The 72,089-nt window shown below is 33.0% G+C and overlaps 7 protein-coding genes across 9 annotated transcripts in view; 5 read left to right on the top strand and 2 right to left on the bottom strand.

Annotated features, from left to right (window-relative positions):
* Positions 1-10,228, top strand: part of LOC133191478 (E3 SUMO-protein ligase NSE2-like) — a 16,996-nt gene extending 6,768 nt beyond the window's left edge. Inside the window, exons 3-6 of the mRNA XM_061327232.1 lie at positions 1,416-1,522; positions 2,380-2,527; positions 8,643-8,841; positions 9,600-10,228. Coding sequence (XP_061183216.1) covers positions 1,416-1,522; positions 2,380-2,527; positions 8,643-8,841; positions 9,600-9,726 — 581 coding nt within the window. The 3' untranslated portion in view covers positions 9,727-10,228. The remainder of the gene's footprint in view (positions 1-1,415; positions 1,523-2,379; positions 2,528-8,642; positions 8,842-9,599) is intronic.
* Positions 10,229-10,399: 171 nt separating this feature from the next.
* LOC133191291 (microfibril-associated glycoprotein 4-like) lies at positions 10,400-18,363 on the top strand. The gene is made up of 6 exons (XM_061327043.1): positions 10,400-10,481; positions 11,775-11,921; positions 15,163-15,308; positions 16,295-16,391; positions 16,765-16,929; positions 18,116-18,363. The coding sequence occupies exons 1-6, from the start codon at positions 10,400-10,402 to the stop codon at positions 18,361-18,363; spliced, it is 885 nt and encodes a 294-aa protein (XP_061183027.1).
* A 4,784-nt stretch (positions 18,364-23,147) lies between these two features.
* LOC133191477 (sperm microtubule associated protein 2-like) lies at positions 23,148-36,833 on the bottom strand. 3 transcript variants are annotated; one of them, XM_061327228.1, is made up of 8 exons: positions 36,605-36,833; positions 36,444-36,510; positions 35,640-35,704; positions 32,375-32,410; positions 31,478-31,547; positions 30,936-31,062; positions 30,340-30,354; positions 23,148-23,901 (listed from the first exon to the last, which is right to left on the bottom strand). In XM_061327228.1, the coding sequence occupies exons 1-8, from the start codon at positions 36,621-36,623 to the stop codon at positions 23,467-23,469; spliced, it is 834 nt and encodes a 277-aa protein (XP_061183212.1). In that variant the 5' UTR covers positions 36,624-36,833; the 3' UTR covers positions 23,148-23,466. The 3 variants fall into 3 exon arrangements, with proteins under 3 accessions (XP_061183212.1, XP_061183213.1, XP_061183215.1); XM_061327229.1 differs by lacking the exon at positions 30,340-30,354 and having other exon boundaries at positions 23,150-23,901; positions 36,605-36,830; XM_061327231.1 differs by lacking the exon at positions 32,375-32,410 and having other exon boundaries at positions 23,151-23,901; positions 36,605-36,830.
* A 6,518-nt stretch (positions 36,834-43,351) lies between these two features.
* Positions 43,352-44,350, bottom strand: LOC133191476 (uncharacterized). Its single transcript, XM_061327227.1, has one exon. It carries the CDS (start codon positions 44,327-44,329, stop codon positions 43,376-43,378), a length of 954 nt encoding a protein of 317 aa, XP_061183211.1. The 5' UTR covers positions 44,330-44,350; the 3' UTR covers positions 43,352-43,375.
* Positions 44,351-44,594: 244 nt separating this feature from the next.
* Positions 44,595-53,998, top strand: LOC133191290 (uncharacterized). The gene is made up of 4 exons (XM_061327042.1): positions 44,595-44,603; positions 49,950-50,037; positions 52,736-52,879; positions 53,478-53,998. The coding sequence occupies exons 1-4, from the start codon at positions 44,595-44,597 to the stop codon at positions 53,996-53,998; spliced, it is 762 nt and encodes a 253-aa protein (XP_061183026.1).
* A 4,518-nt stretch (positions 53,999-58,516) lies between these two features.
* Positions 58,517-62,347, top strand: LOC133191289 (uncharacterized). Its single transcript, XM_061327041.1, has 7 exons — positions 58,517-58,529; positions 58,672-58,725; positions 58,814-58,896; positions 60,466-60,528; positions 60,920-61,019; positions 61,570-61,713; positions 61,824-62,347. The coding sequence occupies exons 1-7, from the start codon at positions 58,517-58,519 to the stop codon at positions 62,339-62,341; spliced, it is 975 nt and encodes a 324-aa protein (XP_061183025.1). The 3' UTR covers positions 62,342-62,347.
* Positions 62,348-65,932: 3,585 nt separating this feature from the next.
* Positions 65,933-72,089, top strand: part of LOC133191288 (uncharacterized) — a 7,557-nt gene continuing 1,400 nt past the window's right edge. The window contains exons 1-5 of the mRNA XM_061327040.1: positions 65,933-65,954; positions 66,467-66,552; positions 69,080-69,142; positions 71,470-71,563; positions 71,734-71,877. Of these exons, the coding sequence (XP_061183024.1) occupies positions 65,933-65,954; positions 66,467-66,552; positions 69,080-69,142; positions 71,470-71,563; positions 71,734-71,877 (409 nt within the window). The remainder of the gene's footprint in view (positions 65,955-66,466; positions 66,553-69,079; positions 69,143-71,469; positions 71,564-71,733; positions 71,878-72,089) is intronic.

Here is a 72,089-nt window from a genome sequence, read left to right as displayed (position 1 = left end):
ATGGCTCCAGTTTAACTTTTAGTTTCAGCAATGACGGCCTCCTTGCAAAACATAGTGCAAGTGTTTAATAGTGTTAAATCCAAAGCAAGCTAGCATGTAGGTGTCCCCTACCAATATTGACTAGTATATTATCACACCACATCTAAATGCCATTTGCAAAGCAGTGATAGGTATTATTTAGAAAAAATGAAGAAAATCATTTTAAAAAAAAAAAAAAAATCCCTACCTACCTACCCTAATTTTTTTGGAAGTGTAACCGGAACCACACATATTTTTTTGTTTGGCCTAACAAACAAATGATGTAAATGATGTTTGGTACTCTCATTCCTGTAAAGCACTTAAGGATAATAAAGGTATAATACCTCACTTATATGTAATGTTCAATCAAAAGTTTGACCTTAGTAATCCAAAAGAACGGGCAATACATATTGTATGTGCATTTCTTTAAATGTGCTGTACTGCAGACACATGAAGAATTAGATATAAAAACAGTTAGTGTTTCATATTTGTTTGTCATTATATTTCTCAAAATGGTCCTTCAGAATATATGGATGGCCTATTCGATTTTAAAATGGCCCATTAAAAATGTTAGCAGTGGTGCCATAGCTCCCTTTGACCTACATGGCCTTCCCAATCACTGTCATCAGAGTTGACTGGGGCATAAATGATCCTTGTTAAGAATGATTCATTCTGATCATCATCTTATGGCTTACACACACAATAATAAATCTCAAAGATAAAATGTTTCATGTCATGACCTTGAAATTAACCATGGCTTTGACTTTGAGACTGGTAAATACATTACAACTCATTTCTATTAGGGGTGACCCATTTTTGTGCTATGAAAATTAACAGAAAGCTGAAAATGAGATGTTTCAATTCATTGACAACATTTATAACAGTGTGCAAGAGGTACTTTTAGGTCAAACATCAGGTCAAACACTGCCGCATTGATCAATTTTACATATTGAAAAGGGAAATAACTCAATTTTCTATTTTTCCAAGTTGAAAAAGAAAATTTAGTTATTCCCCTTCATAAATGCTAATAGATAAGACGTTTTTATTAGATAAACAGATAATACAGTATTTTATGAATTAACTTTGTTTGGAATAACATTATTTAAAGTTAAATAAAATAAATACATATTATAATGTGAGAGAACAAAAAAGTAAGAATCGGTTGGGTTGATATCATCATTTGTTGAATGACTGACATGAAAAGAATGTATAACAGCTGCTTCCAAAAAAAAAAAAAAAAAAAAACCCTGCCTGTTGCATTGAATTTCGAAATTTTTGGCCTGAGAAAGTATTAATTTTTATGGCCTTTTATATAAACAAAAATGCAATACAAACTGGAAACATAAAAACTTTTGCATTGCTTCAAATTTTGTTAAAAAATTCCTTTTTCATTTCAGAAAGCGAGAAGGAAATAGATATTCTGAAGAGTGTAATGAAGGACTATGTACAAATGGAGAGAGATCTGGATGATTTCATGAACAGTGTAGAAGACGTAACAAAACAGGTTCATATTCAGTCATGAACAGGGTAGAAGTAACAAAAAAGGTTCATATTCAGTCATGAACACGGTAGAAGATGTAACAAAACAGGTTCATATTCAGTCATGAACACGGTAGAAGATGTAACAAAAAAGGTTCATATTCAGTCATGAACACGGTAGAAGATGTAACAAAACAGGTTCATATTCAGTCATGAACAGGGTTGAAGATGTAACAAAAAAGGTTCATATTCAGTCATGAACACGGTAGAAGATGTAACAAAACAGGTTCATATTCAGTCATGAACAGGGTTGAAGATGTAACAAAACAGGTTCATGTTCAGTCATGAACAGGGTAGAAGAAACAAAATAAGTTCATATTCAGTCATGAACAGGGTAGAAGTAACAAAACAGGTTCATATTCAGTCATGAACAGTGTAGAAGATGTAACAAAACAGGTTTATATTCAGTCATGAACAGGATAGTAGTAACAAAACATTGCGACAAATATTGCTTTCTTGTTTCTAAAGAAATGGGTCTGTCATTATGTAACAATTGGCTTTTGATGAGAAAGACCAAAACATTCTATTCAGCTGAAAAATTTGACCACTTCAGTGTGCATCATTGTATTCAGTCATGAAGAGTGTAGAAGATGTAGTGAAATAGGCCCAGATTCAGTCATCAGTAAGTCAATTGAATGATAACACTTAGTCCATGAATTTGATCACCATCAGGTGAATAATTGAGACTGCTATTTAGGAGGGAGGGAGTTGGCACATTGCACATTATTGTTGTCTGGTATAAGTGTCTTGATATTTTCAGTGAGATCTGTTCCACGGATTGACAATGCCCATCCATTATTACACATTTAATTTGTTTTACAGGCAGCACAATCACAAGAGCCTATTGATTTGGAGGAGTCAGTGGAGAGTAAATTACAGGCTTATAAGAGCAAGAGTCAGATGGTTCCACTTGAAAATCATGAAAAATATGTGGACTTGGCTGAGAAAATCACAGAAATACTTCATCCGGGTAGGTAGAAATATCTTTGTGGTCATTGGTTTATGGTCAGAATGTCACCAGAGTTACTCAGGTGACCTATCACTATATGTTTTTGTCCATCTTCATGTAGGTGTGCGTCATGCGTAAACTTGTCATAATTTCAACATTTTCTAAAGAAACAGTGTACCAATTTCAGTCAAACATGCCAAAACGTATCTTTGGGTGAAGGGGATTCAAGCAGTGTTCAAAACTAGAATCTGTCCATCAGTCCAATCACTTCAACATATCCATAGTGTTTGAGATACCAAAGTGCAAGTGTATCTTTAAAGGAAATTAGATTTAAGATGGCAAAACTATAGTTATTTTATCAAATTCATATCAATTGTGCTTTTCATACGTACACATATTTTAAACAAGATGATATTAATACATTTTAAACTCGTTATATGATCAGGCCAAGATAAATAAATAGTGTGTTTCCTATTCCAACCTGAGAAAAAATAGGGTAGGTAGGTAGGGAAAGCATTTTATTTTATTTTAATATTTTATTGGCAAGCTCGCTACCATTTTTCCTCAGGGAAATCACTGTCAAAACATTTCTGATTAATGTGTATAAGATTTGCTTTTTCTGAAACACGGAAGTGATCGAGATTAGGATTTCTAATAGTGAAACTGGAATAGTTTACTCCTGGAAAGATATCTGCGGATAAATTTTTAGGGTTGGCTCATATACAGTGACGCTTCGTTTATCCGGACGCCACATTTTTTCCACATTATTTTGTCTCATTAATCCGGAAATTCGCGTTCTGCATCCGGAAGGTTGATTTTTACTACAAAACGTAATAGTTCATTGAAAAATGCCCTGTTTATCCGGACGGTAATTTTTCAAGTAACAACTTTTTCACACTTATCTTGCAGTAGTGTTAACTGTTGTGAAAACATTGGCCATTCAGTCAGTTTGAAGGCGGTTACCTGCGACCAACAAACAATAGCGTGCGTTTATCCCAATTAAATCTCGACGAATTTAGATTACACTGTGCAATAATTAAATAATAATCCATTCAAGATAATATTGCTAACCATCTATACATCGGTAAATTCATGAGAATTTTTGAGAGTTGTAAATAAAATGAACAATAAATTACGAGCGATTTCTTTCTGCTATTTATCATGCTGATTGCGTTAGTTTAAAATACGATTTTCATTTCAAAAAATGTAAATGTATTTGAAATGCCTTTTTACCCACAAAACAGTTTAGAAAGGTACATAAATGAAGAAATATCTTTCTTTTTAAAATATGTCTATAAACGTACATTACTTTAGAAAAGAAATATAAAACTGGTGTTACATATAGAAGTTGATTACGTTTTCAAGGTATTGTTTAATGAACGAAATTCAAACTTATAGTCTGTAGAAAAAATATTGATAATCATGAAGATGGTTTGTGTTTTTTGTGAATGTTTCTAATACTTTCATTGATTGTGCGTGTTTGAGTTAGTTTGCAGTGTTCAGTTAATTTTATAGTAACCCTTTGTAATGAATATACAGGGAATACATGTATACGGGGCTGTTTATATTTGAACATTTTCAGTGATGATGCTGAACAGTTCTGTCATATCATATGAATTTCAATAAGTATTATACCCCACGCAACAAGTTGGCGGGGGGTATAATGTTTTTGACCCGTCGGTCAGTCCGTCAGTCCTGTTTTTTTGTCAGCACAACTCCTCATAAACCGCTGCACAGAATTTCGTCAAACTTTGCAGATATTTAGTACACAGTGTGTAGATGTGCATATTACCAGGAAATTCCGATTCCTTTATTTTTTCTGGGAATTTCGGAACTTTTCAACTTAGATTTTTGGTTATATCTTGAATATAGAGATGAACAGTTTGTCAGCGCAATTCCTCATAAACCGCTGCACAGAATTTTGTCAACTTTGCAGATATTTAGGACACAATGTGTAGATATGCATATTACCAGGAAATTCAGATTTCTTTATTTTTTCTGGGAATTTTGGCACTTTTCAACTTAGATTTTTGGTCATATCTTAAATATAGAGATGAACAGTTTGTCAGCGCAACTCCTAATAAACCGCTGTACAGAATTTCGTCAGACTTTACAGATATTTAGGACACAATGTGTAGATAAGCATATTACCAGGAAATTCTGATTCCATAATTTTTCTGGGAATTTCGGCACTTTTCAACTTTTATTTTTGGCCATATCTTGAATATAGAGATGAACAGTTAGTCAGTGCAACTCCTCTTAAACTGCTGCACAGAATTTCGTCAAACTTTGCAGTTATTTAGTACACAGTGTGTAGATGTGCATATTACCAGGAAATTCTGATTCCATTATTTTTCTGGGAATTTCGGTACTTTTCAACTTAGATTTTCGGCCATATCTTGAATATAGAGATGAACAGTTTGTCAGTGCAACTCCTCTTAAACCGCTGCACAGAATTTCGTCAGACTTTGCAGATATTTAGTACACAGTGAGTAGATGTGCATATTACCAGGAAATTCTGATTCCATTATTTTTGCCCCCCCCCCCCCCCTTTAAATTAAATTGGTGCTTTGCCTTAAATAATTTCATAAGTACAGTATATAAACAAATTCATATGACTACATCATAATTTTGTATCCATCAATTATTTAAATGTGTAAATTGTCATGTGTTGGACATGAACTTACTCTCATTAACAAATCGAAATCGCTGAGGAATTTAAATAACAGTTTGTCAGCGTAACTCCTGCACTGAATTTCCTGAAACTTTGTAGGTATTTCAGACATAATGTATAGATTTGTATATTACCAAGAAATTTTGATTCCATTATTTATCTAGAAACTTCAGCCCAATTAAATTTGTAACATACAAAGATTTGAACGTCCTTATATGCAAGAAGTTTTGATGTGATGATTTTTGCAAGTAATGCCCCTTTTTGAATTATACTGTGTATTTAAAATGCACTGTGCCATTCATTACATGTTGCATTGTCGAGTTTTGGGGGAGCGTGGGGTATGTGAGCTTGCTCACTTTTTCTTTCATTATATATGGCGAAATAAAACAACAGTATATCAAAATTTGTGCAGCCCATGAAGTCACATGCCAAAGAGAAGGCGAATAAATTTCCTTTGTTTAAAAAGGAGGTCTCAGCATAAAATTGCCGATCCATTTTTATTGTATAAATTACATTTTAATAATTTTTCTTTAATTAATTATTTCTTTAAAAAACTATAAAATAAAACAATAAACCAAAATATTAAAGTTTCTTTGCCGTCACATTTGATACAAGAATGTGCATATATACATGCTTGGAGAGTGTTTTTTGAGAAGTGATTCAATTATCTGGACGATTCATTTATCCGGACGATTTCGTTGGGGGACAGAGGCGTCCGGATAAACCTCGCCACTGTATTTTAGGGTCGGTCGGGGAACCGGAAATACACAATTTATTTATCAAGGCCTCAAGTAAAACTCTATTATTACTTTTAATGTTTTACTGTTTTGCATTGTTAATACTTGCGAGTTATGACTAATACCCTTTGTAGATTCAAGTTTGAAATGTGGGGCAGAGCCCGCTTCCAAGGAGAGATAATTAAGAAAAGGCAAAAATAAGGTGGTGTGAATTCAAAATCTGATTAAGAATCAGAAAGTTAAAAGCCAGAAAGTTGAAACTTATATGAAAGCTTCCTGACATAGTGAGGATTCAGATTCAGATCTGTTTAAAACATGACCCCTGGGGGTAGGGTGAATTTTCTTCACATATTTTGGAAAAAGTGTATGATTATGTATACATGAATTTATACCTAACGCCAATACAGGTGATGTATTTTCAGGGGCGTCGGCAAGTATTTCACATTGGGGAGGCGAACTGTATCGAAAATGGGGGAGGGGGGTCTAACTAACTTTTTGTGACATGAATTAATTAAAATTTCTGCCAAAATCTTGCTTGATATTTTTCCCATTAAGTCAAAAGTCTAAAGGTATTTTCTGATTAAAAAAGAACAATTAAACATACCAAAAAAATTATAAATAAAAACAAACAAACAAAAAACATGTTTTATGTGTGTTTTTTTACTGTAACATATTTTTCATAAGCAGTTCAAAAGAGTCTCATACTTAGAATGCCAAATATACTTAATTAATAACAAAATATTGTCAATTCCAGACTGATGGACTTTTGTTTTAAGTTACTTTATATAAATGAAACAAAACCAGAATATTTTTAAATAGGAGTTTGTTTCTTTGAAACCATGGAAACGGCAATTTCTTCGAATCTTAAGCGCGCGGATTACTCTAAACACAGAAAGAACTTTGAAGGGTTTATGACGAGATAAACATCAAAATACATATCCTATAATTTTCTATTACTGTACAATATTTAAATTGTTTCTTGCGGAAAGAATGCATATGAAATTTGAAATGAACTGGCTGGTTAATACCTCTTAATTCCTCAATTTTTGAAATTCAGAAAAATGTATGACATATAAAAAAAATCAACTGAAGTAAATTTTAGATAGTAAATTTTATCCATTTTTTAAAGTATTTTACTTTCATTTATATGCCCCTACTTTGTAATATTTTTTGAGAATTGTTTAACAGCAGCTGCTAACAACTTCGATTCATCAAAGATTTCCAAACAGCAATTGACCAGTTGATTAGACAATGAACAGGCCTGTTATACCCCCGGGAAGGGAGCAGGAGGGGGGGGGGGGGGCAAATTTTAGCATTTGAAAAGAAAAAAATTCCAGAAAACTTAGAGAACCCCCACCCCCGATCCCCAAGAAATAGAATTTCTAAAAAGGTTGCTTGCTGTGGGCTTGATTAAGAATTTGTAGCAAACACGCACGTAGAGTGATGGATACCCTGCTTGATGTTTACACACGCCAGGTAAAGGTATATAATTAAACATATACCTGTATACACGTATATCCTAATTTGCGTCTGTGTAAACAATAGCTTTCACACTTTGCCGCCCCATTGACAATGTTGACCACAGATTGCCGTTATTCTCGCCACCCCATTGACCACAGATATTGCCGTTACAAATTTTATAATTCTGTATTTCTCATTTAATTTTTTTTTTTTTTTGCAAAATTATTGGGGCGGCGACCACCGCCCCTTTGCCGATACCCTTGATTTTAAAAGAGGTCTGTAATTTTCTAAGATGTAGAAAGCTGTGTGTCTTTTTATCTATCAGATAAATATTCTGAATGAGAACAAAATATTATGGAGAGATTTTAGATGCAGCGATTTTTTTCTACCCATTGGGAAAGGGTCCTGGACCAGTTCAATTGGGAAAAATAGCATCAAAGTAGAACAAAGGAGAATTTTCTGTCATTCAATCAAATGAAACGTATTTTGCGTTTATTCCAACCTCATTACTTATTACTCCGTGATTTAAAGAATAAACAACAAGTATTTATTGTTTTTCACATCAATATCCCTTGTTTTCGCATTTTCATGCTTTCAATTTGTCAAAAATGTATGACACTAAGCTGTCTATAACACAGGTCCTGCCATATTCAACCCTCTACTTTCAATTTTAGCGGAAGTGAAACAATTAGTCTACTTGTACAATGTTTCGTATAAAAAGAAATACAATGTCATCGTAGTATGTTGCTTGGCAGTTGAATTGGGAATTGTTAGTTTCAAAATTGGGAAAAATTAACGTTTTTGGCATTGGTAATGGTACCGTTTATCGGTACCAATTATATAAGGGAAAAAAACGCGGAGATATTCACATGAGATACAAATAAAAGTTATATAGCTCTAGTGTCTGACAAAGCAACGATCCAAGGTCATTTGGACAAAGTGCAAAAGTAACAGTTCTTCAGGTCATACCCTTTGGCAAGAAACAGTGGAAGCTCAGTTTTGCTTATTTGAGCAAGGTCAAGGTTTAAATTAATAACAGAACAACATGTATAACATATATAAAATAAAGATGGTATAAGTTTTAGAGAGTATGTGGAAATACAATGCTCAGATGACCATCAAGGCACATAGGCCTCTTGTTTAAAAGCCCCTCCCTCTTCTCGATGTATAATGTTTGTAGCATTGTGCTGAATTGTATTTTTGGTTTGTTAGCATTGTGTACAATTGTTAAATGTAAATTGTATTTCTGGTTTGTCTTTAACAGACAGACAAGTGGACAGTGTGCCTCAGACCCCCACCTGTACTGGGGACGAGGAGATGGTGCTGACACAAACAGACATCAACACCAGGTGTCCCTACACAGGAAAAGACATGGTCAACCCTGTCAAAAACCGCCATTGTGAACACAACTATGACAGGGAAGGGATTCTACATTACATCAAAACAAAGAAGAACCGGGCAAAGTTAGTTGATCAATTGTTTCCATTTGTTAAGTCATCGTCGGATACCCACGGGTGATCTCGTCTTTACTCATCACCCGTGGGCAAACTCGCTGAAATTGCTAATTTATTGATTATAGACAACCAATCAAAAAGTTGGAACTCTTCAATTTTGAAAATACATTTATTAGTTTGCTATTTATGGTAAACATTTTGACGCTCATTAAAACGTGCAAAGTTTGTTTTAGAACGATTAAAGTCAATTCGTACAGGTCACTGACATTAAATACCAGTCAGAAATTGTAAGGGAGTACCTTTTTCAAACTGCAAAATGCACCGGTGAGTGGATTTATTAGCAATCGGTGTGTTAACTAGGGTCTGTTAACTACGGAATGGTTTTGGCATTGCCGAACATACATACATAACCTGAACTTTAATTCGTTGATTTGCCATCGCGACTTTGTTCAGCAGCCAATCAAATGACCCACGCATATTAATTACATACGACGATTTTTCGGTGAGTTAGCCCACGGGTGATGAGTAAAGACGAGATCACCCGTGGGTTTTCGACGATGTTGTTAAGTTTTCAGTAGAGATGTTTTGGAGGTGGTAATTTATTTAAAAACTCTTTATTGAATCGAGGGATCAGTTTAATGAAAATTGTAATAAATTAACCTTGAAATTGATTGATAGGTGGACACTTACTGAATTTGTGTATAATACTCACAGTTTGGAAAAAAAATTTAAGATTAAAAAAATTTTATGTAAAATTTTCTTACCAGATGTCCAGTGAGTGGTTGTATGAATGAAAACCCAATCCAGAAAGAAGATTTAATTGAAAACAAAGAACTCAAGAGATATATAGACAAAAAAATCCGCCAAGAAAAGAGGACAAAGAAATCTAGTTGATGTTAACATCAGAAGACTACCATGTAGTGTTCATATTCTCAGTCTTAACATTGTTGACATTATGCAGTTGATGAAATTTATAGGCTGAAGGAAAATGAATGTGTAACACAAATGACACAAAGTAACTGTGTCAGCATATTTTATAGAACAAAATGTGAGCTTGGATTTTTAGATATAAGATTTTACTGTGTTATGGTAACAGGTCTCACTCTGATCCAAATAAAACTGGTTTTATTTTCAACTTTTTTGTAATGAATTAAAGATACATCTCTTAATTACATTGAATTGAAGTAGTACATTTAGTTGTATTTAATGAATAGAAATTATTTAGGTTTTTGTTGAAAAATCGTTAGCGTAAAAGCGAAATATTATTTGAACAGAGGAATAATGAGCTTTAATTTACATCTCCAATTGTTCTTTTCGAAAATGTTGAATGGATGTTTTTTTTTAAATTATATTTTTGATGCTGGAAAACTGATGAGTAAATAAAGAAGTCAGTTTATATACGTTTGTATGTTTATTAACTCGTGATCGAAAAAACAAAACAAAATATGCTGCAAACACTATCAAATTGTCCCAGTATCAGATGACAATTTAATGACTGAAAAAAGTTTATTTAGTATATATATATGTTTAACTTTGTGTTTCCAGTTTCATAACAATGGTAATTATAATGACCCATTTTTTGCCTGTGTGTTGTTCAATACTGTGCATTCAAATCACTTTTGGAGTTCAACAGCATGCTTCTTTAAAAGGTAAAAGGTTTTATTTATTTGACATTTTACTGTTACTATGATGTTATTTGGAATTGATTTAAAAATGCACAGTATTTCATTTTGGCTAATGAATAAAATGAAATTGGTATTAATATAAATCATATATTTAAAACTATGAACAAGCAAATTGAGAGTATTGCATATTAAGGATACATAACACAAACAAAAAAGAAAAGATGCCTCTATTGATATATATTTTTTGACTGATTTTGAATAGAAATGACATAAATAATAAAATCCCTAACATATAAAGAAATTGTAAGTTTTGTTTGGTGCTAAAATATGCAACTTTGTTTTGGTTTCTATATAATTCTATACAAAATTTTGCACTTAGTTTTAACATTGTGATAAAATCTTACAAAATTCTCCCGCTTTACACGGCAAACATTATTCAGATCATATATGAATATAAAAATCTTGTATATGAGAAATTTTGCTGATTTCTGAAAAAGTTTGTGTTATTTATCCTTAAGCAATACGTAGTCCCTTACCGGCAAGTGTAATCTGGTTCCCCAAAATATTAAAGCGGAATAAAATGTAAACTTGATCTTTAACTCATCAAGTTAAGACTCGCATACCAAAAAGCAGCTTAATATCTGCAAGTGTTTTATAAAAAAGTATGGAATACCAAGTGATAAATCTGGTTCCCCATGGAAATTAAAAAGGTCATAATTTGAATCGATCCATCAAAAACCATTGAAGGAAACTAACTCAACAAGATATACACTCACATACCAAAAATCAGCTCAAGATTTACCAGCGTTTAAAAAAAATTGTGGAAAACCAAGTGGGACATACATACAGACGGGGGAGGAAACCTATTGCCCCCTCCGGTTTCACTGATAGGGAAGTAATAAGGATGGAATGCACGGGTCCAGGAATTTTTTTTTTTGGGGGGGGGGGGGGGGGGGTTAAGTGTAGGTGTCCACATCCACTCCAGGAAAAAAAAAAGCTAGAGCAACTCCTAACTGAAAAACCCATTTTGGGGTTGGGGGTCCTGACCCCTCTCTAGACCATCACATTAATGGGTGTAATGGGTTATTTTTGTTTCCATCAACTGGTGGAAAAATAGTATTTCTGTTTTTAACGCGAGGTATATAATTAAACTCGTGATGAATTCAAACTTGAGTTTGTTGCTGCTGCTGACCCCTTTCTCTCTCTCTCTCTCTCTATATATATAGAGGCTGCATTAATTGTATAATAGATAGATAGATAGATATAGAGGGAGAGAGAGAAAGAGTATTAAAACACACACTTATCTGGATACTTAAGGTCATGTCGAGGACATCCTAATCCAGAAGACACCTTGGAAATGGAATCACCTGAATACCTCAGTGAAAGTGGAATCGCCGTTATCTGTGGATATCTCACTTATATCTCACTACAGACTGACCAAGACTCGTCTAAACAAGCTCAACAGTAAGCTGAACTGTAAAGCAATAAAGTGATAAAGGAAATGAAAATAAAATGTTTATGAGGCATCATCAATCCAGATCAATTAAGCGTGGAATATTATTTTGAAAGTTATTTATTTTGATAATGATGGAATTTGATCAGGAATAAGTTATTAGGTCACCTGAGTTAGCAGGTGACCTATTGCTATCTGTTTTTGTCTGTCATCGTGCGTCATTTATCATGCGTTAACATTTCAACATTTTCAGTATCTTCTCTGGAACCGCTGAACCAGTTTCAACCAATTTTGGCAGATAGCTTCAATGGATGAAGGGGGACAGACAAAAATTATGAATTTCTTGATACCCACCCCCCGGGCCCTGAGGGGTGGGGCTAAATCATCAGAATTAGTGCTATCTTTAAAAATCTTCTTCCTTACTCCTGGATGTCAATCAAACTGTTGGCATGATTGTAACGAGCTTTGATGCCTCTACCAAAATTGAAATTCATGGCCCCAGGGTCAGGGGTTCTGGAGTCAGGGATGGGGAAATTGAAAAAAAGTAATTGTAATTGAGTGTAATTAATTACTGTACATTTTTCAAAGTAATTGGAAGTAATTTGCAATTGACCAATTTTTCAATTACTTGTAATTGAATATAATTCATTACATTCAGAAAAAATACCCTGTAATTTCAATTACTTTTCAATTACATTTCAATTACTTTACATAATACATATTATGTGTATTTAACAGGAAAATATTTCCAACACAGTCACATTTTACAGTTATTAGCTCACCTGAGCTGAGAGCTTTTCTGATTACATTTTGTCCGTCCGTCTTGTCTGTAAACTTTTCACATTTTCGACTTCTTCTCCAGAACCACTGGGCCAATTTCAACCAAACTTGCCACAGAGCATCCTTGGCTGAAGAGTTTGTTCAAATGAAGGGCCATTCCTTTTCCAAGGGGAGATAATTAAGAATTAGTGAAAAATTAATAGCATCTTTTAAAAATCTTCTCAAGAACCACAGGGCCAGGAAAGATGAAACTCATGTGGAAACATCCTCAGGTAGTGTGGATTCAAGTTTGTTCAAATCATGACCCCCGGGGTAGGGCGGGGCCACAATGGACGAACAAAGTTTTACATCGAAATATATAGGAAAAATCTTTAAAAATCTTCTTCTCAAGAACAGCAAAGACATGATGAGTAATATTTATAGGGAAGCATCCTCAGGTAGTGTAGATTCAAGTTTGTTCAAATCATGACCAGCCTGGGGTAGGGCGGGGCCACAATGGAGGATCAAAGTTTTACATAGAAATATATTGGGAAAATCTTTAAAAATCTTCTCAAGAACAGTAAAGCCATGATGAGTGAGTTGAAAGTATTTAATTACATTTCAAAGTAATTGACCCCAACCCTGTCTGGAGTTGGGGTGGGGCTCTATAGATCAGATAGTGAAAGTGTATTATTGATTTCAAAATCTTCTTCTCTGCTCCTGGGTATTTAGCAGTTATACTAAGTGCATATTTAGGATGAGCTGGGTACTAAGCAAACAAATTATGTGCATAGTTATGATGAGCAAGGTTACCTCTTCCAAAACTTTGAATTTCATGGCTTCTGGGTCAGGGGTTTTGGTGTTAGGACAGGACTCTATTGATTATGTAGTGAAAATGCAATATTGCTTTGAAAATCTTCTTCTCTGCTCCTTGGTATTTAGCAGTTATACTAAGTGCATATTTAAGATGAGCAAGGGTGCTTCTCTTAGTATTGTGAAATTTGTGGCCCAAGGGTGGGGAATTTTGTTAGGGATGGGGTCTATTGATTATATAATGAAAATGCTTTATTTCTTGAAAAATCTCTGATCCTGGGTATTAAGTAAACAAACTACAGTCAAACCTCGTTATCTCGAACTTCAAGGGACCAAGATACTTTGAGATATCTGAGGATTTGTGATATCCAGGGTAAAATACTTAAGAAATAAGTGCTTGGGACCTCAAAATCACTTTGACATATCCATGGTATTCGAGATATCTGTGTTCGAGATACCGAAGTTCAACTGTAAATGTATTTGTTATAATGGGCATTGGTTTCTCTTCCAAAACTGTGAATTTCATGGCCCCTGGGCAAGGGGTTCTTGTGTTGAGATGGGGCTCTATGAATTATATAGTGAAAATTGCATCAATTTTTTGAAAATCTTCTTCTCTGCTCTTGGGTACTAGTATTTAGCAGATGAATTTAATGCATTTTTTATAATGAGGAAAAATGCTTCTTCAAGAATTTTAAATTTGTAGTCCAAGGGTCAGGGGTTCTGGGGAAAGAGCTTTATAGATCATATAGTGACAAGGCATTATTTCTTTGAAAATCTTCTTCTCTGTTCCTGGGAAACTAAGTAAATAAATAAAATGAAATGTTATGATGTACCTATTCTAAAATTATGAATTTCATGGCCTCTGGGCCAGGGGTTCTGGTGTTAGGGTGGGGTTCCATTGACTATATAGTGAAAATGCATTGGTTCTTTGAAAATCTTCTTTGCTCCTGGGTATTTAGCAGATAAATATAGAGCATAATTATGAGCAAGAATGTTTCTTCCAAAATTATGAAATCAGTGACCACAGGGCCAAGGGTTTTTGGGTTGGGGGTGGGGGGGGGGGGGGGGTAAGGGGGGTTCTATAGATCATATAGTGAAAATTCATTATTTTTTGAAAATCTTTTCCTCTGCTTCTGATTATTAAGCAAAGTGTATAGTTATGATGAGAAAGGGTGCTTCTTCTAAAATTGTGAAATTGCTCTGCCCCCCTCTAAATCTGACAGGACGGACAAATGTAATTGAAAGGTCAATTGAAGAAGAGAATTATACAAGAATTTTATTGTACAATAAAAAAATACTTTCATAGTTTCAGAAAGACTTATAAATAATAGATAAATAAAAATGAGACAAAGATAATTTAATCTCATTAACTGTTCTTCAAAAACTAAGAGAGGCCAATGTGAGAGGGAATGGGATAAGATTAAGTAATCGTGATTATTCAGTAAGCATAATTGTTTAGTGCTTAAGCACTATTGTTTTCTTTAGTCTGCATGGTAATAGTGACAATAGTCTTGTCTAAGATTCGCTACAGCGTACTGATTATTTTGTTGATCCCTGAATTCATCTTATTTCTCTTTCTTTAGACCAACATAGCGTCATCTGTCAGTTCTTTTACTTAACTTTGTTGTATTATACTCAGGTGACCGTTAAGGCCCGTGGGCCTCTTGTTTAAAATTACAGTTCTCAAGAAACACAGAGATTGTGCTGCTATCTTGAAATCTATACCAAATACGAAGAGACGAAATGGCGTGTACACCATCTATCCAGATATGAAAACGAAGAAAAGAGTTTTTTGTGACATGGAGACAGACGGAGGGGGATGGACGGTGTGTCATTTCTATACATCAATGTTACTATAGCAATGTTGCCATGGGTCTTAATAGCTTGTGTTTAACAAAGAAACAGGTGAAGATAACGAACAGTGATCGATATCATAAATCATATCACCAATACAAATCAAGAACAAGGCAACAGGGATAGTGTCTGGGAGAAGTTAGCATCCCCTGTCGACTGGTCACCCTTGTATCGATCAGGTAGACAGAGTGAACTGTAGTCAAAATTAATTCTAACATCAGTTCTAACAATCGGCATGAAGCATATCGGTCAAAGATTGGTACGTTGTAAATATGCTAAAAGGTCATTGTAACGACAATAGAATTTGGTAAATGCTGACTTAAACAAGAGTGTTGTTACCACTGTAACATCAACTTATTTGGTATTAGTTATCATCAGTTTGAAGTTGATAAATGTAAAAAGGTGATAATGAAATACTGCTACATGAATATTGGAAGTCGACGATGGTAAAGTCATCATACATGTATATGTAGCTAAAAGTTACATGTATTAGTTTGCCAATGAAGTCCATTTTCAGTAAAACATCCAAATATGAACCAAGTGAGACAGACTCTATTTCGAGGTCTATGAGTCAGTATGAGAATGAAAATGGATATTGTTAACTGACAAAACATTGTCTATATATGTAAGTGTCAAACTGAAGCCCACAGCAAGAGTTGTTTTGTTTTTTTTTTTTTTGTTTTTTTTTTTTTTTTTGCTTCTCGTGTAGAAGTTTTTGAATAAATTCTGTACAAGAATACATAAATAGGTCAACTAGTAAAAAGCACAATTTGATTTTGTAAATGACTAATCACAAGATAAAATTTTTTGAGTTCTATTTTTATTAAAGAAGCAGATCTTTTTGAAGAAGCTTAATAGATTGAAAAAAAAATATAGCGGTAAACATTTTTTTTTCCAGAAGAGAAATTTATTTAACTCACAATATTAAGAAAAACTACTTTTTACATTTCTTAAAAAGGTTTTCTTAAAAAGAATTGACGGAACCGTAAATTTTGACCGAGATTGGAAGGACTATAAGGTTGGATTTGGCTATCCAGATGCTGAATACTGGTTAGGTAACATCTTTTCAAATATATTTATCTTTTATTGTTAAAACAAGGAGCTGGAAAACCATGGTAGGCTCACACTCCGTTTTACTGTCGACAAGAAAAATATACTTCAATATATATGTCATGTACAATTGCTTGGTCAGAAACTTGTATCGATGTGGGACCTGTAATTGCTTTAGTTTGACTTTCTCAAAAAGCTTTCAAATAATAACTTATTTGGAAGTACAGGACTCTGAGTGATTAAACTAGCATTTTGAGGCTTTTGTAACGAGAAGTATTTGTTCCTTCATTGCATGTTTTAGGACATACATAGCATAGGCTTAATTTCTTTTAATGCTTTCATCTCTGTCCAAAACAGATTTTCTCCCTTATATTGCAGGAAATGAAGCCATTCATTCACTCTCAGTAAAGCATGGACAGGATCTAAGGGTCGACCTTGAGAAATTTTCTGGGAAAACCGCGTACGCCAAATACTCTACCTTCTCCATTGGAGCCGAGTCAAATAAGTATAAACTAAACGTGGGTGGCTTTAGTGGAAACGCAGGTGAAAATATATTGCATATTCAGAGGAAGATTTGGATTTTTTAACAAGTCAGAAGTGATTGAAAATAAGAAGATCTATGTTATTATTATTTGAATGCCTTATAATATTTACAGTGATTTAGTGAATTCTATGGTTCAATTCGCGTTTCTATTTAATGCCCTGTTCACACGGAGAGTTTAATTTGCAGTAAATTATTGCGAAGTAAAATAATGCGAATTAAACTAATGCGAATTAAAATTGCGCTCACACGACAGCTAATGCGAAGTAAACTAAAATGCGAATTTTAAAAAATATTTCTACAATAAGGCTAATCCCTCCTTTCAAGGGGAGATAATCAAGAAAAGGCAAAAATAGTGTGCGGTCATTAAAAAATCTTCTTCTCAAGAATCACTGGACTAGGGAAGTTGAAACGTATTTGGAAGCTTCCTGAGGTAGTGTAGATTCTAAACTGTACAAATCATGCCCCCTCGGGGTAAAGTTGAGCCACAATAGGGAATACAAGTTTTACATTGAAATATTTTGGGAAAAAAATCTTTAAAACTCTTTTTCTCAAGAACCACTGGACTAGGAAAGCTAAAACTTTGAAAGTTTCCTCAGGTAATGGAGATTCCAAATTGTTCAAATTATGACCCCTGGGAGTCAGGTGGAATTATATAGGGAAAAATCTTTCAAACTCTTCAAGAGCAAATCCATGATGAATCATATTAATATGGATCGAACCATCCCCTGGTAGTGTAGATCCAATTTTGTTCAAATCACAGCCCCAGTATGAAGGGTGAGGCCACAAAAGACGATCAAAAATACAGAAAAATACATGTATTTTTTGGGGGGTGGGGGTGGGGATCTGATGCAGAACAGCGGGACCAAAGTGAGTCAGATGAGCGTTGTGGCCCATAATATGCCGTGTGCCTCTTGTTTATTTTGTTCCACAATGTTGCAGTGGTTATATTATCAATGAAATAATGTGTGAAATTCTTTTAGAATACTTCTCCTGCTAAAGATTTAAATAAATTTTGGTCCCAAATAAAACTGTACTAAACCAATGTTCATAATTCTTAAAAGCCCTAACTAGTAGGGCTCCAGTCTCATGAGAGAAACTTCTGGTCTATCTACATAGCCACTACTTTTGATAGTTTTGTTCCATATATATGTATTTTACAGATATTATTATATTGGGATTTTGTAGGCGATGGTTTGGCTTATAACAATGGCAGACTATTTACCACTAAAGATTCCGATAATGACTCATATGGAGGTAACTGTGCGTCTGACCGTAAAGGTGCTTGGTGGTACAATTCGTGCTCCTATGCAAATTTATCCGCCGCTTACCATAATTCAGCAGTAAAGGGATGGGCCGGCGTGGTATGGAGCAAATTCGGTAATGAAAATGTATCTCTGAAGAAAGCCAGAATGATGATGAGGCCCAAACAATAAATGAACTTTTAAATACATCTGATATTCATTTTCTAGTTTAATGATTTTGTTCATGCGCTGTGAAACGAAATACACTGACTGAAAGTATATTAAAATTTCAGTATAGATTATTTTTTCATTATAGCAGAAAGTATGATTATCTTCGGTCTCACTTTAATGTTTTGATTGATTGTATGTTGTTTTACTTCTCATTCAAGAATTTTTCATTCATATAGAGACGTCACTATATACTACAGAAGCCGGTAGGTGCCAGGTAGAAAAATATTTTATCTGGCGGCCGCCAGATAAATAAGTGGCGACCGCCAGAAACTTATCTGGCGGTCGCCACATAATTTTCTGGCGGCCGCCAGATAAAATATTTTTTCTACCTGGCACCAACCGGCTTCCGTAATATACCGGTGAAAGGCTTCAAATTTTATTAGCTATCCAGGTCCAATCAAGAGTGTACGGGATTTACCCCGGATTTTATTCCATACACCCTGAGGCCTCATGGTGTATGGAATATTTAACCCCGGGATAAATCCCCGTACACCCTTGATTGGACCTGGATAACTAATATTACTCGGCATTCAGAGCCATTGACCAGTGAGGGATCTTTATCGTGCCAACGTCTACTGTGACACGGGGCCTCGGTTTTTAAGGTCTCATCCGAAGGACCCGCTTTAATGTTTTGAAGTACTCTGATATATTTATAGGTACATAATTCCGTTTAAAATTACCAAAGAATTAATGGGTCATAATTGCATAAAAGTATGAATGGATTGATTTTTTATGACAACCATAACTATAAAAGAAGATATGGAAACCATTATGGTAGATGGTATAGAACACTGTCTTTCCAAGTTTGTGCGTTTTGCTGCAGTCAAAAAGCAATAAACTGTTAAAACAAATTGCAAGAACAAAGATATTTTCCTTGATGCATTATATGTACAAAATGCACTCATCATCATTTAGAAACGCTAAATTCTACAGGCAAAACTGGTTTTGGTCGATATGAATACGGGCGAATCAAGGATTTTTTTTCCGGGTAAGGGGGTCCACATCAACTCTAAAGAATGTCAGACTGGGGAATTTTGACAAGCCAAAAAGAAAAACAACAAACAAACAAACAAAACAAAACAAAACCAAAAACAAACAAGCAAAACAAAAATAAATAAAATAAATAAATAACAAACCTACCAGGGGTAGGATGGGGCTGAAAGTCTTCATTTCAATATAAATGGTATTATTCAAGGACTAAGCAGGTAATGTAGATTCAAACAAGATGTGTTTGTGAAACACTGATGCCCCCGTATGGCAGCTTATGGCGAAGGTTAAAGTTTCTCAAATGCAAGTCAAAATCCAGGCCAAAAGATAAAAAAAATGTTAAATTTGAAAGCCCTAGCTGCAACTGTTCAAAAGTTATGGGGAAGGTTAAAGTCTTTTAAAAGTAAGTAAAACATCAAGGTCAAGGTCAAAGTTGTTGATATCCAAAGGAAGGTCTTGTCACAAGGATTACATATGTAAAGTATGAAAGCCCTAGCACCAACCATTCAAAAGTTATGGCCAGGGTTAAAGTTTTTCGAAAGTAGGTCAAACACCTAGGTCAAGGTCAAAAGGTCAAAGTGATTGGTATCCAAAGGAAGGTCTTGTCATAAGGATTACATATGTGAAGTATGAAAGCCCTAGCTCTAACCGTTCAGAAGTTGTGGCCAAATTTTGCAAAAGTGGGTCAAACTCCAAGGTCAAGGTCAAAAGGTCAAATATGATGGTACCCAAAGAAAGGTCTTGTCACAAGGAATACACATGTGAAATAAGAAAGTCATAGCTCCAACCAATCAAAAGTTATGGGCAAGGTTAAAGTTGACAACAGACAGACAGACAAACAGACAGACAGGACAAAAACAATATACCCCCGGGATCTTCCGATCCGGGGGCATAAAAAGTTTGTTTGGTCCTTGGGGGTAGAATAATACGAAAGCCGATTGAGCTCATTTTCGTTGGTTAAAAAATATATTTTTCGCGTTATAACGTGAAACTTTCGCGAATAAACTCGAAACTTTCGCGTTATAACGCGAAATTATATGTAAATAGTAATGTTACTCAGGAAACTTTGACCTTAATTGACCGGTTAAGAAATATGAACGCAGACGGGGACTTCTGTGAATTTATGACATTTCCTCAGAAGATTTAAATGAGAAATGATGCGATAATAGGATAGATTACTCTTGAGAAATTTGTATTTAATCTCAAAACCCTACTAATTAATAACATGAATATTCCTTTAAAGATTTTTTTTTGTTGTTTTTCACTTGTTGAATCCAAGAAATTCTTTAGACTGATTATTTTCAGGAAGATATCGACTTGTCACTTGCCACTTGTCACTTTTTTCAAAGCTGTTTTTATGCCCTCGTATCCAAGATTCGGGGGTATACAGTGTTTGCCTTGTCCGTCCGTTTGTTTGTCTGTCTGTTTGTCCGCAAAAACTTTAACATTGCCCATAACTTTTTATTGGTTGGAGCTATGGCTTTCCTATTTCATATGTGTATTCCTTAAAATTGTGACAAGACCTTTCCTTGGGTACCATCATATTTGTCCTTTTGACATTGACCTTGGAGTTTGACCCAGTTTTGCAGAATTTTACCCAACGTTAACCCTGGACATAACTTTTGAACGGCTGGTGCTAGGGCTTTCATACTTTATACATATGTAATCCTTGTGACAGAACCTTTCGTTGGATACCAGCAACTTTGACCTTGGAGTTTGACCAACTTTTGGAAAACTTTAACCTTGGTCATAACTTTTGAACGGTTGGTGCTAGGGCTTTCATACTTTACATGTGTAATCCTTATGAGAAGACCTTCCTTTGGATACCTTTGACCTTGGAGTTTGACCAACTATTGGAAAACTTTAACCTTGGCCACAACTTTTGAACGGTTGGTGCCAGGGGCTTTCATACTTCACATATGTAATCCTTGTGACAGAACCTTCCTTTGGATACCAGCAACTTTGACCCTTTGACCTTGGAGTTTGACCTACTTTTGGAAAACTTTAAACTTGGCCATTTCTTCTGAACAGTTGGTGCTAGGGCTTTCATATTTCTCATGTGTATTTCTTGTGAAAAGGCTTTTCCTTGGGCACCATTAATTTTGGACCATTTGACCTTGATGTTTGACTTACTTTTGAAAAACTTAAACCTTTTCCATATCTTTTCATTGGTTGCTGCTAGGGATTTCATACTTCACAGGTATATTCCTCGGGACGAGAACTTACTTTGGGTACCAACATATTTGATTTGCATTTGAGTATGTTTAACCTATGCTATAAAGGGTATTCAAATTAGTTCAAAAGAATTTTTAAGCACCACTTTTAAAAAATATTTAAAAATCTTCTCAAGCATAGAGGGCATAATTAGTCATAAAACGCAAGTTCTGAAAAAAAAGAATGCCAAGAAATGAAAAATTGAAGCGAGGACTTGATTCTGATGGAAATACATGCACTGGTGCTATGTTTATATAAGATTTGCATGCTTTATAATGTTTTTGTCTATCAAATTGTCAATAAAGTGAATTGAATTAATGGTGTGTCAATCTTGATTTCATGTGAGAATTTTTCTTTCAAAGTGCTTGTAATGCCGGAAAAAGTATCTACCTGAATAATATGGTAATAGACCTAATTTTTACTAATTCTCGCAATTATTGTCAACTGCCGACTCCTGTGTGTTAATCATGCAGTTACATATACATATCTAAAGTATATGAACAAGTATGTCCTCCGTAGTTACTTTTGTTTACCATGTTTACTTTATACGTATGTATTTCCTCCATTTCACGCGGTACCTGTATCTTGTATATTTTCTTTGTGTATATTGTACATAGAACCTCATGTACCATTAATTGTTTGAGAGAATAAATAAATTAAATGGTAGTTTCACCGTAAAAAACTTGAGTAACAGGACAACAAAATTTATCATGTTTTAATGATAAAAAATACATCAAAACCTTTCAGAGAAAATACAAAAAAATATCACAACAAATATCTACTCCTAGTGTGATGCATGTTATATATGAAAAATAACTTTATAAAATACTTTTCATACCATGTCTTAACATAAAACAGTTTTCAACATTGATATACATGTACATGTATATCTTGTAAATATAACATCATCTAAATACTTGGACCAGTTCAAACACTAGAACAAATTCATATCAAAAGAGAATACTGAAAAATATCCTACACAATCAATACATTTTTTAAACAATAATTACCTCAGTCTACATTTAATACTGCTTAAATTTGCACCCTCATTTTTTTTTCTCTAGTTGAGTAAATTTTACTTGAAAACATTATGGCAACATCTACCTACACTGTTTCTGTACAGAACATAATACTGTGACAAATTTTGTCATCTAATAATACTGAAGATTTCTATATAAAACACAGAAATAAGACATGACATATAAGGTAACAAATTATGATAATTATTTCATTATGAAAAACGACTATAAAATTAGAACCATGAGTCCCCTCTCCTTATCTGACACTGCAAGTCTCCTTTGTTTGAAAAAAAAAAATTGAATGAATGGTAAAGTTTGGTAAACTTATATTCTCAATTCACAATTTCGAAAAAATGGCATAACAGTTACAAATTTGATGAATTGTTTTGATTGTTCTAAAACCTTGAAAATGATATTTCTTCATTAGTTTATAAATAACCACACTACTTGATCAACATGATATACTATAATTTAAACAATATTGAAAGTGAAGATCAATTTTTGAAAACAAAATATGATATATGGCAAGAAAACCCAAGATAAGTTTTAAACATTTTGGTGAAATAAACTAAATATAAAACTGAAATGTTATTTTTAAATCGCAGAGAATTTCAATGAGTAAACATATAAAGTATCACAGACTATATAAATAAATGATACAATATTACATCTATAAAATAGCTATGTTGGCAGGAAAACATGTACAATACTATAATCCTTAAATCTTGAGCATTAAAAAAACATATCTTCTTTAAGTAGTATCATTCAATTCAGTTGAAGGAAAAAATCACCAGAAGCAAACAAGGATGACAACAACTTAACAACCATCTGACAACACTGTCCATTATACTATTTTTTTGACCCGAACTTTTCTAGGGATAGGTACACAGAGTTCTTCTACTCGTGGAGTAGCATGAGCACGTCTGGCAGCCATGGAAACTTTGTAAGGATCGTAATCATCTTTGATCATCGTCCGACTCCTTGGTCGACAGAGTTGTTGTAGTCGGAGATTGGCAATGGCTTTGAGAGCACTCTCATCTACTTTCCACTGAACTGGCTTTTCTCCAACAAAGCGGGGGTGGTATTTTTTAGGCTCTGATAGAGACTCTACATGTGGGGTACACTGGGCGGTCTTTGCAGCTGGAGACACTGGGTTGTATTGACCCCATGATGTTTCCAAGGTGATGACCCCAAATTTGTCACGATCTCTCCTATCTTTTGGTTTGGACAATAAATCCAATCTTTCTGTAGGGGTTGCTTTTGTTGCTCCATCGCTTACCTGTCAAGTAAATGTTTAAAAATATCAATAGGAAAGGTAAAAACAGAATTATATACAGAGAATATTTATGATAGGCAATACACAATATACCAGTATGTAACTTTACTGTACTTTAATTTATTAATGATTTCTACACAATTTATGAAGGACAGATTCCTACCTCTATACATCAATATAAATAACATCAAAAACATGTCATGGTGAACATCAGTGAAATTAAATGATATTCAATTTTTTGTGCTCATCTTAGGGGTGTCTAATTTCTAATTTTATATCATAAAATTTTGTACATGAACATTATAAGAATCTAACTCGTACATAACCAAGAGTTGTCTACCTTAGATTACACATACTGTTTCCTCATTCAACACCACAAATCTACATGTCCGTAATTTTGAAAATAAGACAGTTAAGACTTAATAGCCATTCTCTGTAACCACTTAAACTTTTGTGGCACGCATAGTCACAGAATTTTTTCAATTTTGGCTAGAATTTACCACGTCATAAACTACTCCAAAAAATATTGTTAGATCGTATGAATGTTGAGTAGTTACCATGGAAACGGTGTCTAAAGTTGATTTTTTCTGAAAATATGCAATTTTTGGGAATGTTATTCAATGAAATGCGGCTACTTCAATTCATGATACTCACAGAAATAAAAAGTATGACATCTGATTTTAAAAGGCATTTAAAAACATTGTTGGTATTCAGCCTATAAATGTGATAAATCTATGATTAAAATAGCAGACATTCATTTAAAAATTGAATTATCTCCCTTTGATAATTGTGAGCTCTTTAGTGTGAGAGATAAAAAAAAATCATTGGACAAAACTGACTGGAAGTTGTTTACTTGTCAACATATATCCTGGATTTCAAGTAAAATCAAGTGTTTTTTTCTGTTTATTTGATGTGCATACAAATTTTAACCTCTTTGTTTATTTCCTGGATGCCAAAGAGTAATTTTGATGTGTGAACAATGGCGAAATGTACAAGATCACACTATAATGTGAGAGAAGTAGGCTTTTGATTTTACCTAAATAATTATAAATTCAAGCTACTTTAAATGATCATACAAAAATGGAAGTTGAAAGTTGGATAACAAATAGACTTGGCAACAACAAAGTACAGGTGTATCAAGTTTAAATTGAATGAAGTGATGTAAGTTGATGCCTGTCATTAAAGGGAGGACCATTTGATTTGGGGGGGGGGGGGGGTTGACAGATTTTAGAAACTGATAATTTGTTCTTGAAAATGTTGAAAATAAATAATCTGTCCTCGACTGACAGGAAAATAAATAATCTATCCTTGATAAGTGCTACAACCCCACCCCCACCCAAAAGCACTTGTTTTGGTTATAATTTTTTAACACATAGTATAATAAGTATTATTATTATACTATAAAAAAAATTATTACCAAAACAAGTGCCTGCCCCCCCCCCCCCCCCCCCCACGAAACAGAGTTTGGGCATGTTCCTTTTTTTTTTTTTGGCTCTTCAGACTTTTTTTTAGGTGAAACAGAAAATAAATAATTTGTCCAGGATCATCTTGGAAATAAATAATCAGGCCTTCACTACCACGAAAATAAATAATCTGACTGGGGGAAAAATGCTCTTTACACCCCCCATCCTAAAATTAAAGAACGAAAAAGTATATTTTATCTCTATTTAAAGGCTACATGTAGAAAAAAAATCCACACCTAAAAACCAGTTTTTAATGAAGGATGTAAGAGAAAACTCAACCTTTTTAACTGTTTGCCTTTATCTGTATCACAAAAAAGAGAAAAGTTATATGTGTATATTTCAGATTTTGCTTTTTTATTCAATGATTTTGAAAACATTTACAAAGAAATTGATAATTTTGCTGAAGCAAGAATTTTCTTTAAAGGAAAGGTCTTTATCCAATAATAAAAAAAAGAATAAATTGTTAAGGCCAATAATAAAAATGTTTTGTTTGATTCCTGTCGAACAGTCAAAATTATTCTTTCAATTTTTTTTTTTTTTTGGGGGGGGGGGGGGGGGGGGGTTGTGCATAGAAATACAAATTGTCTGAAACATATTTAAAGTTAACAGTTTATCATTTCTCTAGACTAAGATACATCTGTCTAGCTGTATTTTATTTACAACAAAAACATAAATAAATTTCTGACAAGCCCTTTCTACCAAAAAAAAAAAAAATCATAAAATTAAATAAAAATAATACATACCTCGGGAATGGGCGCAGGGTGGGTTAATCACTTATGAATGAACCACTTCCTTTAATATTTATAAATAACGCTTCGTAACGTTTTACAAGGGATCCATGTTTTTTTTTTTTTTTTTTTTTTTTTTTTTTTTTTTTTTTTTTTTTTTTACAAATGCCTCTTACCAATTTATGTGGAGTAAGTGCTTTTACATGGTTCCTGGAAGGGGTGGAGTACATGTAAGTCCTGGTCATTGGTTACTTTTCTATATTCATTTTTTAAATAAAATGAAAACCGTAGGAATACAGGGACAGATTATTTATTTTCAACATTTTCAAGGACTAAACTTTGGAAATTATGTTTACATTACACACCATAAGGTGTACGATTCCATCAAGCTTACCAACCAACTCAAATTTAGCAATCGACATAAATTCAAGAAAGCACAAAAACAGATTATCCGAACAGGTTCAGCAGATTTTTACAACAGATTATTACTGATTAAATTTTGGGAAAAAGCAGATCTATTATGTGTAAACCCATGCATAATTGGGTTGAAATATTCATCATCAATGTCTCTAAATTTTCAAGTTTTTAAGAATAATATTGCAAAGTAAAATGGATTTAGGCTTTTTCTGTCAACTTCTCTGAAAAAAGTCACAGGAAAACATAATTTGATTGTCACTGGAAAAGTGTGGGCTGTGGAATATGGTCAAAAATGTACATTTTAGAACAAGACTTAGTCTACAAATTTAAAACAACAAAGGAGTTTTTACATGCATGTAGCACAATTCTCTACGTACAAGTCACTCAATATGGTAAGTGTATAGGCTTTCAATATTTTGACTTGGCGACATTTTTTTATCAATAAATGACCTTTAAAAAACATTCTCATAGCATTTTCACATTATGCATCAAGCTAATTAAAGGTGAGAATGCAATTTATTTACCAGTTTCAGTATAAAACAGGATACGCTTTCACAATATCCAAGTATAAATGCAATACTAACAAGCTAATTCAGAGAATCTGTGTCCCCTGCTGAAGGAAAAAAGAAGAGCATGTACGGATCTAGAGGGGTGGTGGTCGTAGGGTGGTGGGGGTGGGGGGACGGGACACTTTAAAAGGAGCGGGCGGGACGATAGGGAGTGATATAATGATATAATGATATAAAATTTCATTGCAAAAGCTTAAAAGCTTCTTGAGATATCGCTCGGATATGAAAGTTTAACACACAAACAGAATGTATAAATTTTTGACATTGACCTTTGACCTTTTGACCTTGAAATCAATAGGGGTCTTCATTAGTTCATAGGGAGTTGTGGTTTAAAATTTCAATGCAAAAGCTCGAAGGCTTCTTGAGATATCGCACAGAAATAAAGTGTTTAAACATACTGAATTTCTGAATTCATGACCTTGACCTTTGACCTTAAAATCAATGGGAGTCTTCCCTAGGCCACAGGGATATTTTTTATGCAAAATTTCATTGCAAAGGCTCAAAGGCTTCTCGAGACATTGGCCGAAACTTAAGTGTTACAGAAAAACAGACTGACGGACAGATGGACGGTCAGACAGACCCAAATCAATATCCCCCACTTTCAGTGAAAGCGGGGGACAAAAAGGCAATTTTTATACCATTGTGACCTTGAATTTGACCTTCTGTCCATATTTACCAATTCAGGTGATGCTACATGTAGTTATTGTCCACCAGAACTGTAATTTTGTTTATTCATGCTGTTTAAAAAAAGTATTAGTTGGGACACTGAAAAAAATGTGCTCAGTTTCCTTAAATTTCTATCTAAATCGAGCCATTTGACCTTGACCTTTTGTCATGAAAATTAATTTTTCTCTTTGTTTTTGCTATTGTGTACCACATAACTAAATTTGGTTTCAATCCATTTTAAAATACTCAGGTATTTATATGGAAACTGATTGTAGATACCTATTGCCCTTGTCTGGAATTCTTTAAAAAAGCATAAGTTTGTAACCATGGTAACATGAAAACAAAATATGAATACCAAGTGTTTCTTTGCAGTTTATATTAGAACTATATATGAACTTTCAAACCAATGTATTTATTTATTCCCATATGTCCGCAAAATTTTATACCAGGCTTTTCAAAAGAGCCTAAAATCTACAATTTTTCCACAGAAAAATCCTACCTAAAAACGGGCGATATTTTTTTTATTAGGTAAAGTTACTCAAATACTAGAAATTATCTGAAGAACTATAAAAATGATGTATTTTGGCAAAAAGATAAAGTCATGTAAATATCTTGTTGTATTAAAGACTTTTAATTAGTCAAAAAGGGTCATTTTTCATCAAAATTTAGCTTTTTTTCGGCCATGAAAAATGTATGTTGGTTGCCATGGTAACCATGGACCATAGCAACCATTTTATTATGAATTTTAGTTTCATACATCAATATAGGAATGTGTGCCAATTTTCATAAAAATCTAAGACCTAGCGTGCCACACTCCCTATATAAGAGTTTAAATGCTTACAGAGAATGGCTATTAATTGCTATACATGTCACTCATAAAGTGAATTTGAGCTGGTATTAAGACATTCAGTTGAGCTACAAATGTTAAGATTACAAAGTTTACATTGCTTTACAGTACATGTATTGTCAAATATAGTCAGAAAGGCCAACTAATTAAGAATACTTGTACTTGTAATAAAAAAGTTTTTTTCATTAAAAAAATAATTGTTTATGAAATATCAACAGAGTTCTTGTTTAACAAATTTGAGAAGAGACATTAATACACTTGGTTTTTAGTATCTCAAACATTGATATTTCATTATAATCTGACATGCAAAAGAAATGCAACATCCTATTTTTAGAGAAAAAAAAATTCAGATATTGAGTATAATTTTCTAATTTATTAGTAAAGACATCTTCAACTCTGCGTAATTGGTAATTAAATGGTTGGATATTTTTATCCCATTATCAGATCAAAGTCTTAGCCATATCAAACAGAAATCATAAATTGCATGTTTATTAGAAAATAATTTGGCTATAATTTGGATTTACAGAGTTTGTTTCTGTTCATCATAAGTATTGTAGCATTATTCTTCAAAAGGAATTCTCATTTCTTTTCTTTAAGTGATGCCAGTTAGGGCTTCCTGAAAATGACTATAAGTGCCCATTCCAATTGCTCCTAGCAGGAAATTTTCAAAATGAAGTTGCAAAAGAGTTGCAGATGCAAAAATGCACTCTATCACATATCATCATGTTCTTACGTCTCACTAGCTTGAGGGGAAGACCAAGGGTTAATACGTTGTGCCAGAAATAATGAATTTGACTTCAGCATCTGAGAAACAGGCACTTCAGAAAGACTGGAAGACTATTTCTTTCACTAAAATCAGCTGAGAGTGATGAACTCAGTGTCATAGAATCTGAGATGTGACTGTTGTGCATGGAGGACATACTATAATTCAATTTGGAAGGGGGGGGGGGGGGGGTAGAGGTGACCTTTTACTTTCTAAAGTTAAAAAATAACATTCAATGTTTCAATCAAATCTTCAGTGTTTTTAAATCAAGTTATTTCTTGTGGTTAACATCTGTGATAAATTGTGAATATCATTCGATTAAAATATTCAGATGGTAGTTAAATTGTTTGTTGGGTTTCTTTTGCGTGTCAGTGACATATTTTTCTTTATGTATTTTTGACCTTGATTTCTCAGATTTCTTTTTGGCTCCATCGAGTTAAAGATTAGGTTTAGCTGTAATTTTGTACAGTTATAGTTTTTAGATCAGATTATGAAATATACTGTTGTTAATTTTAGAAATTAAAGCATAATCTTTTGTCTATTGTCATTAATAACTATTGTAAGCTTTCTAAAAAAAAAAAGCTATTTTTTAATATTTTGATTTAAATGCAAAAAATTTAAATAAATTCCCCAAAATTCTAAAAACTGATAAGCTTTAATTACTACATGCAAATGTTTACCCTCATGCCCAATCCCATAAAATAAATTCTACCCAACGGAAAACAAATGCATTCACTTAATTTAATTTTTGAATAAATTCACTGCAAAAACCTTGAAGTTTATATATATATGTGTGTATAGTAATAGATACATTTCCTCTTCCAATTCCTAGTTATATTAAGCAGTACCAACATCATAAACCACAATTGATTACAATGGGTTTCTCTCTCCCACACATTGCAATCAACTGGGGTTTTCCGATGATAAAGCAATACAAGTTTGTCAATTTATCAAGCTACCAAAGTCCTGGTTACGTTTGAATACATACTGTGATAAGCGGCATCTGAAATACAATTTAACCATTGCAGTGGGTGATTATTTAAACACTGAATCATATGTTATAAATTTATAAATAGTAGCACCAGCATTTTAAGTTTCTATCCTTATCTGCTCTCAGGTCTGTTAGAGTACCTGTATTTGTTATCAAATATGAAACATCCAATTTTTTTGAATTTTCAATATGTGGGGAAAAATTATATTGATTGATAGAACTTTCCTAGGAAATTTTAAAATAGATTGTCATTCAGTTGTTTTAAGTCTATTATATTGTCAAACTTAAAAATGTACAATTTGTATGAAATCAATAAAATTGAAAATTCCAGTCTTTGAATGCTGAATTAATGATATCATGAATTTTCATCTGAAGATAAAAGTCAATACTAATAATCCAACACAGCTAATACAATAAACCCCTGAAATGTACAGGCAGTCCTGTACAGAGTACATGTACATATAAAAGTGCCCCCACTACATGTAATACTAGTTTAATACAGCAGGAGCAAATTTCAGAAAACAGGTAACTTATCTGAAATTTATGAATTAAGAATGAAGACACTAATTGATATCAATAATTATGATACACACTGTCATGTAGGCAGTCCTGTCAAACAGATAGCGGGGATGGGGTTCTTTGTGTTCACTGAGGGCCACCAGGCGGGGCCCAGCTTCTGCCTTCTTAGCCCCATCACGTACTGCCCAGATAGGGGTGGGTCTGTCAAAGAAAAAAAAGGGAGAACATCTTAAAAGAAGTTTTCTTTAATTGAAATTCTCAACTAATATGGGCATCAAATTTCATTCAATTTATGTAGAAGTTAATGCTACGTTGCTTGTTAGTGCCCTTTCAGCAGCAAAGTAGTTGAACATGTCTGTAGCATAACAGACCTCATACTAGTGCAGCAACAACTACTAAGTCATTTGAATGGTCAGCAATTGTGAAGTATGAAATAATTATTCTTTGTGAAATACTGGAAAATGACCTCTTACAGGTATTTAGAAAAAATATTTAATTTTACTAAATGGTCATTCAAAATATGGTTGTTTTTCTAAATGGTCATTCAAAATATGGTTGTACAAAGCTTGACACCAGCAGGATACTGCCCACCTGTCCTGGTGACATCACTATATACCTGTCGCCTCGCCAACCATGCTGATTAGGTGTGCGGTGTTTGGCTAACTCCTGCACCCTGGTACTGGCAACTGTAATAACAAAAAAATAATGCCAATTAAAATCTATAAACTCAAAATTTTCACAAATTCAACTATTAGTATAATACCCAAAATAAGATACCCTTCATGATAAATTTATACTTACAAATGAAATTAAAACTAGATTAATGTATTTTGATCAGTTTAATATTTAAAAATAATGGTCTGAAGCAATATGCAGACCCCCATCCCCTTTTTTACTTAAAAGTACAAGGAAAAAAACACTGACACATTTACACAGTTGAAAAATCAGGTTATGATTTGATAACAATTTAATGTCAAAAGCACAATACTTATGTCAATAATGTTAGTTCATGTTCAAATCTCAGCATTGACACATTAATAAGACCTGAATAACTACAAGCAAGCCTGAATGAAATCATTCAGTACAATATAAAACGTCATATGCAAGGTGTTAAAATATAACAACGCACACTCAGATTTAATTAAATCAAGTCTTTAAGAATTGTGTGCTGAATTTAAAGAGTCAACTATAAAAAGAACTGAATTTTTAATACCATAAATATCGATCTGGATTAAATGACCAGTGTTATAGCTATATACTAATACATCACAAATGACTGTTTTTAAAATCTTGTATAACCTAAAATTGATAAGTTTCTAACACTGTTATTAAAGAAGAAAATCTAAAGTACATTAAACTTGTTGAAGCTTTCATGGATTTCTGATATACTACAGGTATACACATGCATACATTGCACTACAAGAAAGAAATCTGAGAATGATTAATGTTTTTATGGTATATTCCATTAGTTTCTAAGTTAAACATGCCATGTTCCCCATCATATAATACTTACTAAATGTTGAATCACTCACAGTTCTACGCACCCCACCTTAAACACAATGTACTCTTGAGTGAAATTCATTGGTGAAATGACCAATACGCAGTCATGTATTATTTCTACAATCCTGAACCTTCACTAAAAATATTGAATTGTATCAACTTATGAAATAGCTTAATGGCTCCAAAAGGACTTCATTTGAAATCTGCCATTGTCAAATAAACTTTTTTAAATTAAGCATAATACAGACTTTTTTTTTTTTACTATAAATTTGCTATTATAGGAAGAAGGTTAGCCATTAATCTGCAGTTTCTGCTGCTAAAACTCACTAAAAGGCAAGAATTCATGTTCAAATTAATTTGGTCTTATGAATCAAAGCTCAAACTCATTCAGACACTCTTTCCCCATATTTCATTAAAAGTATACATTACATCATTTGGGAAAAAGATTCTATCATTTTCCACATACTTTAAAGAACAAGATGTCCATGATTTGAAGAAAACTTGCATATCAATTTGGTAATTTTTTTTTAAGTAATTTTTTTGAATATCCATCTGTGGTTTCATTCTGTCTAGTGGGAAGATTAAAAAAAATGAATTTACATTATAATTATTTTACATGATGATGCTTGCATCACTTTCAGATGAATTTCATAATCTACGCTATAACTGCAATAATGTAGCCCTCTCTGATATTTCTAATCTAATGTTTTCAGGAGAAACCCCCCCCCCCCCCTTCCAATGAAATAATTGAGAGGGCTACTTTGTTGCAGGTATAAAACTGCACATTGTTGATCTAAAAAGGAGAATTTTCAGCTGTTATTTTTTTCTATTCTTGTATAAAAAATCTATCTTTTACTGGCTCAATTCTGGTCACAGTAGCCACCTGGTTTAAACAAATCTCTATCTATATGTATACAAGTTTTTGTTGGTGTTTGAAGATAACAGATTGAAGTTTAAAAAAAAAAAAAGTTCTTTAGTTTGGTTGATTTTGCCCAGGTGTTTTTTAAGAAATTAAAATGTCCGTGAAGAACAAATTAAAAACTGATAAAAATATTATAAATGGCCACCTTAGTGAAGACCTGCAGTCATGCAGTTTCTAAATAAATACACACGTACACACAAATGTATCAATGTTCTATCAAACTTACTGAAAAGGGGGGGGGGGGGCTGAAGTAAAAGTTTGACATATGTTATATAAAACACAGTAACTAAACAAGTTCTGATATTGTTGTTAGAGTTGTAAATGATTTTAGTATGGACTTAATGATACTACAGAGTTTTATACAATTCTAGCATTTTAAAATTTAAGCCTATAATACACGTCTTGACAGTTGATATATCATTTCAATCTGTGAAAACCTTTTAAAATGTAGGATCAATGATGAAATGTAAATGTTTTCTCTTAATATCAGTCATGACAAGTGTTTGCTCTGCTTGTACAGAATGTTTCTGATCAATATTTAGGCATTAGATCAAACACTATAGAAAGAAAAGAACTACTCATAAACACCAGGTCTTGGCTAGATTAAGGATGTCATTTTCTACTTGATCGTCCTCAACAATTTGAGATATAGGACTTGGTATATTCTTTATATTTAAATATTTTTCTGTCAGTTTTTAGTCCAAAAAGAGAGGAAGTTTAAGAGTATTTTGAAAAAAAATTAATCCCAAGAAAATTAAAAGTTCCAACATCTAAAGTTCGTTGTATATTAACTTAATTCTTTAAATATTGATTCACAATAATAACACACTAAAAACTTACTAAAGAATTACAGTACAATGTATAACTTATTAAGCTGATCTGGTAGAATTTTTGGTTTGGACTTAGACCAACAGGAAATCTGCCAAGAGGACTGATCTGATAAGGACATGTTACCTAATACTGGTAACATTATTGTAAACAGACAAGAATCAAGATTCTTATTAATAATTAAAAAAAAAAAAAAGGTAAAAGAAAAAATAGTAACATAAACATATAAACACCACCTTAAATCTGTTAAAGTTTCCCCTTTAAAGGAATTATCAAGTTGAAATTAAAATTGCATTTGGAGGGATTTGTTGTATGGAATGATTTGGAAAAGGCTAAAAATTACAACTTAATATTGTTCAAGTTATTTAAATATGAAACAAGTCATATTTGATGTATATTATACATAAATGACTAATAAATTTTGAGCAATATATATGAGATATAATGAAAATTACCTCGTAGCTAGCAAGGTAACATGCATTTTTTTCTTTTATAAAACTACAATTATTTAAACCCAAACCAGTTTCTACCTTCAATTCATTCAAAGGGCGTAGAATATGCATTATGGTAATATTTCTCATTTTAACTTCCAAAACTTGCCCTCCCCTGCTATATATTGGCTTATGAATGTTTCAATCGTATCTAATTTAGTACCCCCAAATGCGGTTTAAATCTGTGAACTAAATCGATCACCTTTTGTTTGTCTGACAAAATGAAGAGATGAGTATCTCCACAGACACTTGTAAGCACTTTAACGGACACAATGCATTACTTTATCAGGTAGTTCTATACAATGATCATCACCTGCTGTAGATTAGAACCAGACAGAACTCTGTTAGCAGTTTACTCTAATTCAGATCTATATTGATTTAGTTTAAGTAATTTCCTCTCAATTTAAAAACTTAACTGTAGGAAAATGTGGTGAAAGGAAACGGCAATTATATTTATCAATATTATCGACCCTCACCAGAATTTAATATCGACCCTAACCAGAATTTAATACATTTTTTTCAGCACTTTTTGGTACTTAAGCATAAAATGTGCTCAAACAAAATAAGCCAGATGGATTTGTTTGATTTCATATGGCACAGTGAGGACTGACTTTTTCCCCCAACTGCAAGAATAGTCAATCTAATTAGATTGCAAGAATAGCAAGTGCTTTTTCAGTAAAACAATATGTGCTGGTGCCACAAATCAAAATTAGAAATTGAATTTTCTCTACTGTTCATTATCCATTGCATCTGTGTGACTGCATGATTGATCTTTCTTTATGATAATTATTATGTACTCTTCACAACAGAATATTCAACCAGGAGGACAAATCTCTTTTTGAAAAGTGTAGAATTGCAAAATAGTTGTCTTCAGACTAAATTTTAATAAAATGCAAACATTTCATTATGAAGTGTACATGGATCGATATTCATTCTGAAAGACAATTAAGCAACAAAGTGCATGTTAAGGGTATAGCTAAAATTTTTAAAGTGATATGGATTTGTAATTAGAATAATTAGAGTACAGTATTACATACTGATCTGTGTGGTTCCATGTGGCCCAGCAGTGGGGGGTTGTCTGTCAACCCAATACACTGACCTCCTACAAAATTTAAGACATAAACAGAATATATTAGCTTATTAATCCTCAATCATTTTTAAACTCAGATATGAATGATTTTAAATATTCACAATATCTCATTAAATTTTGCTTGAGGAAAACCTGTAACTAGAAAGCTCATATTAAATTCAATGGCTTTTGAAGGTGCTATTGGAATCCGTCATTATTCTGTAGTCCTGGAATGTATATATCTATATGTAGATAATTTTAAAGTTCCGATCCTTTTGAAACTATAGAAGTGTTTTGCAAAATTCAACATTTTATAATTTTATGCATAAATATATATTCCTATAAACTATAAATAACGTTTCCTCTTTTAATATCAGTTGATTTAATCTGCCATCATGCCCCCCCCCCCCCCCCTGCACAAGAGGACAAACATACTGGGGATCAAACGCAACATTCTTTGAAAGTTCGGGAATGTCTGTGTCTATAATTTATATATTCCTGTAATGCGTTTTTGGTTCATGATCACTTCATGCTGCAGAAGAGACTGGGCATTTCAACGTTGTTAATAAATTAATTAAAATTTATAATAAATAAAATACGCGCATAATAATGTTGATGAATGAGTGCACATGTTCGATCCGTGCCGATTTACTTCTTCAACATTTTAAATGTCAACTGATGTATCAATATGGACAAAGACACATTAGTACTGTCACTTACGATTTATACAATAAACCGAGAAGTAAGTAGATTTGTATAGAAATAACCCTACCTATCTTCCTGGAATGTGTTTGGAACACTTTTGGGATTAGCGAGAAGATCTATCCTGTTATCACTCGCTGTAATAGAGAGAAAAATTGAAATAACCTTCAGTGTCATTCATGATATGACTATCATTCACAAAGGGTCCCAGCATAGCACATGCACACTTACTTGCACTTCTCGTCGCCATTTCTACCAAAAATCTCGCGCTTTACGCGTGGTTGTCAAGAGAGTTGTCAATGACTCCTTCCGATTGTTTTCATTGGTCAAAACACTTTCATATTCTTTCTAGACATTTAATATACGTTTTATTCTGGTTGTTGTACCTTTTAATCAAGAATCTATTGTTTGGCCGAATAATACATTACATTTAAATCCCCAGCAGACGATATTTGTTTAAATGCCAAACTGAATGTCTAGGACTATACTGGTGCTGTTGGTTTCATTTTCATTTTAAATGTGACGTCACAAGAATGAATCGTGTGGGCAGAGTGATCCTTCTTGATTCAGACACGCAGCATACACTTCGGCCCAAAAGATTGTTAATCTTTTTGTTTTGGTTTAGTTTTGTTTGCATTGTTTTTATTTTGTTTATGATTTTTTTGGGAGGGGGAAGGGGGGGGGATTATTTTGAGAGATAGGTGTGACTTGCTCATTGAAGACTTGACACTTAGCGCCAAATCTCATTATAAAGACAATTTGATGTGTAAATATAGAATCCTTTTGAGGGAAAAAATAAAGGAGAAAATAATCAGCAGATATACAAATACCGTTATCAACATAAAAAGAAAAAAAAAGTTTTTAACTGTGTCTCGGGGGAAAAAAAACATCACCACAATGCGAACTCATGGTGCATTCACTCAGAGGGTCCAAGAATATTGAAGATGTTTCGAAATTTGAAAGATTTTTTTTTATTATGATTTGAAATTTGTATTTAAAGAAAAAAAACGAAATACGTTAGAATTGTTTTTCATGTCTTAAGGTATGCCTTAGCATATAATAGCGGAAATAATTCTCTGAGTAAAAACATGTAGGGCTAAAGTTCTAAGATAATTATTTTTAACGAATGTGTTGAATTAAGAATTTTCCTCTTAATATCCGTCCACCACAAGAAATAGTACCCTATAAATTTTGGGTTTTTTTATGATTTTGTGAGCAGTTTTTGAAATTGAATATTGTATAATTATACAATATTCAATTTCAAAAACTGCCCACAAAATAATGCATTGTTAAATTCAAATATGTAATAAAAATTGAATTGTATAAGAAATAGTTTTGAATCGAAGTTCGAGGTCCTGACCAAACTTTTCTTAAAAGCTGACGAATGATAATACCTTAAACTAAAACCATTAAAATGAACATGTTGAATGAAATATATGGAGATAACGAACAGTATTCAAGCTCAAAAGTCCATTTATCAATACAAAATAGGAGCAGAGCAAACACGGACCTCCAAACATCAGAGGTGGGATCAGGTGCCATGGAAGAGCGAGCATCCCCCGCCGACCGGTCACACCCGCCGTGTGCTCCTTGTCATGATCGGGAAATAACGGAAAAGTCCGTCGACAATTCAGTGTGTAAATAATGGCCTAACAATTAGTGTGAAAAACGTCAGTCAGCATTTGACTCAATGATAAACTGTATTTGCTGACAAGGTCATTGTATCGACCATAGAACTTACGAAATGATGACTTTAAACGAGACAGCTGATATTCTTGCTTCATCAACTTATTTGTCAATAATTTACCTCGTTTTAGAAATTGTACATACGTAGAGCATGCTCTTGCGTATCGAATCAACTGAGAGATATATACCCCGTATGCAGGTGATGAAGGTATATTGCTGCATAAGTAAGGGAAGTTGACGATTGAAAAGTTAAAGTCATCACGTTTATCATAAAGCTTGGTTGTTAGATTACCATTAACGTCTTTTTCAAGTAAAATAACCAAATATGCAACAGATGTGTCAGACTCTGTGGTATCTTTTATCTCAAGTTCACAAGGATATATCGTATAGACATAAGAATGGAAATAGCCATTGTTAATTGACAATACGTCGTCGATATATCTAAATGTCGAGTTGAAGGCCACAGCAAGTGTTTTCTTCTTTTCACGTACAAGATTTTGGACAAATTCTGCTTCATATGAATACAAAAAAAGGTCTGCTAATAATGGGGCGCAATTGGTACCCCTGGGAATTCCAATAGATTGTTGGAAGACCTGGTCTCCAAAAACCAAATAGATATTGTCAATCAGAAACTCAAGCATCTTTTTAATGTCAACTTCAGAGTACTTGTGTGAACAATCAGAATGTTTTTTAACAAAATAATTTTGCAAATGACCGATGACAAGGTAAATATATTTACGAGTTCCATTTTTATTGAAAAAGCAGCTGTCAATGATATCAAAAAGCCTGGACTTTAATTTATCGTGGGGAATGGTTGTGTACAAAGTTGAATAGTCGTAAGTTTTTAAGCTGTTGATTTTGGTAAAATCTTGTGATTTTAAATTTTCCAAAAGTTCCTTGGAATTTTTAAGTATCCACATCTGATTTACACCACTTCTCGAATATATTGTTGCACAGTACTTTTGAAGTTTCTCCTTCACCACTGTTAATATCTTAGTGAAGAGTAAAGATAGAGGCTTGGTTGAACATTTTCTGGAATCCGCTATGTATCTTTGTTTGTAAGGATTTTTATGAAGTTTCGGAATCCAATATAAATATGGTAATTCAAATTCATTTTGATTGTTTGGAATATTAAAAATATTCAAAACTGACATATGATTTTTAAGAATTTCTTCCTTAGAAAGGGAACTATGAGTATAAGTTGGATTACCACTTGTAGAATTAAATCCAAGTTCCTCTAAAATACATTTAATATAATGAGCCTTACAAACAAAGACAATGTTGTTACCTGCTTTGTCAGCAGGGACCAGTACGTACTGATCATGTAATCTATATAATTCTTTTTTCACTACTGGGTTATTGAATACAGAAGGATAGATGGTTTTCATATTGCCTCTCAATCTCTTAATGCGCGATTTTAACATACATCTGATACATTTAATCCATTCTGACAAAGTGTCAAGGTCTTCTTTTTCATGTCTGGTCCATCGCCTGGAGTAGTCCTCTACAGAATCCATAATATTTATGAAATTCCGACGCCAGTTGAAGGATCTGGGTTCCCTAAATTTAGGACCTTTTAAAATTAGTGATCTAAGGTCCTCATTGTTAACTATATTTACGTCACCAGTAATAACGTGTCCAGCAGGACTATAGTTATTGGGCGAAGAAGAACATGAACACGATGGAGGATTATGCTTCAGATATTCGATATCCAGGCCCTGTAAAGTTTTCTTGTAATTAAAAAGTTTGGAAGCAATAGTCGATGTATATTTGTAGGAAATACAAGGTGGAGTCTTTAACTTGAAATATGGTGGAATACAAGACTGGACCCTTTTGTGATTAAGAATATTACTTATATTAACCGCGTCAATTCCTTTGTTGGCATATTGAAGTTTAAGGAAAAAACGGATTGTTTTAGCTGCATTTTCTTCAGTAAAACGCGGGGGTTTAAAAAACCTATGATTGGCAATATCCATAATCACAGATCCGAGCCTATATTCTGGTGTCGAGGAATAAAAAAATGGACTTTCCTTGACCTTTTCAAGAAGACTATTTAAAAGTTTCAAAGGGACAGAGTAAAGTTTGGTGCGAATATGATGTAGACCTAACTGTTGATTTACGTAAGGTAGTAATGAATCAAAAGAGACATCGTGTATTAAAGGTTTATTGTAAGACCGATGCCCATGACTACGCTTACGTCTCTGTGTATGGTTAAAAAGTCCCATTTTATTTATCCTGTTTCAGATTGTGCAATGTAAGTATACATGATAGGGCGCCCCCTGGTTGCTGATAACGGAATGTAATATTTCCAGAGACATAAAAGTCATTTATGTTTCTGGTATTTCCTAATTAATCAATTACTTGTATTTTGAATCCCAGAAATGCCCCAAAATAAAGTGAACAAAAGGTATGTTCATATTATTTCACTTCTCAAGAAATCTCAAAGTTAAGCACAAATGAAAAATGTTTTAAGGTTATTGAGAAAATTATATAAAAGTAAATGTATTGAGTTTATCTAGTGAATTGTCAACATTATACATATTTACCGGTCCCCCCCCCCCCCCAAATGAAAGAAAACAATATAAATGAACACAAATTACTGTGCTTGCTTAAATGGGGGAAAATACACGCAAATGATGCACACTACTTTTTAGTGGCCTTGTATACTTAGATCGATTACAAATTATGTCATGTATACACTAAAATTAAGTTTCGAATGGACAGGTCACTCATAACTGCAAAAAAGTTCTATGGAATTGAGTGTTTAGATCTTCCTTCAATTAAATATAAAATAATAATAAAACCAGCACTTCTTGCCTTTCTAAGTGACAATGTAGTCAGTAACGAGTATGTAGTTGATTAATATTATCAATAACGAAATTTGAAGAGAGAATCAGATACGCGACAGTTTGGCCCCTAATGTACATGTAGCAATGTACAGTACTTGAGACGCGCACTTCGGCAACAGACATCGTTTCAAGCAACGGTTCGGAGTCCGCATATACATGTAGCTCTCTCCTACCAGAATGGGAGAGGGTCGTACATTTTGGGCGTGGTTTGAGACGATGTGGCAATAGAGGGATGATGACGTTTTATTATGCATCCTTAGATGGACTCGATCCTGTGTCAAAGGGGCAAGGACACTAAACACATCCTTTTTCTTTAGCTGTGATAAACGTCTTGAAGTGTTACAAGGAGTTCAGTTCAAAAGAAGTCTAGCTGGGCCGCCCAAAGCTTGTGCCTAAAAACGCTTTTTCACGCTCTGGACAGCACAGGTGCTCTAACCTCTGTAGCCCCCTTACCCCACATATCATTTGTCAAAGGGGGGAGGAGGGGGGTACAATTACTGTTTTCCAGTTTAAGGGTATCATGCAAACATATTCTATGCTGTGTAAAAATTTTTAGGTTCTCTTTTTAAAATTTTATTTTAATGAAAAAAAAAAGACCACGAGTCTTGATTTCTTTTAAGTGCGAATATTTTAAAAAGGACATGTTCAGAGAGGATGAAATACAATAATTTTTTACAAGTATTTAAAGATGAACTTTTGAAATGAATGTTTTACCTTGAAGGTCTCCCGTGAGATTGGTTCTTCCTTTTTCAGGGATCGGAGGAAGTTTAACAACTTTTGCATTGCTGGCCATAATTTCCGCTTGGTATGGTGGACTCCACAAAATTGACCCACTGCACAGAGACTGTGCGTAGTTTAGGTAGATACAAATAATCCACGCGTGGATCAATTGTTTCATTTAATAATCAATTTAAATCACAGATCTCAATAGGTATTTGATAGACAAGCATTAATTATCAAATCAAATTAGATCAATCTGGCAGTAGATTAATATGATATACATGATTAGCTACAGGCTGTAAATAACTGTATGTACCATTTGTTACAATAACTGGTCCGTTACCTTCTGTATATAAAAAGACTTACAGTACAAATTAGACCATTCAATTTTTTTTCTATGCTGAGCATCCGCTTGCGCCTTGGTTTTTGACACCACAGGTCAGAAAAAAAACTTACAAAATAAGAAGTCCAGAAACTGATTATGTTGGTGGAAAACAGTTTCTTTCTATATTTTTCGAGAATCTGTCAAATAAGTGAATACATAGGGGCATATGTATATACTTTACATTTACTACTTTCATTTGCAGAGGAATATATCTTTCTGCAAGAAAAATAGAATAATAAAATCGAAAATCATTCAAATGATGTTTCTATGACTATAAAGTCTATGTTTTATTTCTTGACTTGTGTGTTTTTTTATGAATAGGTATATGTAGGTAGGTTCTTGATCAATAGGTGGACACCAAAAACAGAAAGGCCTTTGAATTTTTCTACTTAACCATTTATGGTCTTTCTGAAAATATCAAAATTTATTTATTTCCTATCGGTGAAACTAGAGGGTACTATAGCTTTCCTCTCTCCATACGCCTAGCTGTCTGCGTGGTTTTCCTTGGAGTTTGACCTACATTTGAAAAAAAAATTTAACCTTGTCAACTTAATTTTGAATGGCTGGAGTTAGGACTTTCACCATATTTTCTGAATGGTTGGTACTAGGGCTATTATATTTCACACTTGTGACAAGACCTTTCTTTGGATATCAACATTTTTGAACTCTTGACCTTGACCTTGGAGTTTGACAAACATTTGAAAAAAAAATCTTCAACATCAAGGTCACAGGGTCAAAAATCATAGTTTGTTTGGAAAAGTCTTGTCACATGTAATATACTTGTGAAATATGAAAGCCCTGTCTTTCTCATTCAAAAGTTATGACTAAAGATAGGGTTTGTTAAAATTTTTGAAAAGTAGGCAAAGTCAACGGTAAAAAAAATAAAGTATATTTGGAAAGAACTTTTCACATGTAATTTACTTGTGAAATATGAAAGTCCTATCTTTTCTCATTCAAAAGTTATGACCAAGGATAAAGTTTGTTAAAATATTTGAAAAGTAGGTCAACCTTCAAGGTCAAGGTCGAAAGCAAAAAAAATCATAGTATATTTGGAAAGGTCTTGTCACAGATAATGTAAATGTGAAATATGAACGCCCTATCTCTTTTGATTTAAAAGTTTAAAACACCGGAGTAATGGACCATATCACATTTATAAACAACTTTATAGGCTTATACTCATCAAAGAAAGGTCAAATATTTATTTTGTTTGTTTTTATCTGTTTGATATACATGAATAAGCTGAGTGTGAATATTTATATATCAGACGTTTTTGAGAGAGAGAGAGAAAACATTAATGACTCTCTTAAAAAGTCCTTTATAATAATTGTATTGGGATATTTTTCAGACACAGTTAACTCTTCATTATATGTTACACATCCCGAAAACTCTGAGTTTTGTTTGACATTTTATACCACCTACGACGGCGTTCTGTCTACAACAGATACCGGTTACATTTAACTTCAATCTTGATCCAAGTCCCCCAACTTGTAAATAAGGATCACTGACAACGCCATCAACAAATACCGTTGGTTTAAGTTTGGTGCCGTTAACCAGGATCTGTGGAGAAATACAGACACCCTTGATATGGATTTCAGGCTGGCCAGCTAATCCTTTGATTGAAACAACGAGATTGACAAACAGTCCTGATATATATATTTTTGGAGACGCAAAGCAACCGGAAATGGACAACAAATTATTTCCTCTTAACCATTTAACATGATTCTTCATATCAGTGCATCTTTCGATGTGAACATTTGAAGAATAACAATGTCTCTTTATTTCGATATCGGCAGCTTTGTCACAGATATCTCGTATAAATATTGTATCAGGTTCAGTACAAACACAACGAGAACGGTGTAATCCGAGACACTGCTCCACTTTCTCATCGGTGGCTTGGTGAACATCATAAAGTAATCCCTGGGCACTCTCAACATTCCTCTTTAGGAGGGCCATTTCAGATTCAAGATCTTCAAGACGTGCACTGTTTTGTATAAGACTTTTTACCCTCAGTCTTCCATTGTTGGAAGTGTATGATCCGTTTTCTTTCGACAGAATATCAAATTTCAGCTGATTGATTTTATCAACATTTTTTATGATTTCGTCTCTGAAGGCTTCTACTTTTAACGTCATATTTTCCTCATCTTTTTGGATATCGTTGTTTCTCACAAGAATTTCTTTATCTTTCATCATTTCTGGACTTGACTGGGGGTACATAGAATAAAAACCATCTATGCCATAAATCTGATCGGTGCCTACAATGTAAGTGACAGCATGATCGCGAAAATCATGACTCCTCGGCCGTCTTATTTTTTCCATACTTTACCTGTGAAAAGAAGAAAAATGAGAAAGAACAGCACCTGAAACAATATATAAGAAACCTTTTAATGACTTTAGTTACTGAAGTAACCTACCTATCAAATAAGAATGAGGAATAATGATCGTCTTGTTGATCAGTGAAGACGGTTTCAGCCACCAACAAACGTAGACTTCCTCTTCAGAAATGTATGTTAAAGTAATTTTCCTACCGCATTCCTTTGCATCTTTTTTTTCTTTTTAAAATGAAATCAAGAACCATGACACAATGGAGCAAGTAAACATGTAATTAGAGAATTAAGAAAACATTTTTTGATATCTGGCGTTTGTGCGTTTATTGTTATATTCGTGATAGTTGTGAATTTAATTGCCATTGTAATTCGTAAACCAGTAAGGTAACAAGATTTACACCCTATTTCCCAATTTTAACCTCAGAAACATCCTGTTTGCATATAATTTAAGGTCTTTGAAGTTAAAATAGACGATCATTTTTAATTTCATATTTTGTCGATGTGAGATAAATTCAGAATAGTTTAAGTTAAATCTTCTTAAAATGTTACTTTGTCCAACACGTCAAACTATTAAACGGTACAAACAAAGATATATAGCGGGTTCCCAAGCCTCTTTCTTTACTCCTCACTAAAATATTAACAGCAGTGAATGAGAAACTTCAGGAGTACTGTGCAACAAAATATTTCGAGAAGTGGTGTAAATCAGATGTGAATACTTAAAAATTCCAATGAACTTTTGAAAAAATTTGGAATCACAAAATTTTATCAAAATCAATAATATAAATACTTTCGACTTTTCAACTCTGTATATAACCACTCCCTACGATAAATTAAAGTCCAGGCTTTTGGACATTATTGACAGCTGCTTTTTTTTTTAAAAATAAAAATGGAACTCGTAAATTTACTTACCACAATCTGTTGGAACTCCCATGGGTACCAATAGCACCCCGTTGTAAGCCGACCTATTTTTGCATTCATATGAAGCAGAATTTATTCAAAATCTTATACATGAGGAAAAAAATCTCTTGCTGTGGCCTTCAACTCGATATTTCGATATATCGGCGACGTATTATCAATTAAAAATAGTTATTTCCATTCATATGTCGACACGATATATCCCAGTGAGCTTGAAATAAAAGATACCACAGAGTCTGACAGATCTGTTTCATATTTGGATATTTTACTAAAAAATACGGTAGTGGTAATCTAACAACAAAGCTTTATGATAAACGTGATAACTAACTTTTCAATCGTCAATTTCCCTTACTTATGCAGCAATATACCCTTATCACCTGCATATGGGGTGTATATCTCTCAGATGATTCGATACGCAAGAGTATGCTCTACGTATGAACAATTTCTAAAACGAGGTAAGTTATTGACAAACAAGTTGATGAAACAAGAATATCAACAATCTCGTTTAAAATCATCATTTCGTAAGTCCTATGGTCGACACAATGACCTTGTAAGCAAATACAATCTATCATTAAGTCATACCGGGGTATGCTAACTTACGTTTTTCATAATAATTGTTAGGCCATTATTTACACACTGAATTGTCGACGGATTTTTCCGTTATTTACCGATAATGGCAGGGAGCACACGGCGGGTGTGACCGGTCGGCAGGGGATGCTCACTCCTCCATGGCACCTGATCCCACCTCTGATGTTTTTGGAGACCCGTGTTTGCTCTGCTCCCGATTTGTATTGTTTCAATGGACTTTGAGCTTGAATAATTTTCTTTATATCCATATTTCACATAGACATGTTAAGCATCATTTCTTATAACACCATTGCGCCAAGTAAGTGTAACTTGCTGGATGATCACGCTATTGTCTTTGAGATGTAGTTGGATTTCTTCTATGAATGCACTGAATTTCTTATAATGGGATCACACAACAACGTCAAGCTATCATAGATACATGAAATATATCAATATCCAGAAAATCCATATGGACATTTTGGGGGATTTCATTTTTCTTTCATGTTTTAGCATTGAATTTTAATGCAAATACCGAAGTAAAGATTTATGGGGAGTATGCAGATTAAAGGTGGCTATAAAGAAATATGTGTATCAGCAATAATAAAGCTGTGTACATACTGTTTTACAATTTTCTATATAACCAATATTGTTGATCCAAAAATTTTTTGCGACACCTTATTTTAGCTAGCCTGTAATTTTGTATTTATAAACGAGACAAAATTTTCACGAATTCTGGTTAGTGTTTTTATTTATGTAATCTTTTATAATAAAAAATATACGTGAGAATGAAATTTTAGCGAGCAGACCGTCTTGCTTAATTGCACGAGAACAAAGTTCCCGCGAATGCTGGTAAAATGTGATTTACAGTTTTGCTGTGGTTTTTTTTTCAGTAAACCTGCTATGATCCTGATTTAAATGTGCACGTAGTTAATTTCTTTAACTCATCTGAAAAGAGCAACGATTCAATTATAGTGTGCATCAATTAATGCTATCAAAAACTGAATAAAAATGAATCAAAACGTGCACAAGAATTCACTTTTGAAGATATCTTTAAATATTTGAAGACACGTGCACATCAAATAAATAGATATCTTCAAATAGTTTTAAAGATATCTTCAATTATTTGATTTATTTTGGTATTCTATAATGTAATCAATTGATTAATTCAAAACTTACGAAGAAAATAAAAATAAATCTGAGTAATTTTTAATAGCTGCATACACACAGTATACATATTCGAATCACCTAAGCATGCACATCTTCTGATTTTTATATCTACTGAATACATATATTCTAGAAACTAAGACTTATAGACAGCAGAAAAATAATTTAACAATATGAACTACATTGTATGCATGTCACCAAAATCGAAAGTAATCTGTAAAGCTATATAGTATGTGATTGGTACTTCTTATCAGATCATTCCATAGCAGTAGAAACCTCATGTCTTGGCCTCTAAGTGAGTTTGAATTTTTGTTATATATATTAACTACCCTTTCGACATTAAGGTGCTCATAAATAAGCCTCATATGTCTTTGTTGAGGTCTAGATCTTTAGTAAAGTACAAAGTGTGACCGTACAAATAAATATCTGCAAAAAGAAATAAATACTTATAATGATTCATATTTATATATTTTTGTAGAAATCTTGCTATTATTTGGAATCTTTGGAGTTTTGCATGGGCAACCTGACAGTAATTTTTTTTTTATCTCGTTATCTTATTAAATTGTATTATTTTCGCTATTATTTTTTATTATTATATACCCAACTGTTTGTCACTCAGTTTTACTGTTGAATTTACGCAATCACGAGACGATGTGATCCGACGTTCCGGATCACCACACTGTGGTTTTCTGAATCCATATCACCCCTCTCTGAAACTGATGACGTAGTACACAGATAAATGACGTTTTTATTCTCGCGCATCAAAAAGTTCCTTGACAAAATGGTTTGTTTAATGGATAAAAGTTATGTAATTGTTCCAAAAAGTTTTTTCTTTTATCAACTATCTTCTGTCAACGAGACGTGATACGGCTCTTCGGATCAAGTTACTGTTATAATGATAAATTTATTATATACCCCTTAACAACTAGCAAAATATGATAAAAGAAAAAAACTTTTTGGAACAATTACATAACTTTTATCCATTAAACAAACCATTTTGTCAAGGAACTTTTTGATGCGCGAGAATAAAAACGTCATTTATCTGTGTACTACGTCATCAGTTTCAGAGAGGGGTGATATGGATTCAGAAAACCACAGTGTGGTGATCCGGAACGTCGGATCACATCGTCTCGTGATTGCGTAAATTCAACAGTAAAACTGAGTGACAAACAGTTGGGTATATAATAAATATCCGTATCAGCCCTGCAGATCCATATCAGCCCTGCAGGATCCGGATAAGCCCTAGAAGCTAATACAGAGCTCTACATGTATTGTGACATCAGGCATAAACCTGTATACATTACTAAGTATATGATACGCTTTATTTGGTCACCTGATTCACCCAGTTGACATACTGCTATCTGATTTCGTCCGTAATACGTGCGTCGGTCATTTTCAGCTTCTTCTCATAAACCGTTATTTAAAAACCAGTTCTAATGAATTTTTGTGTATATAGAGTATTCAAGGCAAATGACAAAATTGTGAATATTATGGTCCCTGCCATCCTGGGACGTAAGGGATTGAGCTAAAACCATAAAAATTAATGTAATTTTCAAAAATCCTCTATATTCCATGGACATCAAGCAGTCAAACTATTGGCATGATTACAACATATGAATCTGAATTCAGCGTTCTTTAATAGCTTTGACATCTCTACATGAGTGAAAAATTTTCGAATGGAACATTTAACAACATACAATGCATCAATCAATCAATTCTTGAATAACATTTTTGAGATGTACATAAAATGTATTTTCAAAGTACACAGTTTACACTTTGGTGTTGAAAGGTCACACTTTCAAAAATTTTAAAAATTTTCCAAAACTGGTTGAAATTTAGTGATTATGAATAAATATTTGTAAGGTATACTTCGACAAATACCCAAATAACACCGAAATACAAGTATACCTTCAGAATAAGAAAATTTTGTTTAACATCGGATTTTTATAACAACATAACACAAGCTCTATAGAACTGTTGACCGACATACATTGGCTTACTAGGAAAACAGCAACAGTGGAATACTTGATATTAAACAAATATGTTAAAGTATGCTTGTGTACATATCCATATGAATTACAGTTAATTACATTGGCATTATTACTATTATCCATAATAGTTACACATCTAAATTAGTGACAGTGACCGGACCTGGAGGCCACTTTGATTACATGTACCAGTATATTTCAATAATGGTTAAGCTCAAAAATCTCACCATTGCATGCATGTACAAAGAACAAGATGTGTTTGTGAAACACTGATGCCCCCGTAACCATAGCTTTATGGGAATTATATGACTCTACAAGAATATTATGCCAATTATTCTTGCTTTTCTGAGTTAAGCTTTAGTCTTAAGAATCTGTGTGCAAAACATTGGAAGTGAGTCAAGAGAAATTTGTCAGAAATAGAAAGTTTCATGATTACAACATTATCATAAAATCAAATACTCTTGCATTATGTGCAACTAAACCAGTATTTTCAAATTTCATCTCTTTGTAAAGACACTTTTATAAGTTAAACTTTGTAAATGTTTATACAATCTTCCCTGAAAAGGGGCGAAGACACTTCGTTAAATATAAACATTCGGTCTGAAAAAAGTTTATCTTGTGACAGGACTGGTGTGGATGCGGTTGATAAACGACGGACAAATGTCGATCTAGCTTCATTCAAAGATCTTTAACAATCTATTTTGAGATGGCAATGTAGTTTGGGATCTTTTTATCCGTATATTATTGGAACAAAATCTACAACATTTAGATACCCCTTTTCTCAGTCGTCTTTAAAAGGAGACTGATGAAGCTAGAAAATCAAATTATTAGAATCAAAATGTAAGACAATGTACAAACCATATCAAACTCTCGACATGACCAAAATAATAATAATAATAAATACGTAAATAAATAAATAAAGACAAAGAAGACAAACAAGTTTCATGACCCTTGATATTCTTTCATTCTCATTCACAGAAATGCGCAGTGTCTCCGAATGTTCTTGGTAAAAGAAGTTCATCCGTCACCAAAACTAGATACTGTAAAAAGGAGATCTGCAACGCAGGCAAGTAAAAAACAAAACTAAGTTGAATAAACGAAAAAATGAAATCAATAGATAAGAAAATACTAATAATAATAAATAAAAACAAAAAAAGCACCAAGGATTTTCGCACATACTTTTCAGTACTTTAAATTAGTTCTAAAATGAAAAAAAAAAAAAAAAAAAAAAAACAATACATGTATTTAAAATATTACAAACGACAGACTTAATTTTGTTACGAATATTTCTATTTTTTAAAAATTAACTTTTAACCTAAGAAACAATTATTGTTTATCAATCTATAATTTTGTGATAAATAATAAATATAAGAAACCAGTAACTTGGAGGTTTCTGTTCGATTGCCAAAACTTAAAGACAATCAAATGGTCGTGAAAGACAGTCTCTGTTTCAGAGATGTTTAGATACTGATAAAATTTCTAAAATAATGAATTTTTTATTTCTTAGTATGGAAAGCCTCTTAGTTATCAATCATTTTTTAAAAAAGTCTCATGAAAATCCACATTACCATCTTTGAGGAATAAAATCAACTTCCCCTATTTATGTTCCAATATCACCTGCGTATGGTGTTTATGTCTCCTAGCTGAATCGGTACGCAAGAGCATGCTCTGAGTACGATCTTTTAAATTGAGACAATCTACTGACAGAGTTGATGTTATAGGTATTTCAACAATACCGCGAATTCTATCGTCGATATAATGACCTAGTTTCAAATACAACCTATCACTGGGACTAATTTTGACTTAATGTATTTTGACATCACAGAGTCTGACACATCTGTTTCATATTTGGATATTTTACAAGAGAAAGACATTAATGGCAAACTAACAACAAAACGATAAACGTGATGGCTTCAACTTTTCTATAGTCAGCTTTCCTTATACCACTATCAGCTGTATAAGGAGTTAATATCTCCCAGTTAATTCGATACACAAGAGCATGTTCTATGAACAATTTCTAAAATGAGGCAAGCTAAAGACAAATAAGTTGATGATACAAGGATATCAACATTCTCGTTCAAAGTCAACATTTCGCAAATTCTATGGCCGATACAATGACCTTTTTAGCATATACAATCTATAAAATAACATTCAGTCGAATGTTGTCTGACGTTTTTCATACAAATTGTTAGGCCATTATTTTCACACTGAATTGTCTACAGATTTTTCCGTTTGCCCGATCATGACTAGGAGCTTACTCCTCCATGGCAATTGATCCCACTTCTGATGTTTTAGAGGTTCATGTTTGCTTTGCTCTCGATCTGTATTGTTTCAATGGACTTTTGAGCTTGATTACTGTTTTTTATCTTCCTAGCGAGCTCCGTTCGCGAAGCGAGCTTAAAAGACTTAAGTGTAAGAACAGAGAAAATTCGAATTAAAATCTGTACATTCGTCAAGCAAATTCTCAGACATCCTTCGCTACCCGGATTTCATGCGATATGGAGGTCGCATCATCAAGCTAACACTGTGGTAGCACTGTGTGTACACATTGAGCGATAATGGCGAATAAACAGTCCCGCAGTTATTATTAAGATTATTAAGATTTAGTTCTTGCAGAGAGTTTAAACATAACAAAAAATAATTCCATCCACTCTACAATGCCTTTCGCTACAAAATTGGAAAAGGCCTTTTTAGACTCAGTTTTCGGAAATGCAACTTAAAAATACGACGTTATGTGACGCGGTTTGAAGAGGCGGATCAAAGTGTAAGCTATGTAAAGGATTTTTTATGGTATACTACTGCGCTCGCCTGGACGATGGCAGTGTAAAACATTATTTCATGTTTCAAACCAATTGTTTGGTCATTGTTTTACACTAATTTTGACTACGGATTTCTCCGTTTTCCTGATCAATATAGAGGATTCACAGCGGATGTGATCGGTCGACAGGGGATGCTTACTTCTCCTAGGCACCTGATCCTACCTCTGCGCAGTGGTTAGAACGTCTGCTCTAGAGTCGCGGAGTAAGGAGTTGATCCTTACGTCGCGGGTTCGAATCCACTGCGGGACGTGGTGACCAGTCTTTCGGATGAGACTATATAAACCAAGGTCCCATGTCACAGTAGGTGTTGGCACGAAAAAGATCCCTCGCTGCTAAATGGCCCTGAGTGCCGATCATAGGTTAAAATTTGCAGCCCTCCACCGGCAAGTGATGGTGTCTCCATATGAGTAAATAAAATCTCGAGAGGGACGTTAAACAACATACAAACAAACAAATACATCCAAAAAAAGGAAAAAAATACAGAAAACCCGTAAAACATCAATAGGACTTCCAAGTGAAGAATGAATGAGCTTTTTATTATAACAAAATTTATCAAAAAGGTTGAGATTAACCATATCTGTGCAATACACTATTCTTCATCTTTCTGTACAACAAAAATACAATTATGAATACAGTTGTAAAATAATTTTGAATAACTACAACCATCGGCAAACATATGAATATGTCTGTGTTTTTATCATCCATAGGACGATCATCTATGAAAAGTAAAAATTAAGGTACACTTATGACAGGTCTTTGTGGCTCTCCTCAGTGCTCTGACAATTAAAATCAGAGGAATACATGTATTTACCTATTATTAAACACTGAGACTTGGAATGCAAATTTCAAAAATATGTTGCAATTTCACAGTTAAAATTTTCCATGAGAAAAGAAAGAATTTATCACATTAAATAAGCAAATAATAATATTTTCTTTGTGTTTCAGACATTGATCGCTTCCTAGAGCCATCCACCACCCCCTGTAATGATGCCTCTGCTAGCGATTGTCGTGACCCATCTGCACTGTTAGCAATTTGCAGTGATTGTGAAACAGCTCAGTTTTGTCGAAAGTCGTGTGGACTGTGTGAAGGTATCTAGAATAAGCTTTTATATTTTGAAATGCTTATTTAGAATGGTTATATGGTTTTAAAAACGTCTCCACAAAATCAAAGTGTAATTTTTTGGAATCAATGCTTATCGAAGTACACTGTACATAATACCATATAGACAAGTATCATCACATGTCTGAAGTAATTTTTCCCCATTTAGCTCACGAGCTGTGAGCTTCAGTGAGCTTTTCTGATCACCCGGCATCCGTCAATTTGTCTGTCTGTTAACTTTGCACATTTTTTTCTCTACAACCACTGGATCAATTAATTACAACTTAAAATACATTAAGGCAAATTAACTTGTTTAAGCTGAAATCATAATTGTTCAAATGAAGAGCCATATCCCTTCCTAGGAGGAGATATTTTTTCTCGAGAACAGCAAGGCCATAGTTAATGATATTGATATGCAAACACATCAGGTAGTGTAGATTTAAATTTGTTTAAATCATGATCCGAGGTAGGGTCGGGTCACAATAGCGGATCAAACTGTATCTCTAGAAGGCTACTTAATTACATTTTTTTTCATCCCAAAAAAAGGTCTGGTCCAATTATATCCCAGTCTATCATATTTTCTTGTAGATCACACACAAGCTGGCAGCTGGTCGGAGAACTTAGTGCTGTTTGACTATTGGCCCATCTATAACAAATGTAATTACAGCAAGGCCGTGGGTCCGTCAATATGTAACAGCATCAGGGCACACGGTATGAACCTCATTCAAGTAAATCACACTACTAACGACCCCAGAGCGTACCTAAACCTTGCTTATCCAAACAGTTACATTCATCTTCATTTTCACACTCACGGAGAACCTCTGACAAACCTTCAACTGTTTGCCTGTCAGACGACAGGAAGGGGGCGAGTGGACGTCTTACTAAATAACGTCACAATAGAAGAGACTTACAACCGAACAGCTGTATGGAGCCAGCGATGGCAATTACATAAACTGAACCCGGCCCAGCATACCAATAACAACAATTATGTGCTCAGGATACTAAAGGACAGACACTTCATCAGCTGTGGTCATTACTGGCTTGGTCGAATTAGACTGGAGACGACCGTGGTCCACCATGGCCAGAGGAAAAGAAATATGATTAAATGACATAAAGAATAATTCGATCTGAAGAACGATATTTTTTCTGTCATTTTCATACAGTTCAGGAGCCTAAATAAAATGGTTAATAATTCTGCGTTAAATTTTATTCACAAAAATGACAAATTTGTGAATAGAAGACCTGCCGTGCAAGTCATGTGGACCGTTATTCCTTATATACTCATAAAGAAAGTATTAAATGGGACGAATCAATTTAATTTTTTTAGAAGGAGATGGGCTAACATGGCGTGCAGAATGCCTATAGCTTCAGTTAAATAAAATCATATTCAAATTGTGAATTTAGTATTTAGAGTAAAGTTCTCATTATTGAAATTCATGAAAATATGACAAACAAAACTTTTCTGAAGAAATTTTCTCGGCAAAATTTATTCTATTATTTAACAAAAATGTATATTCCTGGGGTTCGAACCCTGACAATAGACAGAATATCATTCTCCTTTAGGACTAACAAGGAACAACCGCGCTACACAATTCCTGATGAATAGTGGCATTTAAATCATGTTTGTGATATGACCCTTGACTAAATGGACTTCAAGTATTTTTAAGGTATTTTGGGTCTTTGCTCCATGTTTTTGTTAGCCAAAAATTTTATATTTTACGCAAACTTTGCAGATAGCTTTCAAAAAAATGGAGCGAAGACCAACTCAAATGGAAAACTTGTGTTAGAATATGAGAAAATGACCCTTTTTGCCCTCTTTGGTGTTTGTATGCTATTTCATAGGCAAATAATTTTAATCTTTGTGAGATTTTTGCAAATTATGGAGATTTTACATAAAGAATAATTTAATGTTAGATAAAATATCAAAGAAAATTTGATTATGATTGAGATTTGATTTCTCACCTTCATATTTGTTGCACCATAAGCATTTCGCTTACCTTGTTCGCCAATCTTCTTAATTGGTATTTTTTAAAGATAGCAAATGGTTACTCGGTATTACTTTACAGCAGGTCATCGTAGGAAAATCTTTGAAAAGCATGGTGGGATATTTCAAAATAAACTCTCTGTAAGAGACAGTAAAACACTAGTGAAACACAAAGTAGGTTAACAATATATTTAGAATCATACACTTCCTTCAATCATGCTAGAAATTCACTCATTTTAAACTTGATGTATTTAGTATATCTGAATCAAAGGAAAATGAGTACCAAAGATTTTATTATAAACATGGATTTTTAGTTCCTAATAACCGAATTTCTTTATATTCATATAAAAAATATTATCATTTGAGGGATGATGAAATCATATAATTTCTTTATAACCAAAATTTCCTTACATTCGAGTTCCTTATACTTGTAGCCAATTTTTACTTTAAAATTTTCAAAATGGCCACTATTGTCATTGAAACAGAGGAAATATGAAAAATTAAATCTCATTATTCTCAGTAAAAAAACAGATAATTCTTTCGAAACATAAAAGGAGTATTCCTTCCATCATGCAAAATTGATTTCTGCAAAAATTAAAACAAATTTTAAAAAATGAAAATGATCGGATAATTTGTGCACTGTAAATGGGGAAATTTTCTTTTTCGTTTTTTCCGTCTAAACGTTTTTCAACCTGCACAATATTGATATGTAAGTATCTCTCCAACTTTCTGGTGTTTAAAATTTTCAAAATGACTGCCGTTGCAATTGAATATAAACTATATAAATTTCTGAAAGCTTGGAATTTTACCAAATATTAAAATAGTCGCTTTCTCTGCTTTCAGCTCCAATATCGCACCGTTTGATTAGTTCGGGATGACACATATATTGCATGTTAACTATTCTAATATACTATCTTTGATCCTTGCAAATTTCTAATTCCTAAATTTGGAAATATGTAAAAGAATAAAAAACAAAGCACAGGTTTTCGGAATAGTTCGTAATTTTCAGCTACTATTACAGTCTATCAGTTTTACGAAGGGCATGAATTACATTTCCGTTTACATACCAGTTAAAGTTGTACATATATAGTTTGACAAAGTAGATAAGGCTTGTATAAATGAACTGAAAAGAATGCTAACATTTTTACAATGACTGGCTTAGAATCATCGGCACTTTAAAATGTATTTTTTAAAATGGAAATATTGGTATTTTTAACAAAAAAGAACCAGTTACATTTGAAGTTTGTAAAGTAATGAGCAATGGTTTAGTATAAATTAAAAACAAAATGCTCCTTCTCACCTGGTTAACAAGTGAAGACTCAAAACAATATTTATTCTATAATTTGCATATAAATATACATATATCAAATTAAACATAAAATGCTGGAGGCGAGCACGGGTCCAATGGACCTTATATTAGCATAATCATAGTAAAGGGTCCAGTCTTGTATTCCACCATATTTTCAAGTTGAAGACTACACCTTGTATTCCTACAAATATACATCCACTATTGCTTCCAAACTTTTTAATTTTAAGAAAACTTTACAGGGCCTTGATATCGAATAACTGAAACATAATCCTCCTTCGTGTTCATGTTCTTCTTCACCCTATAACTATAGTCCTGCTGGACACGTTATTACTGGTGACGTAAATATAGTTAATAATGAGGACCTTAGATCACTAATTTTAAAAGGTCATAATCATTGGGAACCCCGATCCTTTAACTGGCGTCGTTATTTCATACATATTATGGATTCTGTAGAGGATTACACCAGGCGTTGGGTCAGACATGAAAAACAAGACCTTGACACTTTGTCAGAATGAATTAAATGTATCAAGTATATGTTAAAATCTCGCATTAAACGATTGAGGGGCAGTATGAACACCATCTATTCTTCTGTATTCAACAATTCAGAAGTGAAAAAAGAATTAGATAGATTACACGATCAGTACGTACTGATCCCCTTATGAAAAAGCAGGTAACAACATTGTCTTTGTTTGTAAGGCTCATTATATAAATTGTATTTTAGAGGAACTGGGATTTAATTCTTCAACTGGTAATTCAAATTATACCCATAGCTCCCTTTCTAAGGAGGAAATTCTTCAATATTTTTAATATTCCCAACAACCAACAAGGTTGAATTTGGATTACAATATCTATATTGGATTCCGAAACTTCATAAAAATCCTTACAAACAAAGATACATAGCAGGTTCCAGTAAATGTTCTACCAAGCCTCTTTCTTTACTCCTCACTAAGATATTAACAGTAGTGAAGGAGAAACTTCAAGAGTACTGTGCAACAGTATATTCGAGAAGTGGTGTAAATCAGATGTGGATACAAAAAAATTCCAAGGAACTTTTGGAACATTTGAAATCACAAAATTTTACCAAAATCAACAACATAAAGACTTACGACTTTTCAACTTTATATACAACTATTCCCCACGATAAATTAAAGTTTAGACTTTCTGACATCTTTGACAGCTGCTTTTTCAATAAAAATGGAACTCGTAAATTTACGTACCTTGTCATTGGTCATTTGCAAAATTACTTTGTCAAAAAACAATCTGATTGTACATACAACTACTCTGAAGTTGACATTAAAAAGATGCTCGAGCTTCTGATTGACAATATCTATGTTAACAATTAACAATAGTTACTTCCATTCATATTTCGACACCATATATATATATATATATATATATATATATATATATATATATATATATATATATATATATATATATATATATATATATATATATATATAATTTTAGAGACATTTATATTTTACACATTTAGAGGTAACATTAAGAGATAACGCTTAAAATTAACACTGAATGTTAAATAAATTTTCTGTTCATACACTTCTTTTAGTTCATGTTTGTTCTGGTCATCTTTTAAATTCATTTTAATAGCATTATTTAATTTGAGTATATATTGAAAATAGCAAATATCCCTCTGTTATGCATCTAATATCTTAAAACAAATTTGGCCCTCAAATGGCCTTCTGGATGAAAATGAAAAGCAAACCTTCTTAAGATTATTTGGCTACTGTGTAAAATGTGATAAGAAGTCAAGAACATGGAAGTTGTTTTTTAAACCCCAAAGCGCAACCCCTATGAAATCAAATTCCGAAATCTTATTGCACATCTATGGAACCATTCCTTTTCCAAAAAGATGATTTAGCTATTGCGTTAAATGTCAGAGGATTTCTTGGAACCTGGTTTTCGTAGAAAAAAAACGTCTTTTGTCGACCCTCGATTGGTACTCTGGGTAAAAAAAATTTGGAAACCTTATTGCACATCTTCATGACACCACCAATCATATTTTAAAAGATAAATTGACTACTGTTTAATATGTAAGAGGAATTTGATGACGATGTGTGACAAATGGACGGACTGACCAGGATAAGAAGAAAGGATACGAGACGATACCTGAACTTACTTTAGAAAGAGCGGCTATAAAGACAGCAATGTTGATGTTTCTTAAAGTATGTTTCCCCTTAGTAGATATATGCATTATTTATGTGTCATAAATTTTCTGACCTTGTTTATCTACCGTACTAGGTGTGCATATCAGAAACAGGTTCTATAGATATACATAAATGTACTTATCAGCTGGTATTGTGTAACTACAGAATGGACGGAATCAGTAGGTGTCTGTTTCGTTCTAGATAAATATTATTGCTATTTATTACAGATAAATATATATTAAATTGTGCTGAGCTATTTTTTGTTCATTTTTTATGAATGAATTTTGCTCATTAGTTTTTATTATTTTCATAAATATATAGACAGCTGTCTAATCGTGATTGGTGCAATCTGGGCACTGACATTGGCAGACCCTGGTGATTATTTCTTCTCATCAAATGAAATTAAATGGTTACGTTTCAAACTCTTGTGTGAAGTTTTTTTTTATTTCTTTGATTTATTTAGATCCAATTCTTCACTGTTTGTTGTGCAGAAATGTAAAAAATGGCGCGGATCCTTGTGTGTATCTTTCTGAGTGTTCCAGTGAGGTTTGTGAAGATGTCTTAAAATGTTCACCGTAATTTAATGTCATGGCCAGATTCAGAATTTGTCTGAGTGGATTTGGTTCCAAAAAAAGTGATTTAGCGAAGTTTTAATTGATATAAAAATGGGAGAGGAAAAAAAATTTTCGTTGGAAGATGGGACATGGAAATTATTGTTTAGGTTAATTTTTTTTACTAATGATAGAATGAAAGAAGTTAACCCATTTAAAAAACTCTGTATCTATTCAAATACACTTTTTATTCTGTTGAAAGTACAATTACCATACATTTAAATGTTCATGCTTATTTTAGATAAGATTTAATTATAAAGAATTATTTCAAATAGTTTTTAAAAAATCTTTTTTTAAATAATTCCGGTATGAGGTACACTAATTAATTAATGTACACTGTAAACTTATAATTGCCACCTTTTGAATAGAGTGTCATCAAAAAACACACAATGTCTCTGGGGTTATGTAACAATTAAATCAATGTATCGTTTTGAGAATTGCATAAAAAAAGATATGTAAGTAATAATAAAAGAAATGTTATGTAAGTTATTTACAATGTAATAAGTACAAATACTTGAAATCAAATTTGGATGCATGTATATGAAAACAGTTGCAAAAGTTTGTATTTCTAATTTTGAAAACTCCCAGAAGTAATGGTAATGGTAATGCATTACTTTACTAAAGTAATGGTAATGTAATGCATTACTTAAAGAAATTAGAGTAATGGTAATGGTAATTTAATGCTCAAAGTCTTGACGTTATGGTAATGTAATGCGTTACTTTTCAATGTAATTCGCCCCAAGCCGAATACTATGGTAATGGTGAATAGTATGGTACTTTGAATTACTTTATCAAAAACTGTGATACTTTTATTAACTATGGTAAACATTTCCATACTGAGATTTACAAATAAAAAAAAAAATATTTACTGTAGCGAACACTATGGAAATTAACTATAGTAAAAAAAAAAATTGACACTTTTATTTATTTTGGCAAAACTTTGAACTTTTTTTTATTATAATTAACTTTACTAAACCACTGTTTTTTAATAGTAAAGAACAGTTCTCTATAGTAAACTAAAGAATAGTATAATGTAAAAATACACACTCTGATTTATTACTGTAAATAAAATGGAACTTTCTTACAGTATGGAATGGTAAATACTTTTATTTGCTATAGAAAAATCTTTGAGACTGATCTTGTACAGTGAAAATCTTTGATTGACTTCATTATAATAGTGGATGTTTTGAAACTGATTTATTCAAGTAAAAAATTTTGATACTCTGGTTAACTATAGATAATTATAGTAAAATATAGTATACTGTAGATAATTATAGTAAAATATAGTATACTATAGATAATTATAGTAAAATATAGTATACTGTAGATAATTATAGTAAAATATAGTATACTATAGATAATTATAGTAAAATATAGTTTACTATAGCAATTCTGTTAGGTAAATTCAGTAATGAATATTCCAGGGGAAAGCTCAATACAACGGTATGTAAATATGAAGATATTTATGATGAGGTTGCCTATATGCAATACATTTATTTTCCAGTGTTATGTGTCTACAACAACTGCGGCTGACGGCTCAGTGGTTAGAAATTTTGGATGTGCACCTGTAAGTAGAACTTTATCAGATGTCAAACAACTCTCAATAACAATACTCCAGCGTTCGCTGAAGGAGTTAATATTTTTTTTTTTATTTTTTAACAGTATGTTATAAACTTAATAGATACAAATCTCTCGTTAAAGATAAAATATATCTATCCCCCCCCCCCCCAATTTAATATTATTATATTAACTTTAAAACTATTGTTGCATGCCTAAATTTGTTATCTAGGGTCCAATAGTTTAATATTTTAAAAAGCCAGGTAATTTCTGTGAATGAGTTATTGTCAGAACAATACTTTTGTAATTATTTTATGAAAATTTCATATATATTCATCCTTTAACATTATAAGAGTTTCTTATTCTCACTTTCAAGTTTAACTTTAAACAAATATTCACAGAAACAAGCTTGTATGGCACCCCCCTCTACTGTGGGTAGAAGACAGGCATCTACACAAACAACACAGACAAAATTCTGCAAAAAGGAATTGTGTAACTCAGGTCGTTTAGTCTTCATCTTTTTCATCAGTGAAACCAGTTTTTTTTTTTCAGTAAAAGTCCGTAGACTTATCAGTAGTATCAAGCAAGACTTTAGGAGTGTAGATCAGGGTGTACAGAGAGGATCTTTTTGTTGTTGTATTCACCACGTACATTAATTCTCTATAGTCCTTCCATATTGACGAATTGAATATCTAGATCTGGTTACAGTTTTAATTATTTCCCAAGACCTAGTAAGTCCTCATTTATATAGGCCAGCTTACATATGTTCATTGCGACAGCCACAGGGACACACTGGACCCAGGACAGATTCAGACAGTATATATAGTTCACCTCTCACATTCAGTGATTTATCTTTGAATCGGAATATTATTGCACTACAGAACAAAATGCATAAATAAAATGTTACGTATAGAAAAAAAGCATTATAAATAGTGTGAATAGTTGTCAATTTTATTTTCTTGTGAATACACGATTTCCTCTGCCTTCAACACTCAGATTATGCACAGTTTATAGACTTAAAATGAAAAGTCAGTATAAATTACCTTTTCAGACATAAGCCGCTTTCAGGAACCCAGTACAGATCCGTGTGTTGATGCCACACCCACAGAGTGCCATGATCATTCCAAGCTATCGACCATCTGCAGTGACTGCGAGTATGCGCAATACTGCAGGAAATCATGCGGAATATGTCAAAGTAAGAATGTGACTTTTTACTGAAAATATCCATGGACATTAAGATTATTTTACAATTTATTAACAAGTTTAATGCACAATTTTCTTTTATGGTAACTTTTTTTTTTACAGATAATGCACACAATAGCGTTTGGTATGAGAATGTAGTTCTCCTCGACTATGACCCTGTTCACAAGACCTGTCGACATAGTTCGTCAGTTGATCCTTCAATCTGCAATAGCATCACTCAAAGTAATCATAAAGTGGTACCAGTGATGGAAAATAACACCACCCTGAATCACGCGCATGCCAAACACGACTACCTAATTCTACCCTACCATGACAGCTATATTAATATCAACTTCCGGACAAATGGAGAGCCTCTTACCAGTATACAGCTCAGCGCATGTCAAACAACTGGGCACGGAAGAGTCGACATCTTGCTGAATAACAACGTAATAAAGCAGTCATACACGGGGACTGACGTATGGAATCTAAGATGGCAAATCCACAAGCTGAATACATTCAATTTGAATAACACAAGTGCCTTTGACCTGAAAATCCAAAAAGATAGCGTTACTCATAGCTACGGCCATTACTGGATAAGCCGTATAAGAGTAGAGAGCATCATTGCCCATCATAATCATTAATTTTTAATAAAATTATATAAAAACTCTATGAAAGTTTTTCCCCTTGGTATTAATTTTTCTTTTATGAAAAGCATACCTGATAAGTTGAATGGCTGTTTACTGTTGGCCTTGGGTGAAGAGTAATAGTTATTGTACATTAAGTAGTTCAGAAATGTAAAAAGGTGCTAATAACGAACAGTGATTAGTCTCTTTAATCTTATAAACAATATATCGATAGGAGGGCAGTAACAGGAGCTCATGGAAACACCAGAGGTGGGATCAGATGTCTAGGAGGAGTAAGCATCCCTTCTTCCGTGAGCCCTTTGAAATGATAAAGTAAACGGGGTAATCCGCTGACAAAATAAGTATGAAATTCATGGCATAATAATTAGTATGAGTCATATTAAAATTTCGACCCAAAGTAGACTGTATTTGCAAACAATGTCATTATAAAGATTACATAGAATTTTCAAAATGCTGACAATAAACGATACTGTTGAAACCCTTTTAACATTAACTTATTAGTCAGTAGCATGCCTTGGTTTGAATGTTGATCGTACAAAGATCATCCTCTTGAATACCGAAGAAGACGCAGACATCATATACCTTAATGCGGATGATAATTGAATATTGGTGCATAAATATGGGAAGTTTACAATGGAAAAGCTGAAGTTCATTCAATTTGTCAAATAGTACTGTACAACAATATATTTGAGAAGTCGTGTAAATCAGATGTGGAAACTTAAAAACTCCAAGGAACTTTTAGAAAATTTGAATTCACAAAATTTTAACAAAATCAATAACATCAAAATGTATGACTCTTCAACTCTTATACAACTATTCCCAACAATAAATTAAAATCCAGGCTTCTTGACATCATAGAAAGCTGCTTTTTAAATAAAAATGGGAGTCTTAAATTAATTTACCTTGTCATTGATCATTTATAAAAAAAATTGTTAAAGAAAATTCTGATATTAAAAAGATGCTTGAGTTTCTTGACAATATGTAGTTTTTGGAGATCAAGTCTTCCAACAATCTGTCAGAATTCCCTTGGGTACCTATTGTGCCCCGTAATTAGCAGACCTATTTTTGTATTCATATGAAGCAGAATTTATTCAAAAACTTGTAAATGACAAGTAGAAAACACTTGCTGTGGCCTTCAACTCGACATTTAGATATCAAGACGACGTTTTATCAATTAATAATAGTTTCTTCCAATCATATGTCGACTCGATATTTCCCTGTGAACTTGAAATAAAAGATAGCACAGAGTCTGACACATCTGTTTCATATTCGAATATTTTATTAGAAAAAGGTGTTAATGGTAACCTAACAACACCACTTAATGATTAACTTGACGACTTCAACTTTTTTTATGGTCAACTTCTCTAACTTAAGTAGCAATATACCCATATCACCTGCAGATGGTATTTATGTCTTTCAATTGATTTGATATGCAAGAGCATGCTCTACGAACGAACAATTTCTTAATGGGGGCAAGCTTTTGACAAACAGTTGATGAAACAAGAATATCAAAAGTTTCGTTTAAAGTTATCATTTTGCAAGTTCTATGGTCGATACAATGACCTTGTCAGCAAATACAATCTATCATTAAGTCGAAAGTTGACTGATATTTTTCATACTAATTGTTAGGCTATGATTGCACATTGAATTGTCTGCGGATTTTACCGTTTTCTCGATCATGACTAGGAGCACGTGACCAGTCAGCAGGGGATTCTTACTCGTCCATGGCACTTGATCCCACCCCTGATGATTTAGAGGTCCGTGTTTGCTCTGCTCCTTGTTTGTATATATTTTATGGACTTTTGAGCTTGATTACTGTTCGTTATCTCCATATTTGTTAATTTGTAATAGTAAAACATCCAAATACAAAATGGATGTGACAGAATCTTATTTCGAGATCACTAAGTGTATATAGAATCTACGTTCATATAAATGTAAATGAATATTGTTATTAGATAAAATGTCGATATCTCCAAATTATCGAATTGAAGGCCAAAACTATATTTAACTTTCATATGTAGAAATTCTGAAATCAAATTCTGCTGCATAAGAATATAAAACATTTTTACTAATAGAGAAACACAATTTGTGTCTATGGGAATTCCAACAGATTGTTGGAATATTTGGTCCACAAAAACACTGACAAAATAATATTCATTTCTTCGAGAGATATCTTGTATGCTGAGGGATGTAAAATAATCCATGTCCTTCGTCTTTAAAATGATCTGATCCATTTGATTCTTCGTTTGTAATACAGCACTTATAACCTAAATTTTCAGAGAAAAAAGTTTTTGTTAAATGCTACTGTATTTATTTTAGTATCATTTTATAGTAGAGCGACCTTTCTCAGTGGTCATCGTTTCATAAAACTAAAGATATTTATCTTAATTGTGACGCAGCGTCCTTAAAGTATAATTATTAAGCATCTCTATAGTACTTGATTTAATATCTCAGTATTCTGACAAAATGACCTTATTCTCTTCGAAGGACGTAATTGTGTATATTGCTTTATCATACATCTGGTCATGTCTATTTTTGAATCATCACGTTTCATTATTTGTGCCTGTGATATTTTTGGCGATTCATAGTGAGTAGATGTTTCATATATTATGTTGATTTTCCCATATGGGTTATTCTGCAATTGATAAAATTATAATTAAGAAAACAATACCTTTATACCAAAGTCCACCCTGCATTAATACATGAAAATCTGAAGAAGGATAATTACAGCAACATTGTTCTGGGCCTTTGTTCAAAGATAAACATGTTCTGTAGCAATATCAACTTAACATTCAATTTGGTTAACAAAGGTTCATGAATATTTTAATTAATCATAAAGTCATCATTTCGTAAGTTCTATGGTCGATTCAATGACCTTGTCAGCAAATACAATCTATCATTAAGTCAAATGCTGACTGACATTTTTCATACTATTATTTACACACTGAATTGACGACGGATTTTTCCGTTATTCCCCGATCATGACAAGGAGCACACGGGGGGTGTGACCTGTCGGCAGGGGATGCTCACTCCTTCATGACACCTGATCCCACCTCTGAAGTTTTAGAGGTCCGTGTTTGCTCTGCTCTAATTTTGTAATGTTTAATGGACTTTTGAGCTCGAATACTGTTCGTTATCTCCACATATTTCATTAATCCATGTTCAGACTATTTTTGTTTAAAAGGCTATTTATTGTTCATTCATTGATACCCAATTTTACCTTAAATCCATACTTAAGATTAAAATTGGGTTATGGTGACCACTAGGAAACTCGTGAAATAGACCGTTCTTTTACCAGCTGATGGGAGATATGATCTGAATATAGTCATGCTTTGCTTTGTCATATTTAAAAAAAAAACCCAATGATCCAGTAATAATAAATGATAATCATTTCTGGAAAAAAAATAGGATATAAACTAAAATAGATAGTCCTTGCAATCGATCGCGCGAAGAAAGAAAAAAACTTCGTAATTTCTTCAGGTTCAGGTGAAAGAGCAGGTCAGGACCATATCATAATATAAATAATTATCTATGACCGGTAACGTCATGTAATATGTATGCTTGATTCTAGAACACTTGTATGGGATTATGAACAGATTGGCTATGAAATGTGAGCAAAATGTTATACTGCTTTTAATAATGAAATTTGGAAAAATTTTAATCAATTAAGAGTCAAGCAGAAAAAAAATAATGCAGAGGCAATTATAATGTTTGCATTCATTTGCTTCCTTTTTTTCAAAACATTAAGTTTATTTTGTGACATACATGTATCAATATGTGACATATATGATATAAATTAGGTCCAAAGTAAAAGTAATGTTTTGTTTCTTCTCTTGAATTTCTGACTACCACATTAATTGTTTTTCCCTCCAGACTTGAGTTACTTGTTTTTCCTTTGCTTTCTTTGGTCTACTGCCTGTGGACAAAACACATGTAAGTATTTTTTTTACAAACCGTTCTAATAATTGTAGGAAATATATTTTAATTACTTCTTGTATAATGGCAGATATTTAAGCCCGCTGAAAACAAATGAAAATTTGCGAACTTTAATTGAAAGTTGAAAGAATACACTTTAGCTTCATGCATATTCATGCCAATTATCGAAATATATTTTATATTCAGCTCCGATTCTTCATTGTCTGTCTTGTTCTGGTGTTACATCATCAAACATTGACCAATGTATCACCCTTGTGGAATGTGCACATGAGGTATATGTAAAAATATTAATACATGTATACTCTTTACCACTTAAAGGAAGCTAATAACTACATAGATACAGAAATCTTAACATAGTCGTCACTTAAAGGAAGCAAGTACTAATAACTACATAGATACAGAAATCTTAAAGTACTCACCACTCAAAGGAAGCAAGTACCAATAACTTCATAGATACTGAAATCTTAACATAGTCACCACTTAAAGGAAGCAAGTACTAATAACTAAATAAATTCTGAAATCTGTTTTAAGAACTGTAAGAACAGTTAAGACTATTTTATTTATTCCTTTTCACTTTCAATCAAAGATTATGATTGGCCACTAAACGAAATCTGTAACATAAATTACTCATATGTGTAACATAAATTACTCATATGTGTAACATAAATTACTCATATGTGACTGTAGTGCATGTGACCCCCCCCCCTTTTTTAAATGATGTAATAATAGTAATGTTAGGTTACATGGTGTAACTTTTTATTTTATCCACAACAGTGTTTAATCATTCTGAGTCAATGACTGTAATATTTTACTATATATGTGTGAGCTTGGAGCGGGTTGATTTTTCTATCAAATAGGGTCAATGTCTGTAATATGTTATCATGCATTGTGGTGATTTGGAGCGGGTTGATGAAGTTTGTTTATTCACAGTTTTACTTTGTTTTGTATGAATGTGCTATTCGTGGAGTTGTACCTAAGTCACTTAATTGTAAATGTATATGCTTGTGAAACAAGGGTAGATTGGTATATTTTGATAATATAAACATGACTGAGATAATTCGAACTGAGTTAGAGTTTGGTAACAGATTAATAAAGTATGTCATTTGTAAATCAGCACTTAAGTATACATCCTAAGACTATAACTGTGTGAAACAGTATGTGACTGTTGTTGGTTTAGTGTTACTTAGTTGATATGATACCTGTGAAATAGTCTAAACTTCTGTTGTCACATTGTTTGACAGTTTCGCGCTTCATTACGATGTACTTCCGGTTTAGAAACTTGTTAAAGTAATTGATAAATTTATCCTTGCATTTGTAATATAACCGATAAATATATCGAGTTTGAATGGCGGTATCTTATGAATGACTGTATTTCGAGATTAACTGAATATTGTTTTAAGTTCAGTTTGTTTTGTTTTAATTATTTATTGTGAAATATATTTTTAATTTAATTGATAAATATGTAAGAATTAATTATTTCATACTTGTATAGAACATTTGGTGACACTTGTTCACGTGAAAGATCGTGACGTTTTACTATTGACCAATCAGATTGTTCGATATAATTGATCATTAATTGATAATCCAATGAAATTTCATAATTTAATAATTCTGTTAATATCTCTGTCATTTTCCAGCATTTTCCGTTATTTTCTGTCATAGAGTCATATAAAAGTTAGACGCTGAGAATTTTTAGTCACTCTTCTGCTTATTTTGATTTGGTAGGTCAGTTTTACGGAACTCTCAGATTTTGTTTAGGATTTTATTTTAATTTTTTATTTTGTCTATCTTTTATTTTTATTTAGGAATTTATTTTATTTTTGATTTATTTAGTTAGAATAGAATTTAACCGACTAGGACATTAAATAGTGAAATACTATTGTCCGCTATCGGTTGTTTTAAAGACTCAACAGTCTATGACTGAGTAGTCTTCTTCAGTAATTAATTTATCTAGGATTATTTTATTTTACATTTTTTACTCTATTTTATTTCATTTTTATTTTAATGCAAACTATGTAACTAAAGTTATACGTTTGCTATCTTTCTCTTTTATGATGACTAAAGTTGATTAGTTCAACGAAAGTCAATTATTTATTTTATTTTCAGACAGTAATTTAATTATTCTAGATACGTAAATTTTTCTTCAATTATTTTTAATAGAAATTATTTTATTAGAGTACTTGGGAATTTTTAAACGTTGCTTCTCGATAAACTCACTTATGATTATTAGAGTTATCTTTCTTTGCCCTTAGTGTTTACAAGCTAACCTGTTAAACACAGTAATGCTTGTTGTTAGGTTTAACAAGTCAAAGTTATAAATAACCACGGCTTGTGTCCTTATTTAATAAAGTATTTTAGGAGTTTAACAAGCTAACCTGCTAAATACAGTAAAGCTTGGTGTTAAGTTTTACAAGTCAAGATTAAAAATAACTACGGCTTGTCACATATTTTATACGCATAGGAAATAGACGTTAGGTTTTTGGGGTGGTTTTTCAGTCTGTTTTATGGTTTAATTATTTATTTTTATTAAACTTATTTATTATTAGTAGTTTGGTATGAATGTGGTGTGAATGTCGTCGTTTAAATAAATTGTTTGTTGATAATGCACTTAATAAATTTAATTGTTAATGTTTATAATCTTACGTCTTCTTTGCGAATGGTGCATTTATAAAAGGAGTTGAGTGAATTATTTGTACTATGAAAACAATTTCTAGCAGAACCGCTAGCGTTACAGTGACGAAGATAGGATCAAAGATATTTTGGAATGCTTGTGCAATAAAAAAAAATTATTTTCTTCAGTGCTACGTGAATACAACAACTCTTTCAACGGGAACGAAGGCGAAGAAGTTTGGTTGTGCTGAGGTATACCCATGAATTTTACTCAAAATATTTCAAAAGGTTTTGAAATTTTTGTTGTTGGAAATTAGAATTATTCATGCTAATCCACAGATATAGATGCATTTGATTTCTCTCTCTCTCTCTCTCTCAATTTTTTTTTACACAAGTCCTTCTTTCCTATTTGAAACATTGCATGAAAAATTATTAATAAATGAGCTCTCCATAGGGACGGACTAACAATGTCAATTATCATTCTTCTTTCCGAACCTCTTTTATCATGGGGGCTTTTAGATCCAAGAGAATTTTCTTACAACCTTTGCTCTTCTGAAGTCTGAATACCACAGCACCTGTTGATTTACTTTGGTTCTAATTAACGATAATTATGAGAAGCTTTAGAAGAACCTTTAGAGCATTTTCATAAACCTCAAAGGGAGTAGAAATTTCTTCATTTCAAAAATGCAATAACATATTTTTTTTCCAAATTTCATTGACAAAATTGTTATTCAACAAATATGTACACCAACCATATTTGAGCTAAATTGAATAAATAAGTAGGAAATCCTTTTCTTGTCATTGCATTAAATAGTCATTTCTTCAGTTTCTGTCTTGTGTTAAGTTATTTCTTCTGTGTCTGCCTTGCTGTCTTGTGTTATATCAATAATCTTCTGTTTCTGTCTTGTTTTAAGCGTTCCTTCTGTTTGCTTATAAGGTTGCCTATTTAATATTGCATGCATTTGGTTGTCATCCCTCTGTTTCCCCCTTCTAAGCTGTCTTTTGTTGCTATTGCTTTTATTAGCTGTGTAATCATTCTGTTACTTTACTCTAAGTCTTCTGAGACTGCCTTTCGTTGTTATTGCCTTTAGTAGCTAAATAAATCTTCTATGTTTTGCTTTTAGTAGCTATTCTATCCTTTTAGATGGGTGATTTATAGGAGATATATCATTTAATTTATGAGTCTCCATGATAAGACTTGAAAATGAATTTTTCGAAGTTTTGGGGGTATATGTTTTGGTGGCATTGAATAGATCAAATTAATATACCGATACGGTCAATAAAATAAAATTGTAAAAAAATTTTAAAGTAACTGCTAGTGTTGCTCAAAAGAACAAGATGTGTTTGTGAAACACTGATGCCCCCGTATGGCAACTTATAGCAAAGGTTAAACTTTCTCAAATGCAAATCAAGTATGTTGGTACCCAAAACAAGATCTTGTCTCGGGGAATATACTTGTGAAATATGAAAGCCCTAGCAGCAACCATTGAATAGATATGGAAAAGCCTAAAGTTTTTCAAAAGAAAGTCAAACATCAAGGTCAAGGTCAAAATTAATTATGCGAACGGAATTGCCTTCTCACAAGAAACACATATGTGAAATATGAAAGCCGTAGCACCAATCGTTCAAAAGTTATGGCCACGGTTAAAGTTTTTCAAAAGTAGGTCATACTCCAAGGTCAAGATCAGTAGAATACAATTGTTGGTATCCAAAGGAAGGTCTTGTCACAAGGAATAGACATGTTAAACATGAAAGCCCTTGCATCAACTGTTCAAAAGTTATGTCTAAGGTTAAATTTTCCAAAAGTAGGTCAAACTCCAAGGTCAAGGAGTCAAAGTCGATGATACCAAAGGAAGTTCTTGTCACAAGGATTACATATATGAAGTATTAAAGCCCAAGCTCCAACCGTTGAAAAGTTATTGCCAAAATTAAAGTTTTTCAAAAGTAGGTCAAACTCCAATTTCAAGGTCAATGGGTCAGATTTGTTGGTATCCAAAGGAAGGTCTTGTCACAAGGATTACATATATGAAGTAGGAAAGCCTTAGCACCAACTTTCCAAAAGTCATGGGCAATGTTAAAGTTTTTCAAATATAGGTCAAACTCCTAGATCAAGGGTCAAAGTTGTTGGTATCCAAAGAAAAGTCTTGTCACAAGGATTAAACATATGAAGTATGAAAGCCCTAGCACCAACTGTTCAAAAGTTATGGCCAAGGTTAACATAGAGTAAAATTTTACAAAACTGGGTCAAACTCCAAGGTCAAGGTCAAAAGGTCAAATTTGATGGTACCCAAAATAAGGTCTTGTCACAAGGAATACACATGTGCAATTTGAAAGCCATAGCTTCAGCCAATCAAAAGTTATGGGCAATGTTAAAGTTTTTGCGGACAAACAGACAAACAGATAAACAGACAGAAGGACGGACAGGGCAAAAACTATATACCCCCGAATCTTCGATACGGGGGCATAAAAATAAAATCTTAGCAATACAATTCTGAACCAGAAAAAATAATTTAATTATACAGGTATCAGAGATAACCGATTTTCAATAATCCGTTCCAATATCAATCTTTTCCCCACAGAAACCAGCTTGTTTGTCGGCGCAGGGTGTTATAGGAAAAAGAGACGTGACGTCTTATAACACTGAATTTTGTCCTAAAGAGATTTGCAACACAGGTATAGAATTTAACATGCGATCAAAAGATTTTTTATAGATAGCACATGCAATCGGTTCCTCTAAATCTACCAGTTACATATGTAATAGCAATGGGATCTGGTATGTTTTACATAGGGAATTTCAAGTTTTGTTGCAATCTTGGATTCTATTATCATACATATTTGTTTAGATGTGGATCATTTTCAAGAACCACCACACACGCCTTGTGGAGATGTCTCTGAGACAGACTGTCGTGATCCTGCTGCCCTAGCGTCAATATGCAGTGACTGTGAAACAGCCCAATACTGCAGAAAGTCGTGTGGACTTTGTCGAGGTACATGTGTATGGACAAACGTTGTTAGATGAAAAAGAAAACTATTTTGTTTACTAGTATTTTGTTTTAAGACAATTATTTGTCAACTTAAATACATTGCACACTGTCAATTCATGTTTATCTATTTAAAAGGGTTTGAAATCTACGAAACACTAAACGAAGGTAATCAAATAGAACCTGACCTCTGTTATTTCATGTAGTCGCTTTAGTAC

Source organism: Saccostrea echinata, unplaced genomic scaffold (assembly GCF_033153115.1).
Source record: "Saccostrea echinata isolate AGI-Se365-2 ecotype Australia unplaced genomic scaffold, CSIRO_AGI_Sech_v1 ptg000023l, whole genome shotgun sequence".
Lineage (NCBI taxonomy): Eukaryota > Metazoa > Mollusca > Bivalvia > Ostreida > Ostreidae > Saccostrea > Saccostrea echinata.
The sequence above is the reverse complement of the archived record's forward strand: the minus strand, read 5'-3'. Positions and strand labels throughout refer to the sequence as shown.

Coding starts and splice junctions, on each gene's coding strand:
- LOC133191476 (XM_061327227.1), bottom strand. CDS start 44,329: ATGGAAAAAATAAGACGGCCGAGGAGTCATGATTTTCGCGATCATGCT.
- LOC133191291 (XM_061327043.1), top strand. CDS start 10,400: ATGACCCATTTTTTGCCTGTGTGTTGTTCAATACTGTGCATTCAAATC. Junction 15,309..16,294: donor CAGACGGAGGGGGATGGACG/GTGTGTCATTTC, acceptor TTTCTTAAAAAG/GTTTTCTTAAAAAGAATTGA. Junction 16,930..18,115: donor TGGCTTTAGTGGAAACGCAG/GTGAAAATATAT, acceptor GGGATTTTGTAG/GCGATGGTTTGGCTTATAAC.
- LOC133191289 (XM_061327041.1), top strand. Junction 58,897..60,465: donor TTTCTGAGTGTTCCAGTGAG/GTTTGTGAAGAT, acceptor TTTATTTTCCAG/TGTTATGTGTCTACAACAAC. Junction 60,529..60,919: donor GAAATTTTGGATGTGCACCT/GTAAGTAGAACT, acceptor AAATATTCACAG/AAACAAGCTTGTATGGCACC.
- LOC133191477 (XM_061327228.1), bottom strand. Junction 35,705..36,443: donor AACACATTCCAGGAAGATAG/GTAGGGTTATTT, acceptor TAAATTTTGTAG/GAGGTCAGTGTATTGGGTTG. Junction 32,411..35,639: donor ACATGGAACCACACAGATCA/GTATGTAATACT, acceptor ATTGTGTTTAAG/GTGGGGTGCGTAGAACTGTG.
- LOC133191290 (XM_061327042.1), top strand. Junction 50,038..52,735: donor AAAGGAGATCTGCAACGCAG/GCAAGTAAAAAA, acceptor TTTGTGTTTCAG/ACATTGATCGCTTCCTAGAG. Junction 52,880..53,477: donor GTCGTGTGGACTGTGTGAAG/GTATCTAGAATA, acceptor ATTTTCTTGTAG/ATCACACACAAGCTGGCAGC.